The 72089-nt window shown below is 45.6% G+C and overlaps 2 long non-coding RNA genes across 2 annotated transcripts; one reads left to right on the top strand and one right to left on the bottom strand.

Moving 5' to 3' along the window:
* The first annotated feature begins 30796 nt into the window (after positions 1-30796).
* LOC309524435 lies at positions 30797-46144 on the top strand. Its single transcript, XR_014215922.1, has 2 exons — positions 30797-30976; positions 45936-46144. It is a non-coding gene; the product is annotated as an uncharacterized lncRNA (long non-coding RNA).
* LOC309524437 lies at positions 40167-49069 on the bottom strand. The gene is made up of 3 exons (XR_014215924.1): positions 48970-49069; positions 43463-43590; positions 40167-40246 (listed from the first exon to the last, which is right to left on the bottom strand). It is a non-coding gene; the product is annotated as an uncharacterized lncRNA (long non-coding RNA).
* Positions 49070-72089: the final 23020 nt, after the last annotated feature.

The raw sequence follows: 72089 nt of genomic DNA on the forward strand, positions 1-72089 counted from the left end.
TGTGTGGAGGAAACAGGATGTCCCGGGAGGTGTGCTGGGTAGCCTGGAAAAGAGGAAACTGAAAGGAAATAGGGCAGCCATCTTCAAATATCTTAATGGCTTTCGCATGGAAGAGGGAGCATGCTTGGGTTTTTTCCTGCTCTTGAGGGTAGGACTTGAACCAATAGCTTCAAGTTACAAAAAAGGAGATTCCGACTAAACATTTGGAAAAACTTTCTGACAAGAAGAGCTGTTCGGCAGTCGAACAGACTCCCACGAGAAATGGTGGGTGTCCATCTGTCATGGATGCTTTAGTTGAGATTCCTGCATTGCAGGGGGTTGGACTAGATGACCATTGAGTCCTTTCCACCTCTAAGATTCTGTGATTCTATTATTCTAAACATCGAAGAGACATGGAGACTTGAATCAGGCAGCCCTTGAAACAGGAGATTCCTCCAAACAAGAGGAGTGTTCTCTGAAAAGCTTTCACATAGAACAAGCCTGGGGGGAGCCTTTTTTTCAGCCAACAGGTCACATTCCAAGTGCCACATGCCATTGGTGGGTGGAGTCTGAAGTAAAACAGGCAGAGGAAAGAATTTAATTGTAACTTTGTACAGTAGACTAGTCTGTACACACACCTTCTCTATCCACCCATCCGGGCAAGGAAGAGGTGTTGGCAGAGTTCAAGGAAGCATTCCTATCCAGCAAAAGCACTCAAGGAGAATGTGAAATAGGGCCAGTGAGGGATGTGGCTTGGGGAAAGAGGGTGTGGTTGGGGAGAGTTCTAAAGGCCAGAGGGAGAGGCTTAGAGAACTGCATTCTGCCCCTGAGATCCCCTACCCTAGTGGTGTAGCAATAAAACTGCTAGCACATTTGCAAAGCTAAGCAGGGTCTGGTGTGGTTTCAAATTGAATGGGGAACCATGTGTTGAGATTCCCGTATTGCAGTGGTTTGGGTGAGATGATCCTCAGGGTCCCTTCAAACTCTATGATTCAACCAATAGGAACTCTGGAAACAGGGCACTGTTCCCTGTATAGTAGGACATGTGGACAATCTACTAACTTTTTATTTCCTTCCTTCCTTATTTCATTTGGTCACGCAGTGAAAGATATGGGACTTACCAAAGAAGTGATATCCTGAACTTTCAATAACCAATTCCCTAAACTGGAGGCATCTCTGCTCCAGGAATGGGGAATCTGTGCTCACAGGTTTCCCATTTCTGATGTAAATGATTTTGATTTAGGAGATACAATATGGAGATGGACAAACAATAGGGATATATCCCCATCTTTCTTTCCCCACAAAGCTGCCAGGCTAGGAGTTGTTTTCCACTTTTTTGTGTTGTGCTGCTGTTGTTGATTTCATTCCCACCAACTGGCACGGTGTGACAAAAGAATGGACATCATTGGGCACGTTTATGTGCATGTGTGCTTCTGTTCCCCCCAAATTTACCCATCAGGTATGCCAGAATATTGCCTCAAATGTCACAGGAAGATGAAAATGCAAAACTCCCACAATTTCCCGGTTAACACAGTTGCAAATGATTTTTTCTGGAAGCAATCAGCATGGGACTGGTTGCTATAAGTGAATTTTGCATCCTGCGAAAGATCACATAAAGCACAGAAATTATCAGGTAGGGAAACTTCAGGGAAATAGAATAAAGTGCTGTCTGGATGCAGTCACAGTGTAGTTAACAGCAGGTGCTCTCCACTTTTGTTTTTAAACTATCTTATCCCTCATATTGAAAGGGGGTGGGGAGGGAGTCAAACTCCTCCCACTTGAACTCTTGGTGTTGGTTATTCAGTTTCCATGACTGCGAGACCTCCACTTGCTTTCTAATGCCCTTCCTAAGCAAGTCAAATTCTCACCATCAGAATGGAAAAACTCAACCCAGCTTTGTTCAGTAATTTGTTTGGTATCTGGTTTTGCATTGTGTGGGTATATCCTAGGAAATGGATTGAATCAATGTGTATTGTACATGGAGTCTATATGACTAATAAGGTTTTTTTGTTTATATTAGCACCTTTGGTCACAGGAATAAATATTTGTCAACCAAAGAGGGCAAATGGATTTAATTATTAATACAGTGGTACCTCAGGTTAAGAACTTAATTCGTTCTGGAGGTCCATTCTTAACCTGAAACTGTTCTTAACCCGAGGTACCACTTTAGCTAATGGGGCTTCCCGCTGCCGCCGAGCAATTTCTGTTCTCATGCTGAAGCAAAGTTCTTAACCCGAGGTACTATTTCCGAGTTAGCGGAGTCTGTAACCTGAAGCATCTGTAACCTGAAGCATCTGTAACCTGAAGCGTCTGTAACCTGAGGTACCACTGTATTAGCATTAGTAGTATATAAACAAAAGGATGAAAGCTCTGCAGGGCCACCATGGAGACCAGCTCCTCTCTCCCCTCAGTACGTACCCGGCAGAAACCATTTCATCTGGCTACAGCAGATGATGGAACAGGAAGCTTCTGAGAAGCCAGCAGTGACAGACTCTTCCCTTCAGCTGCTGTCACCTGATTGGGAAGAAGGGCAGCAGGGCTCTGCTGAAAAGCCAGGTCTATCAAGCTCTTTCCTTCAGCTGCTGTCACCAGACAGAAGGGAAGCAGGACTACTAAATACTCTGCAGAGAAGCCAGCTCCAGCCAACCCTCCCTCCATCTACTGTCATCTGACAGCAGTTATTCCATCATGCTCCAACAGAGGGAGAGAAGGGAAGCAGGGCTAGATTATTGGATCTGCAGAAAAGACCAGCGACTTTAGGCTCCTCCTCCTTTTAAACTACTGCTTCCCTTTAAGAAACCATTGCTTTCAGAAATTTGAAGGCTTAGTGGCAGCATATTGGTGAAAAGTGTTTATTGGAGTGGAGAATTCATATCTTACATTTTATAATAGTGAATATTGACTCTTCATTTAGGTTATTATGGCTGTGTATAAAGAAGAAATGTACGTAAAACAAAAATATATGGGCAGAATATTAAAAGGTTAATAAGCCCAAAGCTAAAAAAAAAAAAACCCTTAGATAAACTCTCCTACTGTTGAGCTCCTAGCAAAGCTATTAAATTTAATTGCTGTATAATTACATAGCTGTATACCTAGCTAATACCTAGCTATCAAATCCATTGAAGGCTCATTTAAACATACACAAAACACAAGGGGAGGAATAAGTTTGCCTCAGGTGCGGTGGGTTCCCTCAAGCCGAATTCACACTCACTATGTGTGCATAGTTCAGCGACTTACAATAAAGATGTCAGTCTCGGGAACTGGCCTGGTCTATTGAGCAAGAAGTAACTCTGGTTTTCAGAAGTCTCATCATTATAGACCTGAGCTGGAACTATTATCCCCTCAAATCTGCCACCACATTCAGAGGTGGCAAAGGGATCTTGAGCAGGAGAGCTGCAGTGTAATTTCCATAATAAGTACTGATTTCAGCTCAATTCAGAATCAGCTTCTTCTTTTCTTCATAGTGTGGAGAAAGGGGATAGGAGAAGGTTCTCTCTCACACACCGTATTCATGGACATCCAATGAATCTGAAGACTGGAGGCCTGGGAACAGACAAAATGAAATATTTTTTTCAACCAGTGCATAGCTATACTATTTAATGGAATTCACTCCCACACTGGTAGTGGTGGCCAGCAACTTGGATGTCTTTAACAGAAGATTCCACATATTTGTGAAAAGTAAGGCTACATATTCTACCTTCCTTGTCAGAGGTAATGCACTTCTAACACCAGTTGCTGGAAATTAAAAGTAGGGAGAATGCTGTTGCATTCGCGTCTTGCTTGCAGCCTTCCCGTTGTGGCATTTGGTTGGCCACCATGAGAGCAAGATAGAAGGGCCTTTGTCGTGATCCAGGAGGGTCCTTTTATGTTCTCATGACTTGGTAATTATGAGCTGTCTCAAAGAACATTCGGAGAGTGAGAACTCTTGTTTCCCAAGAATTCTCTCCTGGCTCGTAATTATGTTGCGTGCTCACTGACAGTGTCACAAGCACGAACTTTAACATAGCATCCTCTGGGATTTGTAACCATGGTAGAAAACCATTTGGAGAGTCAACCTATTTGATGCTTTCCCGAGAAAACCAAACATAGTTGGGACCCAAGTGAGGATTTCCAATCCAAATGGGTGACAATAGGCACATGAAACATTTGCTGGGAACACTTTGGGGATTTGACCACAATAGCAAAGATTCTCGCCAAATAAAAAGCGGTTTGGTCAGCTGAGTGCTACTGCTGTAAGATGGCTATAATGTACAGTATAAGAATATAGGAAGAGCTCTGCCGGATTAAATCAATGGCCCATGTAGTCTGGCATTCTATTATCACAGCGGCCAAACAGTTGCCCCAAGCTCACAAGGAGGACCTAAGCATTCCACACTTGCACTTTCCAGTAACTGGTATTCAGGGGCATCATATATCCAACAGTGAGAGAAGAATGCAGCCATTATGGCTAGAAGCCTGGAGAAGCAACCAAATGTTGCCCCCCAAAAATGGTTTCCAGAGGCTTGAGGTCCTCTAGGCTTGAGGTAGCCCTGAGCAGGGCCATCTTACCCATAGGCGCTAGGGTTGTGGGGCACCCAAGTGCCGGGCTCTCAGGGGCGCCAGGCAAAGAGTCCTGTGCCGAAGAATTGAGTCTGGGGAAGAGCCCGCCCGTTGGTCGGAGTACCGCAGTGGGCGCTTCTGCTGCGGGCGGCTCTGCGCCACAAGTTCGGGAGCGACCAAGATGCTGAGGCGGCTGGCTGGCTCCACCCTCCTGTGCGCCTTGGACAAGGAAACCTTGGGCGGGTGCCAGGTGGATCTTTGCACCCCAGTGCTGCATATGCTTAAGACAGCCCTGAGCAAAATGTCCTCTCCTCTTGGTGAGCCCTGCAAAACATGCCTGGCTGTAGTATAACAACGATTGCAATCTGTATATAATAATGTCATCCCAAATCCTCATATTCCCGCACGCTGCTACTGCACAAGAATCACAGGGCTGAGAAACATAGATGTTTATAGATAAAACCACGTCTTTGTTTGGATAGGTGCTTCTTGGTTCACACTGAGAAACTACACCCAGTATTTTCCCACCCTGCATCTGTTTAGGTATCCATTATTTCCCCCCAATTTCATTCCTCCATCAGTGACTCCAGCCAATTAGTGTATAAATTGCTGTTTCTTTTCTTCTTTGTAATCCAAGTTTGAGATTTTTTTCTACGATCAAGTGGTGTATAAATTTTATGAAATAAATAAGTAATAAGACATGATGATGCTGTGACCCCAATCAGTAACTAATCTGTAGCCGATCAGATTTGGTTGTTTGCTGGTGCCAGTAAGGATAAGTAGTTCCCCTTTTAAATTGAATGGTATGTTTTCTTAGATATAGTACATGAACAAACCCTTGAAAGAAGGGGCCACAAGCAATCATTTGGAAATGGAAAATCATTGAAAAGAGGAGTCTTTTGCTGCCACTGCCACCCAATTAAATGCATAGACTGAGCCCTAAGTATGCTAATTTAAGCATATCTTCTTTCTTAGAATCATAGAATCATAGAATCATAGAAGAGTTGGAAGAGACCACAAGGGCCATCGAGTCCAACCCCCTGCCAAGCAGGAAACACCATCAGAGCACTCCTGACATATGGTTGTCAAGCCTCTGCTTAAAGACCTCCAAAGTAGGACACTCCACCACACTCCTTGGCAGCAAATTCCACTGTCGAACAGCTCTTACTGTCAGGAAGTTCTTCCTAATGTTTAGGTGGAATCTTCTTTCTTGTAGTTTGGATCCATTGCTCCGTGTCCGCTTCTCCGGAGCAGCAGAAAACAACCTTTCTCCCTCCTCTTGTTAGGTTTGACTGCATTGAAACACTTTCAATTCAACAACCTGTGTACTTTTTTGCAAGCTACTATATATGTAAATACACTTACTAGAGTCCATGACTGTGTATTTACAAATGCTCATTCACCTTTTCTTAATTACTTCATCACTTTGCCTTCTACATTTAACTTTGTTGGGCTATAATAATTGCCAAAACTCCAGCCCTTTTTGTCATCCTGAGCTTTGTTTTGCATGTGTGTCTCCTCTCATTTTCAGCTTCCTAATGATCTTTTAATGAGATGTCAATTAACGATGCAAACTTGGGAAAGCAGGCGTTGAGGGATTGTTGCTATTCAGTGCATTACAATTATTCTGGTTGTAATAATTCTTTTTATGACATGCCCTCCCTTCTCATATCAAATATACCTCCTTCTGCGACTAGTCAAGCAATCCAATGGAGGTCATGGGAATAGAGGTGGGGCAGTCCATAGTGAAAGAAATTATTACCCACCACTTCCTAAAGACTTGCTGGGCTCTCAGAAGGCAAGGGGAAATAAATTTTATATTACTGTATTTGGGCTGCATTCAACATCATTTCTACTTTGAGCAAAGCCATTGCAATTAACGAACAAGATGAATTTAGGTTGATTGTTTCCTGGGGTCTACTCTGAGTAGGGCTTAGTTGGATGCAACCTGTTTTCTTGCCATGGTTGCCCTCCTCCCCACCCCCTGCCCACTTAATTTACTACATCAAGGTTGGCATTGCTTGGTGACTGGCATGGGAGTGGTCTGGGGAAACAGCTTCCTCTGAACTGACCCCGATATGCCCCTGTCTCAATGGGGCTTACTTCTGAGTAGATATTTATACCACTGCACTGCTAGGTTCCAATCCCATATGCACTTAGGAAAATAGGTATATAAGAAGCTGCCTTATACCAAGTCATATCAAACATACATCTAGTTCAATATTGCCTAAACTGGTTGGCATTTGTTCTTTAAGGGTCAAGCGGAGGTCTTTCCTGGGAATGCCTGGGATTGAACCTGGGACCTTTCTGCATACAAATAACAATATTTATACTCTACCCATCTGGCTGGGTTGCCCCAGTCACTCTGGACAGCTTCCAACACATATAAAAACAAAATAAAACATTGAACATAAAAAACTTCCTGATTCAGGGCTGCCTTCAGGTGTCTTCTAAAAGTTGTGTAGTTCTTTATCTCCTTGACATCTGATGGGTGGGCGTTCCATGGGGCAGGTGCCACTACCGAGAAGGCCCTCCACCTGGTTCCCTATAACTTCACTTCTTGCAGTGAGGGAACCACCAGAAGGTCCTCAGAGCTGGACCTCAGTGTGTGGGTTGAATGATGGGGATGAAGATGCTCCTTCAAGTATACTGGGTTTAGGGCTTTAAAGGTCAGCACCAACACTTTGAATTGTGTTCAGAAACATACTGGGAGCCAATGTAGGTCTTTCAGGACCAGTATTATATGGTCCTGACGGCTGCTCCCATTCACCAGTCTAGTTGCCGCATTCTTGATTGGTTGTAGTTTCTGAGTCACCTTCAAATGTAGCCCACATAGAGTGCTTTGCAGGAGATAACCAGAGCATGTACCACTCTGGCAAGACAAATGTGTGGGCAGGTAGGGTCTCAGCTGACATACCAGACAGAAAACTCTTGAAGGATTGCTGCGTTTTGGCTGGCCTGTTATTTCAGGAAGTGAGAATTAGGTAGTTTGACCTTTAAATGCAAACTGCATTCCTACCCCACACTTCCCCATACATTTCCCCAGGATTTGTCTTATGACAAAAGTATGAGCCTTTGTAGAAGCAGGTTTGTTGCACAATAGCTCCCAAACAGTTATAATTGTACAAGCTAAATATTCCCATATGTAGTCAGGTAGAGACAGTCTGAAAACCACCCTCCATTTTTATTTATTTATTACATTTATATCACACCTTTCCCACCAAGGAGCTCAAGGTAGTGCAAGATTGTTCTCCTGATCAGCCTCATTTAATCCCCACAACAACCCTGTGAGGTTGCAGTTACAGATAGGTAGCCGTTACAGATAGTAATACCCCTCCCCACCTTCTCACTATATAGAAGGATCTGGCAACTTCTGTTTCAGTGTATCTGAAGAAGTGTGCATGCACACGAAAGCTCATACCAAGAACTAACTTAGTTGGTCTTTAAGGTGCTACTGGAAGGAATTTTCCTGTGAGGTTGGTTAGGCTGAGAGGCAGTGCCTAGAGACCAAGGTTACCTGGGCAATGTCATGGGTGAGTATTTGAACCCAGGTCCTAGTACTTGAACCCACGTCCTACTACACCATACTGACTCTTGCCTGCATAGCTTCCTCCTTCTGAAAGCAGCTTCTCTCAATGTCTTTCAAAGAAACCAATAGAAGCACATTCCTTAGATATTGTCTTCTCTCTCTGATTTCCTGGGGCCCATCAACACACCCTCCCCAAATTCAATCTTCCATATAACACCCAATGATGTCCCCATAAATCATACTGCAAAAAAATAAATATGCAGATTTTAAAAGGTCATTTGTTTTAATTTTTTTGCGGAATAAACCTTGTGCGGAATAAACTTTTTGCAACTGTCAAGTAGTGTCATCAGAATCAATAACAGGCAGGAGAATCTGAAGAGGGTGTCTTGACTCACATTTGAGAGTTTGCAAATGATCGATGACTTGTATGCAAGCCGCACATATCAGTGAAGTGTCTCATAAACAGCCACTTAAATTGCAGCCTTAATGTTTACAGGGGCATCAAATGGACCGGAATGACATTTGATGGAAGCAGACAAGGGGCACGTTGAATTCCATTGTGAAAGGAAGACAGTGGTGCCTGTGGTCCATTGGGATTCGCAGTGGCGGACCTACATTTTGGGGGCCCTGAAGCTTGAACTATCATAGAGGACCCTTCGCAACCAGCAATGAGGTCTGTATAACCATTGTTATCTTCAGTGCTATTTTTCCAGAAAAAGGGGTGCTGGAATACACCATGAATGGCATCTCTTAGAATGGTAATGGTGCCCACCTGAAAGGTGCCAGAACTGAGTTCTGGCACGCTCTGGCTGGTGGGGAAAAAGCCCTGGTTATCTTCTTCAATGGGGTTGTTGAAATATAGACACAAACTGTAAGCAATGTAGACTAAAGTCGCTTCTGGGGCCCTCCAGGATTAGGGGCCCTAAAGCTTAAGCTTCATTAGTTTCATAGTAGATCTGCCCTGGGGATCCGGTAGGGCAGGAGATGTGGAACCCAACAGTAGGTGGAGCCAGAGCCAACTAATTCTAGTTTTCTCTCCATCCAGAGTGGTTTAAAAGTCGATCCCTCCTCCCAGGGAACTCTGGGAATTGTAGCTCTGCAAGGGGAAAAGGGGCCCTTAACAAACAACAATTCCCATGGTTTTTGGGGGAAGCCATGACTGCCAGTGCTTTAAATGCATGCTGCAGTGCGGTCTGCAAGAGAAGTTGACAGTGAGTGCTACCGCCTGGACTGGTGGCACGGAAGAAGTCAGGGCAGGTGGGGACTAGCTGGAGGCACACTTAGGTCAGTGGGGCAGTTCCCCACTTGCCCCAATGGACCAGCCTGGTGGAGAATCTGGTGTAGCTAAGTGAGTGACCCACCGAGTGGTACTTGTTGTTTAGTCGTGTCTGACTCTTCGTGACCCCATGGACCAGAGCACGCCAGGCACTCCTGTCTTCCACTGCCTCCTGCAGTTTAGTCAAACTCATGTTAGTAGGTTTGAGAACTGTCCAACCATCTCATTCTCTGTCGTCCCCTTCTCCTTGTGCCCTTCATCTTTCCCAACATCAGGGTCTTTTCCGGGGAGTCTTCTCTTCTCATGAGGTGGCCAAAGTCTTGGAGCCTCAGCTTCAGGATCTGTCCTTCCAGTGAGCACTCAGGGCTGATTTCCTTCAGAATGGAGAGGTTGGATCTTCCTGCAGTCCATGGGACTCTCAAGAGTCTCCTCCAGCACCATAATTCAAAAGCATCAATTCTTCGGCGATCAGCCTTCTTTATGGTCCAGCTCTCACTTCCATACATTACTACCGGGAAAACCATGGCTTTAACTATACGGACCTTTGTTGGCAAGGTGATGTACCACAGAGTGGTACAGGGAGCACCAAAACCCAAAGAAACCCACTTCCAAATCAACCTTAATTGTGCAAACCTGAATTTGGCAATATGGGATTAAATCCCACACATAAAATAGTGACAGCCTGGAAGGGCTCAGAGAAAGAGAGGAGGCCTCAAAATGATGCTAAAGAATACCCTCATTTTATCAAATTATATGGTCACCTTAAATCACTAAGGAGCCCAATGCATTTTGATTGAAGTCGATCTTTTTCTATCTTGTAATTGCTGGGAAGAGTTATATGCATGTACAAAGCTGGTTGTTATCACAATCACATACCCTTCAACTGTCCTGATTTGAGCGGGCATCTTGGATTTAGAGAAGCCATCTTGTCTTTAGATTTAATATAAAAAATGACCCGTTCCCTTGCTCCAACACTGCTGCTGCAGCACACAAAAAGGGGGATGAGTTGGTGTTTGCAGCCGGAGCTTCAACATGCAGTGCTGATGTGTGAATCAACTGGCTAGCACAGCAGGAAGAGACAAGTTTCTCTGTTTTCCAACCAGAGAGTGGATGCTGACTGAGGAGGCAGGGTGCCTCTAAGGCTTTTGTCTCATGGCTGTGGAGAAGTGCCATTTTCGTTCTTGCTGCCACTGTGAATAGCCGGCCCCTTCCTTACCCACTTCCCTGTGTAGTCTGGGACATTATAAGACCATCTTGGCCTTTTTCCACCTGGCAGAGACTGACTGAATAGTAACTACAAAAGCTGAGGCACATTAACAGAATTAAAACTATAGACCTATATAAAATCTGTATAAAACATACAAATAATTACAATAAAAACAGCACGGTACCAACCTTTTAATTATAAGCAGTCAGTTCCCAAAAGCCCTTTGGAGTAAGGTGGCCTTCATTCTAGCTTCTCCAAAGAGGGAGATCCAGAGTCTAGGATCAGTCACTAAGAAGGCCCTTTACAGTGTCACCACCACATCCCCAATGAAACCAATAAACCTATATTAGTCATGTCCATTAATTTAAGGTCTACTCTTGAATCTGAATAATGTTGGATGCAACCATTGAAATTAATGTGCCTAAATTAGCCATCAATTTCAATGAGCCTGCTCTGAGTCGGACTAATGTTGGATACAACCTTTAAATATTTTAACTGCATTTTAGATTCCACTTTTTCTCCAAGGAGTTCAAGGTAGCATACATTTTTCTTCCCTCTTCCATTTATCAGATCCATCCTACATTTCTTCCAGGTTGGGGTGCACTCTCTGATTTAGACAAGTTCCAGGCCCAACACATTTTGGAACAAATCCTTTCTTAGGACGTTTTCTAGCAGCAACTCTCACAAAATGCTTGGGGCTATTGGCATTTGGAATTGCTACTAAAATGTGCAGTTTTTTGTTTCCTTCATGCAACATCAAGACTACAAAACTCATGATGCAGTGTGACCAATAGAAATCCATGCATATACTATAACTACTGTTTGTTCAGTTCTAGATACTAAACAAACCATATCCAGGGCCTCAAGGTTAGGTATCTTGTAATTAATTAACAATGCTGCTAAAACCAGCAGAATCCAAAGGTTGTGGAGAGATTTTCTGCAAGAAACTGAAGGCTTTAGCCTAGAATGATTAAATTCACAAAGGATTCCTCCAGGGGATTTCACACATATTGAATAAATTGAAGTCTTAATATAAGAGAGGCACCCAGTGGATAAAAAGAGCATGATCATTCACCATTTTGAAGAAAGAAGGAAGGCATTGTATGGTGGAGAAGGAAAATAAATAAAACCTTGATGGAATTTCAGTTATGGAAAGCGATCAAAAGGATTGTCAAGTCCAGAGGTGGGAAACCTCAGGCTTGTGGTTGAATGTGGCTCCCCAAGCCTCACTCTCTCACTCTTTTGGAAGTCCCTCAAGCCATGTTGCTGCTCTGCAGGCTACACCACTCACCAGCCTCTAATACGCACCCCTTACACACACGCATGCACTTGGGCTCTCAGGGTCCAAAATGTTGCCCACCCTGTTTTAAAGCATCCTTTATCCATTAGCTTTTATTCATAAGAGTATTTCTAGACTTCCAACTCACACAAAAAATCCATGGTGGTGTACATTTGTAGATGTTAAGTATAATTGGTTTAATTGACACTGAAATGGGAATGCCTGTGTATCGGTGAAAAGGGTTTAACTGAAATATTCCATTAAAGCTGTAGAAACGCGCAGGAAGAGCTCTCTCTGAGCTTTTTGCAGGTTGATAATTACCTGTTGGTTGTTCTCCAAACTGAATGTAACCTTTGATCATGTGATGAAGGTATTGAATTGCAAATTCACCATCTTGGAAGGGTGGTGACTGGTTCTTTGTTCCCAGGGCTCAGTGGAGTAAGGATGTAAACGAAGTTCCCCAAGTAAACAGCTCCAGTTTATTTTATTTCTAAGATCCTGAGCCTGTGCTGGACAGCACAAGACATTGTATGGGTATTTTTGTTGTATCTTTGATGCCTTTGTTTTGGTTTTGAAGAAAATTCTGCAACATTCCTTGCCTGCTCACTCGCCACCTGGCCCGGCCTTCACAGCTGCAGTGGTGGCCCCGGTGCTGGGTCCCTCCACCGGGAGAGAACTTTTGCCTCCCTTTCCTCCCCCCCCCCTTAAACTCCCTCCTCCCGCGAACAGTTAGCCACCTCCTTCCACATGCACACTCTTCCTCCCTCCAATGACAATGGGTAGATCATTGCCAGTTTTTTATACTGGGAGTAGATCACAACCTTTTGGAAGTTGGACGTGCCTGCCTTATAGTATTTCTTTCTTTGAAGGCACCTTTACAAGACTTGCAAATAATCGCCCTTTTCCAACTGTTTTAGGCCTATTATTTGCTGATGTTTAATTTTACTATTTACTATTGGATTCTAATGGATTATTGAATATCACTTTATTTGATATAAGTTGTTTATTTTCAGGTTATTTTGACTTTTTATATAGGATCTGATTGTTACTATTAATATTTAATGTTTTATTCAGTGCTTTTTTTCTAAAGGGAAAAAAATGTTTAGGGGGTACTCTCATTTTGACTCAAGAAAATCACCATTTTATAGGCCGTCATCAGGGACAGCAATGGAACTGACGATTCACCGTGGGGGAAAAGATTGAATTGAAAGAAATCTTTATTCCCCAGTTACTTAGGTAGACACCTGAATTTAACACCCACCATTGTCTACAAGCTGTTTCTTCCTGGAATGTGGTAGCAAGCTTTTTAGGGTTGCCATGTGTCCTCTTTTTCAGAGGTTAAATTTGAGACAAATTGCATTTATTCACTTTGAATGGCCATCATAGTGTCTTCTTTTTTTGCTCTTAAAATATGGCAACCCTATTTTAGGTCAAACAATATAAATGGCTCAAGGAAGAAGATACCCAGGGTTGGTACTCCAGCTCCTCTTTTCATATATAAATTAGGAACCCCTTGTCTCAAAGTTTTGGGGTCTGTTGCAAAGCACAATAACTTTATTCCATTACAGGAAGGATTTGTCTGTTTTCCCTTTTCATGCTGTTCTGCTGATGAGTTTATGATGTTGTATCTATAGGCATGGACGCTGACTGAATAATCAGTTTGGGGCAAAAAAGAAAAAGGAAAAAACACAGTTGACACAACCTTATCTCTGTCTGTGGCATTGCTGTAATCAACTGGGAAACCCGCTGTGTTTAAAAAAGAAAAGAAAGGGGGGAACTATGACAAGGGAGGTGTCAATCTGCAAAATGTGCTGGGAAGACTGGACATTTTCTGGCTATGCAGGCTCATTTGGCATCTAGCTAGACTTTAGCCAGGCATAAACCTGTACAACGAAGATTACTGTATTTTTCGCTCTATAAGATGCACCAGACCACAAGACGCACCTAGTTTTTGGAGGAGGAAAACAAGGAAAAAAATATTCTGAATCTCAGAAGCCAGAACAACAAGATGGATCACTGCGCAGCAAAAGCAGTGAGCCCTCTTGCTGTTCTGACTTCTGGGATAGCTGCGCAACCTGCATTCGCTCCGTAAGATGCACACACATTTCCCCTTACTTTTTAGAAGGGGAAAAGTGAGTCTTATAGAGCAAAAAATACGGTATATAATGATGTTCTCTCTCTCACTCACTCACTCAGCACTTCCTTGTTCTATATCTATCTATCACCTATCTATATCTATCTATCTATTATCTATCTATCTATCATCATCATCTATCATCTATCATCTCTTCCTGCCCTCTTGCCTTGTTCGTCAACAGAAATTCAAACCGTAGGCTCCTCTCTGAAAGGACGCAAAGCTTTATTTGCCAGTTATCGTTCCAACATCATATTGTAACACCTGTAAAACAACTCCAACAAAACCTGGGGAGAAGAAAAAAAAATAAGCTCCAGTAATTAGGGGGGAATGAAGTGGGGGGGGGGAGAGAGAAAACCTGCGACAGTCAAAAACATCCAGAACTTTTATTTCTTCATGAGTAGTTGTGGGCTGTGATGCATGGCGAGCAGGCATTAAATTCTCACTCAACTCAAAGGCAAACCATTATTCTGTAATTTTGTATGTAAATAAGATGTATTAGGAAGCCGCTCAAGCAATTAATTAAACAGCTGTTACAGAATAAGTGATAAAGGAAACAGGGGGATGAATATGCAGAATTTCATTTGCCCTGCCATCAATATTCATTTTTTTTATTTTTTTATTTTAGTTCTGGTTGTGTTGGATGCTGTTGAACATCAAGAAATGCCAAACAGGATTGTCATCGCATTGAGCGGCTTTATTTCTCCGGGTTGTCAGAGGACGTGTCTGCCATTCTGCGATGGCAGCAAGACTGAATGGCATTGTGCAACATGACATGGCTGCCCAGGTGGTCTAGTTGCACAGGTCTGAACATTCCTGCTACGCATTCCCTTTAAATTCTGTCAGGGTTCAGCATTCCAGATTTGAGCACAAGTTTTAGAATGCCATGTACAAATTTGTGAACTGTTTGGTATCAGATTTGCTTTTGACTCTAGCTTGCATCATGGAAGACCATTCATGCTCAGTTTCAGTTCAGCCAGTCCAATTTTTATGCGCCAAAGTAAAGTGCTGTTCTAAAAATGCTAGAAGCTGCCCTACACCAGGTCAGACTGCTTCTCCATCTAGTCAAGAGAGGAGTAGGAGGATCTGGATAGCGGGCAGGATCATTATCCCCCACCATACACACACAGGACATATTTGACAGGAGGGTGGGGCCAGGTATCTGTCAATCACCTCGCATCATAGTGACATCAGGTGACACATTTCCCCCCATACAGGAACTTTTCAGGGCTTGCATGAAAAGCCTAATGATAAGCCAACTGTCAGGACTTGAATAGCCCCTTGTGCTGTGCTTTGCAAGCCCCAACCAATAGCCCTATGCAGGATATTTTGCAAGCCCTGGTAATCAGCTGTTTGTTGGGGCTTGCAAAACTCTGCACATGGGGCTTTGAAGGTGCTGCTGATCAGCTGCAAACTGACTTTGTCCCAGCAACATATTTATCTGCCCTACACCTGATATCATATCCTACCAGGCCATGTCCCTCCACAGCACACATGATGCCAGGTGTAGGATAGGTGGGCATGGCCGAAATGGATTTCTGGGTCAAGTGGAGGTAGGGAGCTGGTAGACCTAATTAGGCCTGGGAACTAGAGGGTTCCCATCCCTGACATCGCCAGCGCTGGCAACTCTGGCAGTAGTTCTCCAGGGTCTTTGGCAGGGAAGGCTCTTCCCATCACCTGCTGTGTGATCCTTTCAGTTGGAGATTTCAGGGATTTAACCTAGGTACTTCTGCATGCAAAGCATTAGCTCTACCACTGAGCCATGTTCCATATGTGGGTGGATGGAAGAGGTAGAACAAACCTTGGAACTCCCATTGGCTTCAGCCAGGGGGTGCACTCCTCCTGGTCTTTTCCCTGAATAAAGAAAGACACAGAGCTGCTTCCTTCTCCCTCCCCCCACTTTGATGTGCTCCTTTCCAGGCACACCCACTTAGTCTGCCTCACAAAATGCTTGCCTGCAAAAGGCTCTTACTCTATGTAGACCAGGTGTGGAAAATTGCAATCAAATATAACTATGCATGAGTGTTAGTTAGTGCATGAAGGAGTTAAGAACATAGAGCTGTGTTCCTAGACTAAGGTCATGCACCCTCTTCTCTGAGAGGGAGGGAGTAAAGTTGTAACTAACCAAGGAAGATGTACCAAACAAGCGCCAAGCTCAGAGCATGTGCTTGAAGCTATTGTTCTGTATTCCACCTGTGTTTTCCTTACTGCTGCTTGGATAAATGCATGAATCTGACCTTTGGAACATATTGTAAGTAAAGCTTTTTAAACTTACTTAATAGTGTGTGGTCTATTCATTGCAACAGAGGTAGGAAGAGGAGAACTAAATGCGATAAGAAAATGGTTTAATAGCCTAAATTCCCACATATACTGCTGCTTGACTTTTGTGAGTTTAAACTCTGCTACTGGGGGCTCTCTCTTGTTGGAGTGAGTTTTGCTCTGTGTTTTGAAGCCTAGCCCCCAACCAATTCTCTTGTTACTTATCCCACATATGTGGGTCACAGGGATTCATATTTTCTTTCCACACTAGGGGTGTAGAACAGGTCCAGGGGTTGCAAAACCACCACTCCAGCCTGCCTGCTGCTGTCCTGTCCTGTATTTTCCAAACCTACTGGCTGGAATGTGTCCTTGGACTGGCATGGTGCCTCTTTATTGCCTGTATGAAGAGAAGTGTTCATGTAAATAACCTCCCTCTGACTTCTGGTTGGTTGAAACGTACCCTATTGTAGGAACCCTTGCAACCCCACTCGCCACTGGAATATGGCCCCTGAAAGAGGGAATTAGGCCATTGGGATAAAAAGTTACCCCTCTCCTGATATAAGCTACTGTCCACGTTGAGGAGGCCTTGCTGTAGCTCAAAGGCCTGGCATCTCCTCATCTGCTGAGCCTTCCATTTTCTTCTGTCCCCCTACTTGGAACCCAAATGTGGAAGGGCACTTTTGTCTGATACCTTGGAGTCATGTGTTTCTCTGTTCTATATATTTTATTTGCTTAGCCATATTGAGTTGCATCCAGCACTATCACCCCCAGCCATTTTGTACTTGCAACACTTTCATCAAGATAGGAGTACGAGCACCTTATTTTTTTAATGACCCCCTACCCCCAAAAAAAAAAAATAGTTCACTGGTTTTATCCACAAAAGGGCCATATTTCCCAACATGCCCTGTTGCATCTGAGCTTTCATGTGAAATCACTTACAGAAATATAGTGGAATATGGCAGAAGTTTAGCATTCATTTCTGTGTTATTTGCTGCCAAACAACATACATTTATGAAGGTGCCATGAGACCCTTTGGAAGTGTTTATTTTTTCCCTTTTTCGGTGTGTGGAGGTTTGTCTGCAACAGAATAATGGCTGCCATTTTTTAAAAAAATTCCAGCTTCACCTTTTCCCATCGTTTTACTATCTCCTTTTCTTGTTTCCCCTCCACCTCCTTTTGCCACTAAGGGAGAAAGAAATGCCATTGTGGGGAGACAATCAGAAAGGAAAGGAACAGTACATAGGAATTTCTTTGCAAAAGGCATCCCCACACCTTCGGAAAAACCCAAGAACCCTGTTTGTACAGAACTGATGTACTTGCTAGTAGGACAAAAGAAAACAAAGCATGCATTCCACACACAAAGAAGCACAGGAAGGGAATATTTTTTCTGCCTTGCCCCCCAGGGTGATCTTTCAGGCTTTAGCACTACATTGTACTGAGCCCCCAACCTATTGAAAATAACAAGAATCCTGCCTATCCTATGAAAGAGATCAGAACCATGAAGAGATAAAGGATTGTTCTGGCTATTTGCATCATTCCTCTTTCCAAGGGCTTAACAATAGCGAGAGGTTAACTATCTCGAACTGTGGCTCATTCAGAAACAACAGCTGCTTCTCAAAGGCGTTCTGCATGTGTCACAGTTGTTTGGCAAACAAACAGCTTTTATTTCCCCTTCCCTAAGTGAATTTGCTTAGGGAAGTGCATCTTGGATGGTGGTTTTTTTGTTCTTCTTTTCAGCCACCCAGCTATCTCTGCCTTACAGTAAAATGCTGGTCAGACTCCACTGGGTGGCCCAATGGTGGATGAGATCATCATTGGGGTGGGGGACATGATGGCTTTCTGAAGGGTAAGGAGAGGGAGAGATTGGGAAGGAAGGAAAATATCGTATTTTTTGCTCTATAACACGCACCCGACCATAACACACACGTAGTTTTTAGAGGAGGAAAATCTGTAGGCATGCCACCCGTAGGCATTCCCTCCATAACACGCACAGACATTTCCCCTTACTTTCAAGGAGGAAAAAAGTGAGTGTTATGGTGCAAAAAATACGGTAATAGAAAGCAAAGAAAATGCTTTTTCTTTGGGGAATGGGGAAAGAAAGGGAAGAGAAAGAATGAGAAAAGGAGAGGAAGAGAATGAAGAGAAAGGAAGGAAGGAATATGGAAACAGAAGAAAAGTAGGAGTTGGGTGGGAGAGGATAAAGATAAAATAACATGAAGAGAAGAGGGGAGGGAGGGAGGGAAGATGGACCAGGGACATATTTTTAGGCTCCTGTGTTGTTGTTTTCCCTTTCAAGAGATGTAAAAAACAGCTCAGTGGACCAAATTAGTGCCCCACATCTGCCTGAGCTTGAGGCCCTCAAGTAGAGGCTGTATGCTCCAGCTGTGGATTCCCCACACCAGGGAAGAGGCTGGTGGATTGCGCACCCTTTTTGAATGTGCACAAAGACCAACAGGGACATGGCTGCAGCCTCTTACATACCACACATTTAAAGCCCACTTAAAGCGCATGATTTCTCTCAAAGAATCCTCAGAACTGTAGCTCGGTGAGGGGTAAGCAACATTTCCTAATACACTTTGGAGGAAGCCGTGTGCTTTGAATGTATAGTGTGTACACGGCATAACTTCTTGACTTTTCTGTTCCCACAAAACATCTGACAGTTGATTAAGCCTGTCTTTAAAAAAATTGAAAAAATGAAAAGGGGGTGGTGACGAGATTTGGTGTTTTTATTCTTCACCTTGTTTCCAACTCTGGACTATTACTCCCCCAGCTGTCCTCGATATGGCAGATTTAATGACTGCAAATGAGAGGCATTTATCTCTGAAATAACTGTTGTGCTTTAAAAAAAAAATAAAAAAGGCAAAATCAATAAATTCATTACCCACACACCGACAGTATTACTTGGGAGGAAAAAAGGCTCGTGCTGTTCTCCAATGATTGCCAGACAGCGAAATTTTAGCATCTGAGGGGCTCTCTGAGTGCAACGTTTTCCAGCATTTATCTGTAATTACCTTGGCCTAGAATGGGTAGGCTGCTTTTTGCAAATGCCAAAGCAAAATGCATCCAAGCAGCCTTGCGTTCCCACCCCACCCCCACCCCCCTACCTACACATCCCGCTTCCCCTGCTCAAAACTCAGTGATAGAGCTTTTCTTGGGGAAATGATGGCAGGGGGAAGTGTTGCATCCATTCATAAGTAATGGGATAATGCCTATATTAGGACTGACAGGGCAGTCAGAAAAATGTGCACCAGCTTTCAAGCGCATCAAAACTCCCCATCGCAATATCAGAACAGCCATCTGGATCTGACCATCTAGTCAACAGCTAGGCGTGGCCCTTCCAAGCCTCTTTTGTCTGGCCCTGACGACTCTCCCCAGGTCGCGCCACTGCCAATGCCATACAACAATGTAGGTTTTTGTAAGCCCACCTGCAAACAGGAAAACTTATCAGCTTATTCAGGGAAAAGCTAAACAATTGGCCCAAGTTCCATAGTCAAGATGGGGTGAATGAACTCAAGCGCAGGTGCAAAATAGAGCCCCCATGCCTCTCTATCAGGTCGTTGGGACTTAGCCCAGGCCACACTTCACTGGCCTTGCTGCAGCCCATCCTTGAATTATTTTACCTGTGATAGTTCCTCTTTTTCCTCATTGGAGAGAGGTGTGTGTAGAAGCCTCTGGATTTTGTAGTCAACTCTACAAAGGCAAGTTTCATGTCTGTTGCTCCATCCATTTGTGCCTCTGGCTAGGTCCACAACTAGAACATGGCCCCCAGAAGGTGGTCTATGGGTAAATGTGGCCTTCTGAGTGGAAAAGGTTCCCCACTCTGATCTAGTTTACCATCCAGGCTGCCAGGTGATCGGTTTTTCTGAGTTTTGCAGTCCATGCATTGACAACCTCAAGCCTGGATTTCTGAAATTTGTTCTGTGTAGGGCTGTCTTTGGCCCAGTTTGGAAGCTGCAGCCAGTGCAGAATGCAGCTGCCAAGTTGTTGTAGGGGGCATCTGGCTAAGAATATGTGGCACCTTTTTTAAAACATCTGCACACTGACTGCCCATCAACTACCAAGCCAGCTTCAATGTCCTGGTATTAATTTCCAAATCCCTTAACAACTTAGGTCCAAGGTAGCCTCAAGGATCACCTGAACCCTTATATCCCATCTTGATCATTGACTCCCTGGAAAAGACCCTGATATTGGGAAAGGTGGAGGGCACAAGGAGAAGGGGACGACAGAGGACGAGATGGTTGGACAGTGTTCTTGAGGCTACCAGCATGAGTTTGACCAGACTGCGGGAGGCAGTGGAAGACAGAAGTGCCTGGCGTGCTCTGCTCCATGGGGTCACGAAGAGTCGGACACGACTAAACAACTAAACAACAACAACACTAGGTCCTATGAATTTATGTACACTGCCTTTCTTTTCTTTATTTCTTCTTTGCTGCATTTACCCAGGAAAAATTGCCTGTGCAGCCTGGTTTTATCCATGTTAGGGGAAGAGGAGTGAGTGAGGGGCCCTGCCCCATTCTTCCTCATCATTGTAGAACTTTACTGCTGCTGCTAACCATCTCCAACATACACACATAGGCTTCTAAAGTTTCAACTTCCTGCTGTGACAGCTCTGCAGCTCATGTTTAAAGAGATGAGTAGCTTATCTCACACTAATGGAAAAATAGCAGCCTTCTCTGACACTTTTGCCAGAGTGCAGCCTTTTTGCCTAAGGTAAACTTCCCATTACTGTATTTTAAAAGCAATGCGTTCAAAAACAGCATTTTATGTACATTAAACGTATACCTCTGAGAGGAGAGACTCCTGGCTGAAATCCTGGAGAACCGCTGCCAGCCAGTGCTGACAATGGCAAGCTAGGTGGGCTAGTGGTCTGACTATGTGTAAGGCAGCTTCTGGATGCCTGTCTGGAGAGAAAAAAGATGCAAGCCAGCCGATCTGAGCAGTGCTGAAGCTTTCTTTTCTGCATCTTCTCCGCCACTTGCCTATGCTGGCTGCACCTCTGAGCAAAGGCTGAATAAAAAGCCCAAGACTTGGGGAGATGTGTAGCCGTTGGCACAAACAGAGGAGCCAAGAAGGCGGAAGACATTACACATAAATGCATACATCTCCCTCCATTTTTATTTGCCCTGGAAATGGAGTTGAGTCAGTCTCTCTGTCGGGAAGACCAATGCAAGAGACGTGATGAATAAGGCTTACATCCAAAATGCTGCTGTCATTTTCTATCCCTGTAGCTTGAAGAATAATGGCTTGTTATTTCTTATTAAGTCAATGGTAATTCATTCCCCTGCAGGGCCAGACAGAGCTGTATGTGCTCCTCTCCTCACTCGGAGGTGGGGGTGGGGAAGCAGGCACCAAGTCTCTCCTGTTGGGACAAAGTCTGTTCTGCAAAAAGTCAAGAAGTTGTGCTGTGCACACACTATACAGTGGTACCTCTGGATGCGAACGGGATCCGTTCCGGAGCCCAGTTCACATCCTGAAGCGAAAGCAACCCGCGTCTGCGCGTCCATGGGTCGCGATTTGCCGCTTCCGTGCATGCGCATGACGTCATTTTGAGTGTCTGCACTCGCCGTGTGAGCGGCGAACCCCAGAAGTAACACACTCCGAAAATGCTCAACCCAAAGCTGCTTCAACCCAAGGTATGACTGTACATTCAAAGCTTGTGGCTCTCCCCCAAAGGAGTCTATTCTACTGTCAAGCAGCTCTTACCCTCAGAACGTTCTTCCTACTGTTCAGTCGGAATCTTCTTCCTTGTGATTTCAGTCCATTGGTTTGGGTCCTACCTTCTGGAGCAGACTGACCTGGCTGCTCACAATGGTGAGTCAATGGTGGATGGTCAATGAATTGACCCACACCATTTGATCCTGGGGGAGGAGGTGGCAGCAAATATTGTTACTCATGCTGTAAATTCTTTTTGCTGCTGTTATTAGGGTCACTTTGTGGATTCTTTTTTTCTAAATATGTTTTTTTTTTGTAAACATATTTCTATATAATGTATTTTTACTTACTCTTATGCTCTTGAAATTAAAAGACGCCTGCTTCTTGGGAGAAAAGCAATGACAAACCTAGACAGCATCTTAAAAAGCAGATACATCACCTTGCCAACAAAGGTCCGTATAGTTAAAGCTATGCTTTTCCCAGTAGTGATGTATGGAAGTGAGAGCTGGACCATAAAGAAGGCTAATCACCAAAGAATTGATGCTTTTGAATTATGGTGCTGGAGGAGACTCTTGAGAGTCCCATGGACTGCAAGAAAATCAAACCTATCCATTCTTAAGGAAATCAGCCTTGAGTGCTCACTGGAAGGACAGATCCTGAAGCTGAGGCTCCAATACTTTGGCTACCTCATGAGAAGAGAAGACTCCCTGGAAAAGACCCTGATGTTGAGAAAGATGGAGGGCACAAGGAGAAGGGGATGACAGAGGACGAGATGGTTGGACAGTGTTCTTGAAGCTACCAGCATGAGTTTGACCAAACTGCGGGAGGCAGTGAAAGACAGGAGTGCCTGGCGTGCTCTGGTCCATGGGGTCATGAAGAGTCGGACACGACCAAATGACTAAACAACAACAACAATGCTCTTGAATATGCTATGAGTCACTTGGAAGTATTTTTGTGCAAGAAGCAACTAACAAATCATTTTTATAAAAATATTTCTATATCAAAAAGGGAATTGGGGAATTCAGGTCAGTGAATTGATTACATCAGTTTACGAGGACATTTAAAGGAGCGCCAACTATGGGGTGGAAGGAGCTTCAGCCCTCTCAATATTGGGGGGCAGGGGCTGAGTCCCCCCAATATGAAGGGGCTGCATCTCCCGCCACTGCTGGTTGCCCTCCACACACCTCTGCCCAGGTGCCGGGCTGGGGCGAGGGGGCATTACGTGGCTGAGCCCCTCAATGTGGAGGCATTTCAGCACCCCTACATTAAATTATTGCATTTAAGGAAAAGTCAAAAGCTTTTATACAAAATGAACAAGTCGCACCAAAGTATCTGCTCCCTTTATTAAAAAACTTGTTATATTATATTGATTTATAATATTTATTCTACCTCTGTAAAAGTACAGTGGTTTGATTCTTATCAGAATTAAAAATTAATTCTTTGAATATTAATGTTCTTAATACTTTGGACATGTAGAGTGTGTATCAGCTATATAAAAGAACAAGATGTACTTTTTAAAAAATAACTTTTTCTACGCTGCTGCTCTGGGAGTAGCCCACACAGAAATGCTCATACCTTACAATAATGCAGATCTAAAACATAACATGCTAACACTTTTTTGAAAAGCTAAGCCTGTTACAAACATCCATATAGGATCACTAGGACTGTGCACAACCCCCTGGCCCATCCAAGTCTGACCCAGGGACCATTCAACCTGGCCTGGATCTGGCCCAAGTCAGTTTGGGGGAGGGGCAGCCTACTATTCAATTAGAGATCTTTGAAACCCAATTAAACATATGGCAGCGGTAGGGCAGGTGAAGATGGAAAGGCTGCATCTTCTTTGGCCTCCTCCCAACTGAGAGCATGGAGGGTTCAATCCTGCAAGGTGCTGCTTTGCAAGCATATGAAGGAACACCCTGTAGCCTGCAGTATTAAGCCTTGTGAGGAGAGGATTCAGTCCTGCCTGTGAGGAAGAGACTGATAAGGCAGAACCCGGTAGCCTTTCTGTCCAATGTCTCACACTGTGGCAGCCCTGGCTCACCCGACACAAACCTGGGAAATCTGGGGCTGTTTCAACCCAACTTGGCCCAAGCCCAGATCCACCTGAATCAGGCCAGTTCAACTTGGGCTTTGGGCGTTGACCTTGTTGGTGCACAGCCCAATAACAACTTGTACGTCATCTGTTATGTACTGAAGTTCTCACCCTGGGCCAGCAGGGGGATATTGTAGATAGTTTTCACTCAGGTCCACATATGCAAATAAGGGATTGAAAGTGACGTTCAGTGATGGGATAGTTACAGAAAGTGGTTACTGTTGCCTTGTAGTGGAGCGCTATATAAGCAGGCTGGCTGAACCCTTCAGTTCAGTTCTGTTCTGGCCTGTGAATAAACAAGAGCTGTTTGAAGAATCGCTGTGTCGTCTGATATGTTCACCCACAACTTAACATCATCCTTCCTTTACTTGGTGCTCTCCATAAGTTTTGGACTACAACTTCCATGAGTCCCAGCTAGGTGGGGCTTTCACATTCCCAAATCAGATTGTGCCATTAGCAAAGTGTCTTGAGTCAAATCAGGAACTCGATAAAAGTCCTGACTGGGCTCAGATGCCTGAAAAAATGCTGCATTTTATAACCAAACACTGCATAGAAAAAGAAAAACAGAAGCAGGATGTGATTTTCACAAAGCACCCAACCCCCAGCCACAACCTGTACTCCAAAAATTGGGGCAGTGGGTGTCTTCCAGATACATAGTGGTTTTTCTGAAGTTCCAGACATGGAGAGTATATTTCTGAACTTCCCAATGTCAAAGCTTTGTCACTGTCACTAACAAAACCAAAAGTTTGGAGGAAGTAATTCCCAGTCTCAAAAAATTAATTCCCCCACACTTAGGGATGAGAGATGAATTCAATTCAGTTCTCATTTAAAGGTGTTTCACATTATACAAACCAAAGAACAGCCATCCTTTGAAATCCACACTTCTCAAAATTCTGCAATGCCATTTCTCAGCCAAATGATGTGCACTAAAAAGCATGCATGGGTGAAAATCAGTGTGCATAAAATGCATGCATTTGTGAAAACAGCACTCAAATATACATTATATTTGGGACAATGTATTTGCAAAATTGTGCATATTAGGCAAAATTTCATGCATAGATTCATATATTAGGAAAAAATCACACTAAAATGCAGATGAATTTTCATGAGGTTTGCTTTTTAAAAAATGCAAACTGATGCAGAGAGCTGAACTGAAGGCAGCCAAAATGAGAAACTGGAAGAAGCTGGGAAGGCGAACTTACTTTTGTGTAACCTCTTTGAATTGTTTTTAATTCTGAACATTTAATTGTTGTAACATACCCTGGGATCTAAGGGGTGCAGGTGGGGCTGTGGTCTAAACCACAGAGCCTAGGGCTTGCCGATCAGAAGGTCAACAGTTCGAATCCCCGTGACGGGGTGAGCTCCCGTTGTTCGGTCCCAACTCCTGCCCACCTAGCAGTTCGAAAGCACGTCAAAGTGCAAGTAGATAAATAAGTACCGCTCTGGCGGAAAGGCAAACGGTGTTTCCGTGCGCTGCTCTGGTTTGCCAGAAGCGGCTTAGTCATGCTGGCCACATGACCTGGAAGCTGTCTGCGGACAAACGCCGGCTCCCTTGGCCTATAGAGCCAGATGAGTGTGCAACCTCAGAGTCATCCGCGACTGGACCTAACAGTCAGGGGTACCTTTACCTTTACCTTTTACCCTGGGATCTGCTGATGAAGAGCAAGGAATAAATTATAACAAGAACAACTAATTGATAGATTTGCCTATCCCCAGCCACATTCACCCAACAAGCTTTTGATTAAGGGTCACAGATGTAACAAACAAATTTGGTGAGCCTTTTGCATGTGGCCTGCAATTGACTGCATCAACTTTAACACTGCTGGTGTTTACTGCAGGGGGAGGGGTGCTTTGTGGGGGGGGGCTGTAAGAGAGATGCTCAGCCTGTTATTGTGTTCCATCTACTATTTATACAATGAATCTGTAATGTAATTTCATGAGGAACTGTGATGCACCAAAAGAAAGACCATAGGAGAAGCATGTTGCAGCTTTCACCCTAATCCATATGAAACAGTGTTTGGATATCAGCCTGGTAAACATGGGGAAGAAGGGGAGAGCCTTTCATCAGAAGGTCTGACAGTAATCTAAAAAGGGAGGTGAGGGACTTCCGAGAGAGAAATATGGCTAACTGGGCTTTCTTCTGCTGACTCCTGTCAGCAGAGAATTATGTGATGATTGATAGGACCAAAATGGAAAGCCTGGTCATCAGAACTCCCTCTTGATTTAGGGGAGGGCAAGGTCAAAACCCCCAAATGCTCAGAAGTAGATGTTTCTCCACACCTGAGGCTTTTTTTGTGGGGGGGAGCAGGGGGAGATTGGGCTCCAGCAGGGAAAAGGCACCGACCATGTATCACATAAAAGCTCTTAATTGGAGCATCAGGTCAGCACACACTCTCTTTTTAAATTTTTTTATCAAGATTATAATTAAGGAAGAATTGGATTTTCTATCTGTCAGTTAAGTAATACTCAGAAGATAAGCAAACTGCCAGAGGATGTGCAACTGTTTGCTAATTTACAGGCCAGAGACTAAAGCTAGAAGCTTTATTTATCTATGGAGAACTTTAAAAGGTTAGGAACTGATAAGTTCAACTGATAAGTAGATCTAAATGGGTGTTAATGGCTCATTTATAACACTTGTAAAACTCTGTCTGAGAGTGAAAGGGAAGCTTGGCTTCATCTGAAAAGAATGTGTAAACAAGAAATGTCCTGGAAGGAAGATATCCAAGGAAAATACCAACAGAAACATGATGAGGAAAAGATGAATACACCACTGATTTTTGTCATTTTAAAGCAAATGTTGTACCAACAGTGTTTGCTGTTGAAGGTATTGGACAGAATTTCAAGAGAAATCACCCTGGAAGTGTCCTAGATGGGAGACTCTGGGGAGCCAGCAGAATCTACAGAACAAGGAGGATCCTCAAAAAGGCTGGAGAACATACAGGAGATATTCTTCAAATATCTAAAGGGCTGTCACATGGAAGATGGAGCAAGCTTGTTTTCTTCTGTTCTGGAGGGTAGGATTCGAACCAATGGCTTCAAGTTACAAGAAAGGAGATTCTGACTAAACATCAGGAAGAACTTTCTGACAAAATAAAAAAATTCCTTCCTGTAGCACCTTAAAGACCAACTAAGTTAGTTCTTGGTATAAGCTTTCGTGTGCATGCACACTATCTGAAGAAGTGTGCATGCACACGAAAGCTTATACCAAGAACTAACTTAGTTGGTCTTTAAGGTGCTACAGGAAGGAATTTTTTTATTTTGACTATGGCAGACCAACACGGCTACCCATCTGTAACTTTCTGACAGTAAGAGCTGTTCGACTGTGGAACAGATTCCTTTGGGAGGTGGTGGACTGTCCTTTCTTGAAGGTTTTTATTATTATTATTATTAAAATAGTTTTATTAACAAATTCCACATAGCAAATTATCAAAACATATCATATTCATTATTCCCCCCCTTTTACCACCCCCCTGAGACTTCCCTCACCTCCTCTCTCTGATTTCTCAGCACATATTATTCTCTGCATGTTGTAAAATTATACATATCCTTACATTATCTATCTACCATGTTATCAATAAATTTGTGTATGTTTATTCAAAACCTGCCAATGAGTCCAATTTATTTTGTTCTCTTTTTAGATAAGTTGTAAAAAGCTTTCTTCCTTAAAGTCACCGTTGTCCTTGTCCTGCAATTTGTATGTCAATTTAGCCAGCTCTGTGTAGCTCATCTATTTTTCTTGCCACTTTTCTTTCGTTGGGATTTCCTCATTCTTCCATCCTTGTGCTATCAAGACTCTTGCTGCTGTTGTAGCATACATAAATAAATTCTTTGTTTTCCTTGGCAGGTCTTGTGCTAGAATCCCTAACAAAAATGCTTCTGGTTTTTTTTTACAAATGTCATTTAAAACATTTTTTTCAGTTCATTATATATCATTTCCCCAAAAATTTTAACTTCTCTACATTCCCACCAAATGATAAAAAGCCCCTTCTTTTTCTTTACATTTCCAACATGTGTTTGACCCGGTTTTGTACATTTTTGCTTTCTTGTTATCTTATACATCTCATGTAATTGTGTATAGTGTAACTAACTCTGAAAATGCTCTTTTATTTCCTCATAATCTTTTAATTTCCATTTTTCTTCTTGATCCTTAAGCAAATCTCTATATGTTGGCCACTTCCCCCTTTTGCCATGTGGTTTGAGCAACGAAACTTTCTAGGAGGTTTTTAAGCAGAGGTTGGATGGCCATCTGTCATGGATGCCTCAGTTTAGATTCGTGTATTGCAGGGGGTTGGACTAGATGACCCAGGGGGGGTCCCATCCAATTATATGATTCTATGATTCAGGTCAGATCCTTGCAGCTGTTTTTTGGGGGGGAGTGGAAATACAGAATACAAAAAATACATCTCTTTGTAGATGGAAAAACCAAATAACGTCATGGTCGGTGAAGAGGAGAAAGGATTGCAATTGGTAGTGCTGAAAGAGACAGAGATGATTGCATGGCAAGAAGCCTCTAGGCCGTTAATGATGGATGTGAGGAAGAATTAGAAAAAATGCAGAAAGAAGGACTATAATACAGTCATACTTCGGGTTGAAGTAGCTTCAGGTTGAGCGTTTTCAGGTTACGCTCCACTGCAACACGGAAGTAATGGAACATGTTACTTCCGGGTTTCGCCGCTTGCGCATGCGCAGATGCTCAAAATGACATCAGCGCATGCGCGGAAGTGGCAAATCACGACACGTGCAAACACACAGGCGTGGGTTGCGTTCGCTTCGTGGAACGGATCCCGTTCGCATCCAGAGGTACTACTGTATCAAGATCTGATAAGAAAAGTCTGGGGCATGGGGCGTGGAGATTTCTTGGGGCATCTTCAATGTTTTTTCCTCCCCTAGTTCTGAACTTCTTGACCTGCTCCTGAACTGAGGCTCCTGAGCCTTGTTTCTGCTGCTGAGTTTGCACCACTACTTGCCTAAATTTTTTCCCCCCTTACTTCAAAGTGAGAGCCTCTCTCTCTGTGTTGGGAGGGAACCAGGATTCACAGGGCAAAAGTGGATGGAGCAACAGCTGGAGTCGACCTGGGGATTTCACAGCTGTAAGATTAGGATCGTGAGACCAGACTCTGACCTTGAATAAAAATGTGTTTAGAAGAAGTTTTGGTGCTTGCTTTTTGCAAGACAAGCGCTTTGCTGGAGCAGATGCATGAGAAGATGGATTTGATGACTGTTGCAGTTAAAAACTTTGGACAAACGGCGAATACCCATATAGAAACCATTCAGGAACCAGCCCAGGAACTTGTTTTGACAGGGCAAGCGCAAGTGCAGAAGATAATGGAGGAGGTTGCTGTTGAACCTCAAGTAACACAAATGGAGAGATCTGAGGCCTTGCAGGAGCATAAACCGCTGTTCTTGAAGTTTGGAGTGGACCGGGGGGCGGGGTCTGGAGTTGTGAGGGCTCTTAATTTTGGAAGGACTTTGAAACATGCTTTTAAATACTTCCTGGATTACAGTGTTGACTGTGGGGAATGGGACTGTGGGGAATGGGCTGATCTGCTGAGGGGAGATGGAGATATTTTTGGATTGGAGTCCTCCCGAGACCTACCCCCCAATGAGAAAGGAAAGAAATTAAGAAAAAGATCAACAAAAGACAAAGTAAAGTGCAGGTAGAAACAAGAAGAATATCTGCAGAAGGGACATGGAAAAGACTTAAGAGCCTCGGAAATAAGATCACCAGGTTGATGGACTAGATGGAATGGACAAGAAGGACTGACAAAACCCGAGACCAGGAGGAAGAGACATTGGATGAAGATTAGAAGAAAGTTTTTAAAAAATTTATTTTGAGAATTAGTGTAAAATTAATGAGTATTAGGAAAAATGTTGGAATGAAACTATTTGGCTTTAGTAGAAATGATATAAGGAGTTATGTACAAGTAAGTATTAAGTTTTAAGTTTTAAGGTTTTTTATGGTAAGATAAGGTTAAATAAATTAAGGTAAATTGAATGACAGAATATAGTGAAAGATGGAAAGGATTTTTTGAGTTAATTAAAAGGTTAGATCGTTAAGATAAATTCTATAACAAAAATTGAGAAAGATGGAAAGAATTTGCTGAAACAATTAATTAAATTAGAATACAAAAAGGGAGGTGTGAGGAGGTTGATGAAACAAGTAAATGAAAGATAAAGATATGGAACATTGGATGTGTGTTTTAATGTTATTGTGTGTTGTTGTTTTTTGCTGTATTGTTGTATTGTTTTTATGCTTTTCCTTTTATGTATTATATATGTTTTGTCAATTTTTTTGTTGTTTTCTTTTTCTCTTTTTTCTGTAATTCTTAAACTTTTAATAAAGATCATTTTTTTTAAAAAAGGTGGATGGAGCAACAGACATGACCCTTTCCTTTGTTCAGTGGGCTACTTTCCAACTACACCAAGGTCAGAGGTTTTGGCACACAGGCAAGAGGCATAATCACAGTTCAGTGACATATTCTAGTAAGGGGAAAGCACTTGACAATGATGCAGGGCTGGTGAGTGATAAGGCCTGGGGAGAGGTAGAGTCCTGAAGAAGAAGGAGGAGGGGGGGTTGGATTTGATATCCCACTTTATCACTACCCTAAAGAGTCTCAAAGCGGCTAACATTCTCCTTTTCCTTCCTCCCCCACAACAATCACTCTGTGAGGTGAGTGAGGCTAAGAGACTTCAGAGAAGTGTGACTAGCCCAAGGTCACCCAGCAGCTGCATATGGAGGAGCGAGGAAGCAAACTCAGTTCACCAGATTACAAGTCTACCACTCTTAACACCACACTGGCTCCCTAAGGAAGAGACAGAGAGGCCCAGGAGCATAGTGGTTGCTGGCATACTTTGGCACTGGTAGGGTGGAAGGCCTGGAGACCAGAGGTAGGAGGAGCCAGGGCTACAGAGAGGGAGAACCAACTAATTCTAGTTTTGTCCCTGTCTTCTCCCTGCTGAGGTCTGCAACAGCAATTCTAAGGAGTAGGAGGAAGCTGAACACTATGGCCACCTTCTGGATTGGCTGCAAGTAAAATGGCAAGCCAGTGGGGGCTGTCTGAGGGAAGGCTGAAGGCTGGAGCCAGTGTGGTATAGTGGTTAAAGCGGTAGACTCGTAATCTGGGTAACCAGGTTCGCGTCCCCGCTCCTCCACATGCAGCTGCTGGGTGACCTTGGGCAAGTCACACTTCTCTGAAGTCTCTCAGCCTCACTCACCTCACAGAGTGTTTGTTGTGGGGGAGGAAGGGAACGGAGAATGTTAGCCGCTTTGAGACTCCTTAAAGGGAGTGAAAGGTGGGATATCAAATCCAACTCTTCTTCTTCTTCTTCTAGTGGGGCAGAGCCCAAATCACCCTTATATATTGTGGGATATCTAGAAAGAACTGTCAATTTCAACATCTCCCATTTGCTAGAATGGTCACACAGAGGAATGTGGCGGGGGGGGGGGGTGTGAGAGAGAAACTGGAAAAAAAATAAGTACAGTGGTACCTCAGGTTACATACTGTCAGGGAACTGCCATCAGTGCCGGAGGGAGAGAGCAAAATCCAGAGGGATTCCAGAGAGCGTCCCGGGAGTGGGAGAGGCAGCCCATCTTCTGGGGAAGAGAATCAGCGTAGCACCAGTGGAGTAGGGGGGCAGATGGGGGAAGCGGCGAGGCGGTCCCATGACTCCTTGCCGGGGACCAGCGGGGAGAGTAGAGGTCCTCCGCTGCCTACGCCCTCCTTGCGCAGAGAGAGTAGGAGGAGACTAGGCGTCAAAGAGCTTCTTTGCTGGAAGAAGTTTAAGAAACACCCACTGACGGATTCTGCCAGCGATTGAGACAGCCACGGGAGAGTGGCTGTCCGGACAGAAAAGGTCCACTCAGGCAACCCAGCCAAGTGTTTGCACCGCCTTACGCACGAGCAACCCCTAGAACCATTACACATACGCTTCAGGTTACATATGCTAACCCAGAAATAGTGCTTCAGGTTAAGAACTTTGCTTCAGGATGAGAACAGAAATCGTGCTCCAGCGGCGCAGCAGCAGCAGGAGGCCCCATTAGCTAAAGTGGTGCTTCAGCTTAAGAACAGTTTCAGGTTAAGAATGGACCTCCGGGACGAATTAAGTACTTAACCCGATGTCAGGGCTGCCACCCAGTCCCAGCTCACATAGGACCAAGTCCGCCAGCGTTCACTTTATAAGAGTCTTTGTTAAGTTACAGGTTTCATTTCCGAACTGCAGCGTGCAGCTCTACACCTTCTGCCCTAGGTCGGCGAAGACCCGTCTGAGTCCCCGCCTCTTGCACACCAGCTTAATACCCTAGCCTTGCTCCACCTCCTTCGCCTCTCCCTACGTCTCTGGGTCCTTCTGCCCCCCTGGGCCTCCTCCCTTCTACTCTCCTCTGACGCTGACCCCCCTGATCCTTCTGCCTCCTTGCGGCGGGCTTTAGGACCTGGCTCACTCTCCGGGCTGCTTACTGCTCCAGCTTCCGCTGCATTTGAACTTGGCGCGCGCGCCCAACTCTCTACTTTCCTCTTAACCGTTGCCTCGCTCTCTGAGGAGGGCGTGACCACCCCTGACTCGTGCCCTCCCTCCTGCTGACAGCCTCCGGAACCCGATGCCTGGCTACCTTCCTCCCTGCTGCTCTCAGTCTTGAGCGTGGGTCCCGACTTCCAGCTGCTGCCGCTCTCAGTTATGAGCGTGGGTCCCGACTTCCAGCTGCTGCTCTCTGAATCTCCTCTGTTCCCTTCCTCCTGGGGTGTCCCCCCGGATCCCCCCCTTGCTCTGCTCACTGGGGCTCCCTTTTGGGAGTCCTCTGACTCACTGCTTAGGCTTGGAGATCTCGGGTCGTCATCATCACTCATTTTCCCTTCGGATTCCTCCCCCTCGCTCTCTGCTTCCTCCCTTCTCTGCGTCTCTGCTCCTGAACCCCTGACATCCATCCCCCCCTCGAAGCCCCCCTTTCCCCCCTCCCCGCTTTCAGGTGTGGGTGCTGGGTGCTCCATCATCACGGGAGGGAATGCCGGATACAGTTCGCTCCCCGTGGTTGGCCGCCAACTGAAGACCTCCGAGTCTTCCTCCTCGCGGTCGCCGACGTTGACCTGTTCCGCTTCCATCTCTGTACCGCCGTGCTCGAACCCAAGGTCCTCCCCGAACACGTCCATGTCAGTCTCTGCGTCGGTCGCTCGACCTGGCATCTCCAGCCACTTCCGGCGCCATTGCTCCTCCGGTCGATCGTCCCACCAATACGAGGTGTCTGACGCCGAACCCGCCGGCGATCCTTCTGGGGAACGGGTGCTCAGTGCGGGTTCCCCGTCCGAGTCGAATCCATGGAACGTGCTGGAAGAAAGTGTGGGCGTGAACAGCCAGTCGTCGAAGAAGCTCGCTGGCATGGGTCTGTGTGGGAAAAGGGCATGAAACTCGTCCTTGAGCAGGGGTTCCTCCAAAGCGTAGTCTGGCACCCAGCTATTGGCGCTGGCCCGGGTGCCCTCTCTGGCTAGGAGGTATTCGACTCCCTCTTCCCCCCATCTGGAGTCCAAAATCTCCGTGACCTCGTTGATGGGGTCTTGCTGCGTCACCCCTCGCGTCTCCGTCCGCTCCCGGAACGGACTCGGTGCCGTCCCTGGCTCCTGGAATCTGTGAGGTGCCTTGTAGGGAGTGAGCACCGACCTGTGGAACACCGGATGCATTCTGGAACCCTCCGGCAGCGCCAGTCGGAAGGCTACCGGGTTGATCTGTGCTTCGACTTGGTACGGACCAATTTGCTTGTGCCCCAACTTCTTCTTGGCTAGTGACCTGGTCGGCACTGCGTGGGCTGCCAACCAGACCCAGTCTCCCACTTGGATCCCTTCGCCAACCCGCCTGTGCTTGTCAGCTTGCACCTTGTAGGCGTGCTTAGCTAGCTCCAGCTGCCGTCTGAGTTGATCGTGTACCGCCTGCAACTCTGACGCGAACGCGTCCGCCGTCTGTGGTTCTCCGTCCCCCACTCTCTCCCGTCCCGGGAAGGTTCTGGGATTCCTCCCATTGTTGGCGAAGAACGGCGTCACCCCTGTGGACACGTGCTTCGTGTTGTTGTAAGCGAACTCGGCGAGCGGCAGGTAATCCACCCAGGTCGCAGGTTGTTGATTGGCATAGCATCTCAGGTACTGCTGCATGATGGCATTGACCCTCTCTGCTTGCCCGTTGGTCTGCGGGTGTCTTGCTGATGCCAGATCGACCTTGACATTTAGAAAACTCATCAGCTTCTGCCAGAAATTCGAGACGAACTGGCGCCCGCGGTCGGACAGGATAGACCGCGGCAGACCATGCACTTTGAACACGTGATCTATGAACAGTTTGGCGGTTTGTTCCGCCGTGGCCACCTTCGCACACGGAATGAAATGTGCCATCTTGGTGAACAAGTCCACCACCACTAGTACAGCTGTCTTGCCTCTCGAGCTGGGTAGATCCGTAACAAAGTCCAGGGCCACTCTCTCCCATGGTTCAAACGGCGTTTGCAGCGGTTCCAGCAGTCCCGCCGGTGGTTTGTGCACCGGTTTGGCCCTCTGGCAGGTGTCGCACCTCGCAACGTAGTCCGCGACTTCCCCTCTCAGTCTGGGCCACCAAAAGTCCCTTGCGACTAATTCCACCTTTTTTTCCGTGCCAAAGTGCCCGGCCGTGGGTGCGTCGTGCAGCTGCTGCAGTACCCTGGCGCGAAGTTCGTCTCCCGGCACGTAGATGGCCCCTTTACGTAAGAGCAAGCCGTCTCGTATCTGGAACTCGTCGCCCTTCGCCGTGCCCTTGTGCACCTCTGCCATCTTCGCCTGCGCGAAGGAGTCGTCCTGCAACGCCCGCCGCACCGCATCCAGGTCTACTGTGGCTGAAGCGCACGCCCACGCTGTTGGCGCGAAGATGTGCATGGCTGCCGCTGGCGTCGCCTCTTCGAGGTATTGCGGTTTGCGGGACAGTGCATCCGCCATGACGTTGGTGTCGCCTGGGACGTACTCTATTCGGAAATTGAAGTCAGCAAAGAACTCCGCCCAACGTATCTGCCTCTGGTTCAGGAACTGAGCCGTGCGCCAGTGCTCCAGATTCTTGTGATCCGTGCAGACCTGCACCGTGTGCTTGGCGCCGATCAGGAAGTGCCTCCACGCCTTGAAAGCTGCATGAATGGCCAGCAACTCCCTGTCCCAGATGGTGTAGTTCTGCTCCGACTTGCTGAGCTTTCTGGAGTAGAACGCTCCCGGCCTCCAGACCCCCTGTGGGTCCCTTTGCAGCAGGACAGCTCCCACTGCTCTATCGGACGCGTCTGTCTCTACCCGCATCGGCCTGCTGGGGTCGATATGCAGCAGTTGCTCTTCCGACGCGAAGAGACGCTTGAGTGCCTGAAAGGACTGCTCCGCCTGCTCCGTCCAGATGAATTTCTTTTTCTTGGAGCTTAGCGTGTCCGTAATGGCCGCCGTCTGCATCGCGAACCCCTTGATAAACTTGCGATAGAAGTTGGCGAAGCCGACAAACCGCTGGACCTCCTTCCGGTTGCGCGGGCTCTTCCAATCCAACACCGCACGAACCTTGGCGCTGTCCATGGCTAGCCCCTTGTCCGACAACTTGTAACCCAAGAAATCCACCTCCGTCGTGTCGAACTGGCACTTCTCCAGTTTGGCGTACAGTCTATGCTGCTGCAGCCTCTCCAGCACCTCCCGAACATCTTGGTCATGGGCTTGCTGCGATTCGGAGAATATCAGGATGTCATCCAGAAAGCAGACGCACTTCTTGTAAAGGAGTCCCGCCAACACATGATGCATGAAAGCTTGGAAACAGTGAGAACCGTTTTGCAATCCAAACGGCATCACTCTGTATTCGTAGGTGCCCAGAGGCGTGAACATGGCTGTCTTCCACTCATCGCCCTCCCTCATGCGGATGAGATTGTACGCACCTCGCAGGTCCAACTTGGTGAACACGCGTCCCTTGCGCACCGTCGCTAGTAGGTCGTCAATCCTGGGCATGGGGAAATCAGAAGGCTTGGTCATCTTGTTTAAGAGGCGAAAATCCACCACCAGTCTTTTTTGGGGCGTGTCTTTCTTCTTCACGAAGAAAACAGGACTGCCCCCTACTGCCCTGGACTCCCGGATGAAACCGCGCTGCAAATTGTGATCTATGAACTGTTTGAGTTCCTGTAATTCGTCCTCAGACATGGAATACAGCTTCCCTTTCGGCAGCGTCGCCCCTGGTAGGAGGTCAATCTTGCAGTCATATTGCCTGTGCGGTGGTAGCTTGTCAGCCTCTTTCTCGCAGAAGACCTCCAGAAAGTCTGCGTATTTGTGGGGGACTGCTTGCAACGTTCCCAACTGCAGTTGTGATTCCTCCTCCTCTCCCTCCTGTCTGGGCAGGATGCAGTGTTCTGCGCAATAAGAGGAGCCGAAGATCAGCTGTCTCTGGTACCAAGCCAGTGTCGGACTGTGCCTGTCCAGCCAACTCATGCCCAACACAATGGGCGTGTCCGACAGTTGGGTGACATTAAAACTGATGACTTCCCTGTGGTTGCCAAGGCGCATCACCATCGGTGGCGTTTGCTTCACCACCTGCCCCCCTAGCAACTCTCTGCCATCCACTGTGACGACTTGCAGGGGCAGAGTGGCAGGCAGTAGCTGTATAGCGTGCTGCTCCACAAAATCCTGCGCTATAAAGTCTGCGTTGCTTCCAGAATCCACAGAAAGCGGCACTTCGATAGTGACGCCATCGGGTAGCTGGAGAGATGCTGTGAGCTGCACTACTGGTTTGGGTGGGAGGGGGTCCGTGGGTTGCAAGATCGCTGGGGACTGCTTCACTGATGCGTCTGGCTGGGCCCCAGTGCCTCTGTCTCCAGCCAGACATCGTCGTTTCCCTGCTGTGGTTCTCCTTGCTGCGTTGCTGCAGTCACCATTGCTGAGGCTGCAGTGTGCTTGTGGAACCTCCGGGGACACTCTTTCGCCAAATGGCCTGGATCCTCGCAGATGTAACACTTCCTGTTCCCTCTAGGAGGCTTCGCTTTCACTGCTGTCGGTGCTTGGGCTCTGGCTGCTGACTGAGCCCTTGCACCTCCAACCTCCATCGGTTCCCCTCCCCCTCCAGGCGGAGGTGTGGATTGCGCACGCGCTGCTTCTCTTGGAACGAAAGAGAAACTTCTCGCTGCTTCGCGCCCTCCACGTCCTTCATCTCTGCACCATGGACGTTCTTCCAGCCTCACCCCCACAGTCAGCGCCCTTTGGACCACCTCCTGCGTGCTTCGGGGCCTCTCCCCCCTTGCAATTTCATCCTTGACCGCAGAGCTTAGACCCTCCCAGAACAGGTCTCTGACAGGGGGCGAATCCCGGTCCCACTCTAAGGCACTGACCAGCGCAAAAAAGCGGGCGTGGTACTGCCGGACGCTTGCCCTCCCTTGTTTTAGTCCATGAATCTCCCGTCGGGCAAGATCCACATCAATAGTAGACAAAAAACACGCATCCATCGCTTTGATAAAGGCATCTGCATTCTGAAGCGCCGGATCTTTATCCCTCCACAAATTGCGTAGCCACGCTTTAGCATCCCCATGCAAATGGGATAGTATGAACCCCACTTTCTCTTCCTCATCTCTAAAGTCTTTTGCCAGCAGTTGCAGTGCGCACATTACGTCTGCTCGAAAATTGGGGTACTGTTGTAAATTCCCATCGAAGTGAGCCACAAGCCCTCCTGCTCTCCGTGCCAACCCAACCCCCTCCGGTCTGGGTCCTGGCTGCCCGTGTTTAACCCATGCTTCAAACCTGGCGTGGAGATCTCTGTAGGCGGCTGCCGCATCCTCCTCCCTCTTCTTGGATGCCAGTACCTCCGCGTTCAATTGGGTAACTGCCTGTTGCAGCGCTGCAACTGTCTCTGCTTCCGTCATCTCTGCTAACCGTCGTGAGCTTGCTCCCAAACACCGATCCCCTCCTCCAGCTGCCTCTCTCTCCGCTGCGAGATATCAGGTGTCCGAAGCTTTTGAGAGACGGGTCTTACTGTCAGGGCTGCCACCCAGTCCCAGCTCACATAGGACCAAGTCCGCCAGCGTTCACTTTATAAGAGTCTTTGTTAAGTTACAGGTTTCATTTCCGAACTGCAGCGTGCAGCTCTACACCTTCTGCCCTAGGTCGGCGAAGACCCGTCTGAGTCCCCGCCTCTTGCACACCAGCTTAATACCCTAGCCTTGCTCCACCTCCTTCGCCTCTCCCTACGTCTCTGGGTCCTTCTGCCCCCCTGGGCCTCCTCCCTTCTACTCTCCTCTGACGCTGACCCCCCTGATCCTTCTGCCTCCTTGCGGCGGGCTTTAGGACCTGGCTCACTCTCCGGGCTGCTTACTGCTCCAGCTTCCGCTGCATTTGAACTTGGCGCGCGCGCCCAACTCTCTACTTTCCTCTTAACCGTTGCCTCGCTCTCTGAGGAGGGCGTGACCACCCCTGACTCGTGCCCTCCCTCCTGCTGACAGCCTCCGGAACCCGATGCCTGGCTACCTTCCTCCCTGCTGCTCTCAGTCTTGAGCGTGGGTCCCGACTTCCAGCTGCTGCCGCTCTCAGTTATGAGCGTGGGTCCCGACTTCCAGCTGCTGCTCTCTGAATCTCCTCTGTTCCCTTCCTCCTGGGGTGTCCCCCCGGATCCCCCCCTTGCTCTGCTCACTGGGGCTCCCTTTTGGGAGTCCTCTGACTCACTGCTTAGGCTTGGAGATCTCGGGTCGTCATCATCACTCATTTTCCCTTCGGATTCCTCCCCCTCGCTCTCTGCTTCCTCCCTTCTCTGCGTCTCTGCTCCTGAACCCCTGACACCCGAGGTATCACTGTATTTTAAAAATAAACTTATTGAAGCTCCTTTCTAAGAGGTGTCTCAGATGCCACCCTCATTGCCTTGGGACCTTTGCCCCACCCCCAACCCAGCTGGCCAATCGGCTGCAGGCAGGGGGCAGGGTGAAGGCAAGGAAAGGGCTGATGCTGTCGAGGCCAACTTCTCGATGCTGCTGAGGCTGACTTCCTTAGCCCCCCACCAGCAGTGTTTGGGGTTTTGGGGCCGCTGTAGCGGCCTGCCAAGAAAGCAGAAGCCTGCAGAAGCCTGTGGAGCTCACGGAGGCCGAGGAGGCCGCCAACAGCGGTTGGGCTATAGGGCATGCGGGCACCGCAGAAGACCTCTTGGGCCGCTAAGCCAAAGCTACTTATGCTAACAGTGTTCAGTAAATAAACCAGAAAATAACAGTTGCCACTGTCATCCACAAATGACAACACTTTGGAGGTCCCAGGTCACAAGCTGGTTAGATTGGTCTCAACTAGGGCCAGGGCCTTTTTAGTACTGGCCCCGACTTGGTGGAATGCTCTGTCACAAGAGACTAGAGCCCTACGGGACTTGACATCTTTCCGCAGGGCCTGCAAGACAGAGCTGTTCCACCTGGCCTTTGGTTTGGACTCAGTCTGACCCTTATGTTTCCCTCCCTTTATGGTTTTGATCTATGGGTTACTATTAAAATGAGGCTGCATTTTAAATTGTATTTTAACCTGTATTTTAAATTGGTCCCCCCTTCCCCCCCATTATGTTTTTATTGTAATTTTACTGGTGTTAGCCGCCCTGAGCCCGGCTCTGGCCGGGAAGGGCGGGGAATAAATAAAAATTATTATTATTACTATTATTATTATTCCTTTTAATAATTTCAATTTGTGCGGGGGGGGTGAAAATAAATTTTCTGCACTGGGTACCACCTGACCTTGCTATGCCTCTGAAGCAACCCTAGCATCATGTCGCACTCCCGGGGGGGGGGGCTGGTGCCCATGGGGGGGGGGAGAAGGCAGGCAGTCCAAATAGTAGGTGGAGCCAGGACCAATAACAGGCAGAGCCAACAAATTCAAGTTTTAGTCCCATCTTCCTGCTGAGTTCTACAAGGTCAACCCTGAGGCTAAAGACTAGGAGGAAGCTGGTTGCAAATATGAAGACAGGCCAGGTGGGGGCTGGCTGAGGACAGGATGGAACAATGCCCAGTTTGTCTTAATGGCCCAGCCTCCACTTCCTGGGGCACTCAGAGGTCAGCATTAAGCCAGTTAACATGTTTCCATCTCCCATTTCAAGTCAGAGGACATCATTATTACAAGAAAGAAAGGGAAGACCATAAAGCTATCTTGTCAGCTGGCACCACTAGGATGGTTTATACCCACACAAGGATACGGCCCATTGTATTTTTAAAAATGAAGTAATAAATAGCAAGCCCATAAAGGAGAAATATGTATTTAATGGACTTCCTGGAGAGATTTTAGCCGCCTTTATGTTTAAATTTCTTGGTTGATTAGCCCACAATGTCTTCTAATCGCTTGGGAGGATTCTGAAAAGCAAAGCAAAAGATGCCAAGTGTTGGGAAGCCATTTGAGTACAGAGAAGAAGTAATTACAGGGATGCCACCGACACCTTAGGGAAGGGAGGGTGGTAGCTTGGTGGTAAAGCATCTGCTTTGCGTGCAAAAGACCTTGGGTTCAATCCCCAGTATCTCCAGCTGGAAGAGCCTTCCCATCTGAAACCCTGGAGAGCCACTGTCAATCAGAGCTCTACTGGCCAATGTCTTGATTCAGCATAAGGTGGCTTCCTATGTTCCTACCCAGTACAACACAACATTCTACATTTCACAGGAGGAAATAGGAACACAGTGTAACATACTGTATTTTTCGCTCTATAGGACACACCGGACCATAGGACGCACCTTGTTTTAGAGGGGGAGAACAAGGGAAAAAAAATTCTCCCCCTCTCTGCTCAGCGCCCCTTCAGCGAAGCAGCAGGAGAAACGGAGCCCCTTCCATTTGTCCTCCCGCTTGGCTGAAGGGGCACTGCGCAGCTCTCCCTCTCTGCTGAATCCGGGAGAGTCTTGCTCTCCCAGCTTCAGCGAAAGGAACCTGAAGCCTCCAGAGCGCAGCGGGAACTCGTGCTGCGCTCCTTGGCTTCGTGTTGCTTTTGCTGAAGCCTGGAGAGCAAGAGGGGTCGGTGCGCACCGACTTCAGAGGCGCTTCAGAGGCTTCACATTGCTATCGCTGAAGCCAAGGAGCCTGCATTCGCTCCATAGGACGCACACACATTTCCCCTTAATTTTTGGAGAGGAAAAAGTGCATCCTATAGAGCGAAAAATACGGTACTCATTCCCTTGTTATGGATAATTAAGAACATAAGAAAAGCTTTGCTGGATCTCGTTCACCATCCTGTTCTCACAGTGGCCAACCAGATTCTACAGAACATCTCTCTCTGTCTGTCTGTCTCTAACATACACACACACACACACACACACACATACATACACACACAAACAAACAATGTCACACATTGCTAAAATATCTTCTCTGTCAAATATTGTGCTCAACCAGTTTGTCCTCCAATGACTTAGGAACATAAAGCTGCCTTAACATAAAGCCAGACCATTAGTCCATCTAGCTCAGTGTTATTTACTGATCCAGGATTTCAGACAGGCGGTCTTTCACAGCCAGCTCATTATTGTCTACACTGACTGGCAGTGACTCAACGGGGTTCAATGCTGAGGCCTGAACCTGGGACCTTTGGAGTCCAAAGGATATGCTCTGCCACTGGGTGACACCCCACCCCTTAAAAGCCGTGGGAGTATTTATTCTTTGAATTCAAAATATTACTGGCTTGAATGAATTAATTCATTTATATCTCACCTTGCCTCAAAAGAGCTCAGTGGCATATCTGATTCTTTTTTTCCTTCCTTCCTCCCTCCCTCCCTCACACACAAATTGCCTTCACTCTAACACTGTGGAAGACTGGACAAGGCTGAGTAGGCACAAGACAGCACACAACTGCATCACCTTGCTAAAGCTAAGCAGTTCTGGGTTTGGTCAGTGCCTGGATGGATGACCACCTGGAAACCATCTTGCAGGCCATGAAGAAGAAGAAGAAGAAGAAGAAGAAGAAGAAGAAGAAGAAGAAGAAGAAGAAGAAGAGTAGTTTGGATTTGATATCCCGCTTTATCACTACCCTGATGAGTCTCAAAGCGGCTAACAATCTCCTTTCCCTTCCTCCCCCACAACGAACACTCTGTGAGGTGATTGAGGCTGAGAAACTTCAGAATAGTGTGACTGGCCCAAGGTCACCCAGCAGCTGCATGCGGAGGAGCAGGGAATCGAACCCAGTTCACCAGATTACAAGTCCACCACTCCTAACCACTACACCACACTGGCTGTCATGAGGAAGAAAGCTGGGATACAATGATATAATAGATAGGTAGATACGTAGAGCTGGTGGCTAGCATTCCCCCCCCCACTGTGCCCTGGACATTGTGCTAGCCCAGGATGCTGCTGGAAGATGGAATGGTAGCTACCAATGGAGACTAACATACTTTTGCAGCAGCCGACATTTTGTTTTCCTCACAATACCTTGAACTAATGTAACATTTGGGATGCTGCCAGAGAAGTGTTTGTGAAGTGGTTAAAAAGTAGGGGCAGCCTACTACTCTGCCATACTACAAAGGAAGCGCCCACCCACCCACAACCCTTTTGGAAGGCTCACCCACCAAGGAAGGGAAGTAGCTCAGTGGTAGAGCACCTGAATTGCATGTAGAAGGTCCCAGGTTCAGTCCCTGGCATCTACTGAGGAAGGAGGGGGAAAGCCACTGCCAGACACTGTGGACAATACTGAGCAAGCTGTTGTTGTTGTTGTTTAGTCGTTTAGTCATGTCTGACTCTTCGTGACCCCATGGACACCAGGCACTTCTGTCTTCCACTGCCTCCTGCAGTTTGGTCAAACTCATGTTGGTAGCTTCAAGAACACTGTCTAACCATCTCGTCCTCTGTCGTCCCCTTCTCCTTGTGCCCTCCATCTTTCCCAGCATCAGGGTCTTTTCCAGGGAGTCTTCTCTTCTCATGGTGTGGCCAAAGTATTGGAGCCTCAGCTTCAGGATCTGTCCTTCCAGTGAGCACTCAGGGCTGATTTCCTTCAGAATGGATAGGTTTGATCTTCTTGCAGTCCATGCGAACACTGCCCCCTTCATGGATCACTCCCCTTCGTGGATCACTGCCTTGCCGTGGCGAAGGGGCTTGAATAACTCAGAGAAGCTATGAGCTATGCCGCGCAGGGCCACCCAAGATGAACAGGTCATAGTGGAGAGTTTGACCAAACGTGATCCACCTGGAGGAGGAACCGGCAAGCCACTCCAGTATCCCTGCCAAGAAAACTCCATGGACAAAGACAACTGAGCTAGCTAGTCCAGTGGTTTCCCTTGGTATAAGGCAGCTTCCTGTGTTCCTATAGCTTCTGCGAGACATGGGTCAGGGATAGAGCACATGCTTTGCATGCAGAATGTCACAGATTCAATCCCAGGCATCTCCAGCTAGGGATGGGAATGTCCCATGTCTGAAATCCTGGTGAGCTGCTGCCAGACAGTGCAGGAAATGGTGAGCTACATGAACTGAAGCTCTGACTCTGTATAAAGCAACATCCTAATTTCCTATGAATTCAGGGGGGAAGGGGCAGTTTGCTGAGCTCTTCCCTCAAAACCCAGAGCCAGCTCTGCCCACAGTCCTCAACAGCAAACGCCACTTACCCTACAGAGCAATGGGGTAGCCTGCAGTGTAGAGAGGTGGGTGTGTTTTCTCTTCATGTATGGCCAGGTCACCTTGACACAGGGAATTATAATGCTGCAATCTGACTTCCTGCATTGTTTCTTCCCCCCTGAAACATAAATGACTTGTGCTAATCCCTTCTGAGGCTTTTCATCATTTCTTTAAGATGTCTGAGCATCCAGACTCAACAGTTTCCAGCAATACAACAGGGAACCAAACACTATGGAAGCAGATGGAGTGCTACCACCAGCATCAATAACTTATGAGTGGATTAGAGACTGGATTCCAGCTGGTACCCTCTTGATCTTTTATTAGCACACAAAGTTATTAATTACAGGTCTCAGATTGATGTTGGAGGCTTCCTAGCCGTATGGTGTTGGGCAACTTCAGTATCCATGTTGAGACCACTTGACTGTTTCCAGATATTAACAATCTGCTTGACAAACAGGGTGTTTGGTTCACATGTAAGACTTATCAGTCAATCTAACCCAAAGGTAGTGGCTCTCCAGGGATGAAGACAGAGGCTTTCCCCCAGCCATACCTGGAGAAGGTGGGGATTGAACCTGCATGCAAAACAGGTGCTCCACCACTGTGTTATCAACTGTCACCTAAGAATGAAGTAAGATCGCAGTCCTCATGGTTCTCAGAAAGAGGGCCGTACTAGATAGGAATTTAGGGAACTGCCTAATGACAAGTGAGATCGGGTCAATCTTACTCATTCTTGTCCACATTGATTGACAGAGGCTCTCCAGGGTTTCAGACTCTGATCTCTCCTAACCCTAGGAGAGGCCAGAGGTTGAACCTGGAACCTTCTGCAGGCAAAGCACAGGCTTTCTCACTAAGAGAGCATCCATACACAAGACACAGCTGTACAACTGTAGAGATGTTTTTAATTGCTTGTAGTTTGTCATATTTTGTATTTTAACTGATTTTATCTTCCTGGTACACCACTTTGATAGCTTTTGGTTGTGAATTGGTTTATAAATCTGCACATAAAAGAGAAGTAAATAAAGAGGAAAGTCTGAACCACCCTGCAGCAACAGTGCCTGCCCATCAGAGACTGTGGCTCTGGAGGGTCTCAGCTGAAGTCCATGTTTCAAAGAAAGCTCTTTTATTCCTTTGAAATGCACTATACCTACAGATTAAGAAGGGACGTGGCAGAATTTTGACAGGGGGAGAGTCAGAAGAAAAGATTAAGAGCTGGAGAGAATGACTTTAAACTGTGACACTCTTCAAGGTCAACTGAAGGAAGCCTGATCTTTTGTCTTTAGAAGCCCAGTCAATTCAAAAAAATGCTGCCTGCAGTGTAGAAGGGTATTTTCCCTTCCTTCAACTGCATTAACATGTGAATGGAGTAGAGTTGGACTTGTGAAGAGTCCCTGCTTCAAATCCCTCCTCCTCTACAAAGAATGCTAGGCCAGTATATATCTCGCTCAGCCTAGCCTATATTTATCTATACGCAGTATCTCAGAGAGGCATCTGCATGAGTTGGACATTCCCTCTGCCCACCAAGAGGTCATCCACCATCAATTGTCCTAAGGGGAGGACTCCAGGACAAGAGAGAGAGCCAGACAAAGACCAGCTGGACACTCCTGCCACCACCATTTTCTGTCCCATGATTCCAAGAGAAGGGAACTATCTCGAGGCAAAAAACAAAAACAAACACTTCAGAGCCTGCTCTACTTCAGCTTTTGGAACACAGGAAGCTGCCTTGTTTTATTGGTCCATCTAGCTCAATACTGTCTACACAATGACAGATATCAGCTCTTATTTTGATAAGGTAGCCTTTGCCACATTGAGATATGTGTTGTCAGGAAGACTATGCAGCATGATATCTTTATTTAAAAAGCATATAAATGGTGCCCAGGCAACATCGATATGGTTTTGCTTTGTAAACCCTCTCAGAGCTCACCTATGGTGGGTTAAATGCTCGCACAAGGAAATGTCCCACATCCTCTCAAGTAACCCATCCCTAGAGGGAACCCGATGCAGACTTCCAGCCATGACACTGGCGGGAGGATCTGCATGGGAATGTTACCTTCATAGAGTAGATTCCACCCTCCATCCTGGCAAGCAGAAGTTGTCAGAGTTCAAGGACACATCTCAGTAAGGCAAAAAAGACTCAAGGAAGATGCAGAGCAGGACCAGGAAGGGGTGCATCTGAAGAGAGAGAGTGGCTTGGGAAGAGTTCCTTTGGGCTGCATTCAGGTTTCCTATCCATGCCATAAATTCTGGTGTCCAATCCAAATAAACCTCTTCCTTTTCTGAGTTGCTGGTCATTTTCTGAGTCTCCATGATGATGATGAAATTATTAGTGAATTTTCTAATGGGCACCTGTAAAATTAATGCTGCTGCTGCTGATAATACATGTCACCCAGTGCAACCTGCTGTTTTCCATTGACCCTAGACATTTATCCACCTTTCTTTCCCTTTTTTGCTGCTCTTGCTGACCAGGAAAAATGGCGCTCATCTTTCTGCAGTTTGCAAAATGAAGATAAGGAAAAAAACCCAGGACTCACCACTAGAACAAGAAGAAATATGTGATGTTAACAGTTCACTGAGCTGTGATATGAACAAGCTGGGTGTTGAAAAAGAAATCTGAGCTTAAGAGTACATTTCCAGTGTTAATAAAGATTCCTTCTTTTGTTGTATATTTCCAAACACTGATTCTAAGATAGGTGTCATCTGTTTTCTTCTGGAATTAGACATTCAGACAAATTTAAGGCTCCGTGGTCTCATTTGTCCTTGTTAAGTGGTAGTGCTAGGAGCCTCTGCTTTTTAAAAATCCTCCATCTTTCACTTTTCGCTATTATTTTGTGGCTATTGGCACATTCCAAGACTTTCGGGTATCTGGTGAAATGCCCTCCATTCCTACCTCGTGTACCTTTTCTCAAGACCATTTCAGTTCAGTCTTGCATTTCCATGTGCCAAGATTCTGCTACAGATCATGAGCCTGTGCTATAGGATTGCATTTACATCCTGATGACAGGAAGGGAGAGAACTCAGTTCAGGATGCAGGCTGGAGATGAAGGAGCATGCCCTTGCCTCTTCATGAGAACCTCATAAGGATCATAGAGTTGGAAGGTACTCCCAAGGGCACCAGACCCCCTGCAATGCAGGAATCTCAACTAAAGCATCCATGACATATGGCCATCCAAACTCTGCTTGAAAGCCTCCAAGGAAGGAGACTCCACCACACTCCTTGGCAGCAAATTCCACTGTCAAACAGCTCTTACTGTCAGGAAGTTCTTCCTGATGTTTAGCTGGAATCTCCTTTCTTGTAACTTGAAGCCGTTGGTTGAACTCCTACCTTCCAGAGCAGGAGAAAACAAGATTGCTCCATCTTCCATGTGACAGCCCTTGAGAAGACCCCTCAGTTCCAGTTAAATGACGGATATACAGATCTGATATGTGGCATTTCTGTTACTAGAGGCCCATGGGACTTCAGTGGCTTGGAGTGCTTTTAACAAGCGCCATCTTGTTTGCCAGCATTGGTGTATCTGGATCAGAATAACATGGCTTTGAGTAGCTCTACAAAGTCTGAACAGCTTGGATCCAGGTTACCTTAAGGACCATTGGTTCAATTACTGAGATTATCTGAAGGAGCACTCTCAGTTGTCCCCATTGTTGTAGAGGCACAACCCGGCTCAGCTGGAAGTCAAATATTTTGTATTCCTGTTCCCATGACATGGAACACTCTTCTGGCAGAGACTCAATAGGCTTCCTTGTTCTGTTTTAATTGGTTTTCCCCCTCTGCAAAGATCTGACGTTCACTCTCAGTCAGAGCAGATATCCCTAAATATAGTGCCCTCCAGATAGCACTGGACTCCCCACTCCCATCAGCCCCAGCTAGTATAACCAATGGCCAGGGATGATTATCGTTGTAATCCAACATGTCCAGAGGGCATCAGCTTGAGAAAACTCTTGTGTTAGACCACACTGCATGAACTGATGGTCTGACTCACTCTGTACAAGGCAGCTTCATGTGGAATGTACCACTTCAGAATGCAGGAGGGGAATATGTGGTCTCATCAGAAAATCTGTGCAAGTGAAAAATGAAATGCCCTTATCCTAGCTTTCTCCTTGTTGGGGTTCTTTTCTTCATCTAAAAGTGGCTGTCTTTCATGCAAGAGACTGTTCAAGCATTCAGTTGCAGCCTCACATGATGCAATCCCAGCAGATTCACACTGTAAAGGCTTCCTTCCTTCCTTCCATTGTAGCTCAGCCCTCAATCACTGGAAAGTTGTAGGTCCTCATTTTCCCAAAGGTAAGGAAGAAGGAGGAGGGCAATTCTTGCAAAGGAAGCTCTCAGTAGAGGTTTCCTGGCCCTTTTGTGGAAAGGGGATTCATTGGCTAGGCCTGGGCTGGGGACCCTCCAGTCCTCTCCATCTGGCCCTTGGAACTCTGTGGTCCAGACCTTTTGGATACCTGCCTGTCCAGTGCGCTTCCCCTGTGCAAAAACACTGCTTGCTCTCAGTACAATCTTCAGGGGAAAATTTCCCCAGGCCACACCTGCTCCCCAGCCTTCTTTCGCACCATCCTTGAGTGCTTTTGCCTGGCTGAAATCTGTTCTTCAACTCTGTTAATGCCTCTTGCTTCCCTAGATAAAAGATACAAAAAGGGGTGTGCAGGCATGTATAGAAACTCACCCACTGTGTGACGGGGAAAATTATTTGCTACTCTGCCCACTTTTGCTTCTGGTGCTGCTCACCACTGGCATGCAACCCTTAGAAGGTCACCTGCAAGGGAATGTGGCCTGTGAGCTGGAATAGTTCCCCCCACCCCTGTTTTACCAAGACCTTGAGGATGAAGGGGTTATAAATCTATTTTACAAAAAATTGGTACACTTTCCAACTCTTTCCCAGGAGTGATTAATGTAGGTAACAAAAGCCTGGGCATGAGATTAGGGTGCCAGATGTTTTCATTTCTGAATGATGCCAACAGATGTTTCAGGCGGAAAGTTATGTGCGATACTTGGCAGAACTAAACACCAATAAAACTTTCAGAAGGAGATGAGGCGAGTGTTCTCAGGTCTGCTGCCCAGTTGTCATTCTTGACAACTGTGTGTTATTTAGAGACCCTGCACAATTGCAATAGCACCATTTGGCATTTGCATCCATAGAACATGATGGTGGCCCCCTACTGCCTCAAGGCAGGCAGAGAACATCCATTTGCTTGCCAGAGCTTTAAAACAGGGGCATAGGATCTCAGGCTTGGGGCTGAAATGTGGCCTCCTGGGCCTCTCTCTCTGGTTCTCAGAACTATCCTCATGCCACACCCATCACTGGCCTTGCTCCATTCTTCCTCTGAGCACTCTTGCCTTTCTGAAATGTGTCCTTGAATTGTGATAGTGCCTCCTGCTTGCCTAGATGGAGGATGGAGAGGTGTGTGTATGTAGAAAACTCTAGTTTTTGCATAGCTGGTATGTAGCCTACGAAGCAGTAGCTTGGACTACAAAGGTAAGAGTCACATCAATTCCTCCGCTGACTTTGGCCACTGTTCCTGCCTGGCACTGGATTGTTGGAGGGATGGGTCCAAACTTCTGTTTATTACTCATTCATTCCATCTTCTGCTCGACTCTCTCCTGACTCTGGAAGCTTTAGTTGTGGCCTGTCGAGGAAGGAGAGTTTATTTGTTTTTACTAGATTTCCAGATAGCTTGCTCTTCCACTTCTCAGGCTTATTGCATTCCTGTTGATACAAAACTGATTCCCTCCCCCGCACCCCTGGCCTCGCCATCTTTGCTGTCACTTTCAGTTTCACTTCTTTGATTTTCTTCTCGTTCATATTAGATTTTTTTTTTATTTTCCTCCACCTCCCTTAATGCAATGTTTATCTTGAGATACAAAATAAGGTCTCCCGTTTAGGACACATTTCGATTAGAAAGAGAAAGTTACTGGAACGTAAAGCTTCCAGCAGACAAATATTTTAAAAGAAGAAGAAACTTATATTGAGGATGATTTGTCACTGGCTTCGTTTTTAGTGCATTTCTCCCCCTAGATCACAGCTGGAGACTTTTAAAAATGGAGCAGGGGGACAGAAGTGAGATCTGCAGCCAAATGTAGAAGCATGGAACGCTCCTGTTCAGTGTTTCAGTTTGACTGACTGTCATGTCCTCTCCCAGGATACTCCATTGCATTTTTCCTCTGCTTGGATTTCCATTTCCTCCCCCTGCCTCCTTTAGTCAGGAAGGAGGAGGAGAATTCCATTTATATCCACATTTCCTCCCAAAGCAGCCCAAGGTGGCAAACACACCAATAACAATATCAACGAATACATTAAAAACAATCTCTCAGCCAATAAATCCAAGCTTGCGAGACACAGTATATTTCAGGCATCAAATGCCTCCCACCTTTCACCAATGCTTTTAAATTCCTTCTGAAAGGTCAGTAATGAGGGAGACCAGTGCATCTCACTGGGGGGGGGGATTCCACAAAAATGGAGCCACCACTGAAAAGGCAGCACCACCAGCCAGGACAACAACAACTAGTGCATGTCTACAGAGCATAGCCAGTTATCACTGGGCTATTTGGGGTGTTTTGGTCATGGGGGTGGTAGATCCTTGGGGTCTGATCCCAGCTTCTTTAAAATCTTGGGCTTCTCCACTGCTTTCTTTGAACAGCTCTCTCTCCACCTCCCCAAGACCCTGAAAAATAGCCTCTAAGAGAAGCTGCTGCCGGGCCAAGTTCAGTGTGTTTCTGTTGTTGTTTAGTCGTTTAGTTGTGTCCGACTCTTCATGACCCCATGGACTAGAGCACAACAGGAACTCCTGTCTTCCACTGCCTCCCGCAGTTTGGTCTTTACTGCATTGGACTTTCCTTTTGCTTCCAGGCATATCCACAACTGAGCATAGGCGCCGACTCCATGGGGCCTGAGGGGGCTCGAGCCCCCTCAAAAAAAATTTTGGGGGGGCTCAGCCCCCCCAATAATCTCAGGCGCCCTTCCAGCAGAGCGCCGCCGCCGTCCCCCGCCTCCTCCCCACCTGCTCCCTCGCCAGCCAGTCAGCCAGCCGCGCGCCCTAGTCGGAGAGCCCCGGCCGTCCCCCGCGAGATTAGGGAATCCCCGGGGGCGGGGGCTCCTGCCTCGCTGCTTCGCAGCACCACCGCCACTGCCAAGGCACTGCCGGGGGGAATTTCCTTCCTCCTGGCGGTTTCACCCCCCGCGAGAACAGGGTAATCCCGACTGGCCACACCTCCCAGCCAGCCAATCGGCTGGCTGGGGGGCGTGGCTTGCCCTATTTAGGGCCGGAGCCACTTTATTTGCATATTCATGAGCTTATTTATTATTCATGAGCTTTCCCGGGGGCCCCCAATATTTTTTATAAGTCCGCGTCCCTGCAACTGAGCGTCCTTTCGGCTTTGGCCCAGCCGCTTCATCAGCTCTGAATCTACTTGTACTTGTCCTCCGCTCTTCCTCAGTAGCATGTTGGACACCTTCCGACCTGAGGGGCTCATCTTTCAGCGTCATAACTTTTATATGCCTGTTGTCTTTGTCCATGGAGTTTTCTTGGCAGGGATACTGGAGTGGCTTGCCGGTTCCTGCTCCAGGTGGAGCACGTTTGGTCAAAACTCTCCACTCTGACCTGTCCATCTTGGGTGGCCCTGCATGGCATAGCTCATAGCTTCTCTGAGTTATTCAAGCCCCTTCGCCACAGCAAGGCAGTGATGCTATTAGTATATAAAGGCTTTAACAGCTTGGGACGTTTTCTTGTGCCTTACCCGATAGGTGCCCACTCAGCAGCTTCAATCTGTGGACCTGGCACTATTACAGGTGCCACACATTACCCTTCTGCTGTTGTAAGAAACTGATATTTTAGTGCAGCAGAACCTACACTTCAGAGCTCCCTACTCATTGATATCAGGCCATTGCCTTTGCTAAACAAACACTCCACCACCACCACCACTACCACCCCACCAAAAAAAACAACACCCTGGCTCATTCCACTCCTGCACAACCACGTTTATGTTTGTTGCCATGCAATAAATAAATAAATGATCAGAACCAGGAAATGAGAGAGTGGGAGAGAGCAGAAGAGCAGGTAGAAGCAGCTTGCACGGCTGTTCCGAGTGTATCGCTGCCCCCAGCCCCTCACTCTCCTCGGCTTCATCTTTCCTGGCCAGCAGAGCCGTCATATGTGTATGTTCTTAACACTGTTATTCTCATTCGGATATCTATTTGGACATATGGTCATATATTAATATATATGTTCAGGGTTTTTTTTTAAAAAAAAAATGTTTCTCACTGCCTAACAACTTTTTTTAAAAGAAAGAGAGCGAGAGAGAAAATGGCCCTAGGTGAACACAAGGCATTTCTCCTTTCACCCTCCCACCTTTCACAGGCACAAAATCTGCACCAGAAATTCAGCATTACCTAGGGCTGCCATATGGACACGGGTGGCCCTGTGTGTTAAACCACAGAGCCTAGGACTTGCCGATCAGAAGGTCGGCAGTTCGAATCCCGGGTGAGCTCCCGTTGCTCGGTCCCTGCTCCTGCCAACCTAGCAGTTCGAAAGCACATCAAAGTGCAAGTAGATAAATAGGTACCGCTGCAGCAGGAAGGTAAACAGCATTTCCGTGCGCTGCTCTGGTTCGCCAGAAGCGGCTTAGTCAGCCAATAAAGTGAGATGAGCGCTGCAACCCCAGAGTCATCTGTGACTGGACCTAACAGTCAGGGGTCCCTTTACCTTTACCTTAGGACTGCCATATGGCCAGATTTTCCTGGACATTACTGAGATTTTAGGCAAGGAAATAAAAAAAATCTCAGTTTTGTGTGGGTTTTTTGGCGTTGTTGTAAAAAAAAAGAAGAAGCTGCTTTTGGGTTTGTCTCAAAAAAAGCTCAACAGTTTTGATAGTTTCCTGGTTTCTACATTTTGAAATACGGCAACCCTAGCATTACCCTTCATAAGCAGCGTAACTTGAAAGCTGTAGGCGCCTGTGTCTGCACCACTATTTGTTCCCAGCTCCTTCTCCCCAATCCCAGCCTGCTGAGAATTCCATGTATCATTCAATAGATAATTACCTGATAAAAGGAGATTCATTGCATTTCCTATTGCACTGGAAGCTCACATAAATCATGGGAGTGTGTGTGTGTGTGTGTGTGTGTGTGTGAGAGAGAGAGAGAGAGAGAGAGAGAGAGAGATGCCTTGATAACTTCATGCTGTAGATGTGAGGTGTTTGGGGATGAGACGGAAGGGACCTGTTTGTTAATGACAGCTTAATGTCTTCATCTTCTGCACAAAATTCCAACTAATTAATATTTACCCAATTAGAAAATATATGAAGGGTAGAGGAAGGCAGGCAGGGAGGGGGAGAAACACCAACCCATATTGGCACAAAAATTCACATGGGAAGAGGTGACCTAATTTCTCCCAGTTCCAGGTACTAATTAAATTAGCCCCTGCCATTTAGAGAATGACTGCCGGAGGCAAACGGAGAAGATAATAATTATAACTTGTTACTAAAGTTATAATGCCTTGTCGCTATTGGTAGCGCTCATTTCTGTCTACGTGAGTCACACCTGGCTAGCTTGAATACACAAGATGGCCAAAATCTTGCTTGACGCTGGTCAATTGAAAAAGGCCAGAGGCCTGGTGCTTATAGTGCTGTAAAGTTAGTCCTCCCAAGAGGACTGAGAAACATGCTTCCTGCCAGGAAGCAGTTCTTGTTGGCTTCTTTAAAAGGATGTTCCTGTTGGCCTATTTGCAACAAAGACTTAGCTACACAGGACTAGTAGGAACCACTCCACTGGGACCAGACTATCTTGTCTATCTTTGTTGCACATAGGTCTAAGTTCTTTTTTAAAAAAAAAAAATTATTGCATTTTTCCAGATAAGAGTGAACAAACAAAGCAAAAAGAAAAGAAAAAGAAGAAGAGATAGAAGAAAAAAGAAAAAACAAACCATTTCAACAACTTATTTCAACTTTCCAACGGACTTCCCCACATCTCCCGCACAGAGCATTCTTAACAATAAATTTATCAGCAAATTATAACCTTGTTTCGTGTGTTTCTTTTATACTTTCAATTGCAATTTAAGTTTAAGTTCCTTATTTCCCGTTTACTCTATAAACAAGCATACTATCCTTTTTGACCATTTAAACATTGATTCTTTCATTAATATTATCTAATTTCGTATATATTCCACTCTCGTTGCTGGGGCTAACATTCGAAGTCATGCGAAATCCTATAGTTCGTATAACTTATAAAACTTTTGCAAATAGTCCTTAAATTTTTTCCAGTCCTCCTCCATTGCTTCTTCTCCCAAGTCTCGGATCCTGGCAGTCATCTCAGCTAGCTCCATGTAGTTCATCAATTGCGTCTGCCACTCTTCCAGTGTGGGCAAATCTTGAGTCTTCCAATACTTAGCGATAAGGATTCTTGCTGCTGTGGTAGCATACATAAAAAAGGTTCTATCCTTCTTTAACACCTTTTGGCCGACAATGCCCAGAAGGAAGGCCTCCGGTTTCTTAGGGAAGGTGTACTTAAACACCTTTTTTAACTCGTTGTAGATCATTTCCCAGAAGGCCTTCACTCCTGGACAGGTCCACCAAAGGTGAAAGAAAGTCCCCTCAGCCTCCTTGCATTTCCAACATTTATTATCAGACAAATGGTATATCTTAGCAAGCTTGACTGGGGTCATGTACCACCTGTATACCATTTTCATAATGTTTTCTTTCAAGGCCTTACATGCCGTAAACTTCATACCGGTGGTCCATAACCTTTCCCAATCCTCAGACATGATATTATAACCAATGTCTTGAGCCCATTTTATCATGGCTGATTTAACTGTCTCATCCTGAGTATTCCATTTAAGCAGTAAGTTATACATTCTCGATAATACCTTCGTCTTTGGTTCTAACAACTCTTGTCTCAAGTTTCGATTTTTCCACCTGGAATCCTGTTTTTTTATCCAGCTTAAAAACCTCATTGATTTGGGCATAATGAAACCAATCTTGCACCTTACCCTTTAATTTTTCAAAGCTCTGCAACCTCCAATTATCTCCAATGTTTTCTATTATTTCCCAATATTTCGGCCAACCGGCCTCCATATTAGGTTTTTTCCGAGCCTTGGCCTCTATTGGTGATAACCACCTCGGAGTCTTACTTTCCAGTAAGTCTTTATATTTTTTCCAGACCATAAATATTGCTTTTCTGACAATATGGTTTTTGAACGTTCCATGTGTTTTTGCCTTGTCATACCACAGATGCGCATGCCAACCTAGCGAATTGTTAAAGCCTTCCAGATCTAAGACATCAGTGTTTTCTAACAGATTCCAATCTTTCATCCAACAGAAGGCAGCAGCTTCATAGTATAACCTTAAGTCTGGCAGGGCAAACCCCCCTCTTTCTTTTGCATCAGTTAATATTTTAAACTTTATTCGGGGCTTTTTGCCCTGCCAAACAAATTTCGAAATATCCTTCTGCCACTTTCCAAAACATTCCACTCTGTCCACGATCTGCAAGGCTTGAAACAAGAACAACATTTTTGGCAAGACGTTCATTTTTATAGCTGCAATTCGGCCTAACAAGGATAATTTCAATCTTGACCAGATTTCTAGGTCTTTTTTAACTTCTGACCAACATTTCTCATAGTTGTCTTTAAATAAGTTCAAGTTTTTAGAAGACAGATTAACCCCCAGGTATGTCACTTTTTTAACAATGTTTAAGTCTGTTTCCTTCTGAAACCCATCTGTTTCAGAAGATGTCAAATTTTTTCCTAGTACCTTAGTTTTTTGTTTATTCAGCTTAAATCCCGCCACCCGACCAAATTCTTGAATCAATTCTAAAACTCTTTTTGTACTAGATTCTGGCTCCTGTAGTGTTAAAACCAGGTCGTCTGCAAATGCTTTCAGTTTATATTGTTTCGTTCCGACCCGTATCCCTTGTACCTGCCGATCCTTCCTAATCATATTCAGCAGCACCTCCAGGACCGAGATAAATAATAGAGGGGATAGGGGGCACCCCTGTCGTGTTCCTTTTTCAATATAAAACTCTTCTGTCACCACATTGTTCACTATCAACTTAGCCTTTTGTTCTGAATAAATTGCTTCTATTCCATTCTCAAACCCCCGCCCCACTCCCATCCCTTCCAAGTTTTTCTTCATAAACTTCCAAGAAATATTATCAAAGGCCTTCTCTGCATCAATAAATATTAACACTGCTTTGGTGTTAATATTTGTTTGCAACAGTTCCAAAATGTCAATAATGTTCCTGGTATTGTCAAACAAATGCCTACCTGGAAGAAAGCCTGCTTGGTCCTTATGAATTACTTCATTTAGTACTTTTTAAAATCTATTTGCCAAAATGTCTGCAAATATTTTGTAATCCACGTTTAGGAGTGAGATGGGACGGTAGTTCTTAAGTTGAGTCTTTTCAGTTTCCACTTTAGGTATCAGTGTGATGAATGCTTCTTTCCACGTTTCTGGTGCCCTCCCTCCCCCCATAATCTGGTTACAAACCTCCATTAATGATTGTATCAAGTAGTCTTTTAATGTCCTGTAGTACTTGGAGGTAAGTCCATCAGGGCCTGGAGATTTGCCTAGCTGCATGTTCTGAATGGCATCCTCAATTTGCACATAGGTCTAAGTTCTAAGGGACTTCAGGACAGGGAGGAACCCGTGGTTCTCAAGATTATGCTGGACTCCAACTCCCATCAGCCCCAGGTTGCCCAGTGGTCAGGAATGATAGGTCATAGGTTCTCCAATATCTCTCTCTCTTAAAGATATCTACTTCTTGGATTAAATAATTAAAAAAAATGAGAAAAGAGAGAAAAGCTGTAGTTCAGTGGTAGAACATCTGCTTTGCATACAGAGGGTCCACAGTTCAATAAAGCTGCAAAATAACCCTGTGTTAAAACCTTAACAGCGTCTGCATCACTAATCTAGATGGCGTGACTCATCATAAGCTGTGTCTCTCAAACTACAGTAACCTATGATTTGTTGTGGAACTACATCTCCCATCATCCCTGACCACTGGTCCTGCTGCCTAGGGATGATGGGAGTTCTAGGCCAACAATAGCTGGTATCCAAGTTTGAGAAAAACTAGTATAAGGTTTCCTATATTATGTTCCACATTCCTATTCATATAGAACTTGTGTTCTCTTTTCCTCCCGCTCTTTTCTTTTTTCCTTCCTCTCTTTTCTTTTCAGTTTATTTTCCTTCAGTTCCAGTTTTGTTCTGTTCAGCAAATGAGGCTCTGTTTTGGTGAGGATCATCAACTGGATACATACATATTTAGCTCTAGTAGTTTATGCAATGCTAGATGTGAGTAAACTCATGACTTAATGGCAATAGGTATGGATGAAGACATCCTAGAACCGGAGAAGACCACAGTTCATCTTGAACAGTTACCTTCAGCATTTGCAGACCCAGAAACCACTTTTCCCTCTAAAGCACAGGACCTTATTTATGTTCTCTTCATTTGGATACTTCCTTTCATCACTTGGCTGGCTCAGAAGGAGAGGTGAGTTAGTGAAGGCCTCTCCAGCAGCCTCACTGGGGCCAACTAACATTTGGTTCCTGTCCTCGTGGTACTGCCTCCATCAGCAGCCATTGCACCAGGTCATTTTGTTATTGCAGGCTACACATTACAACGACCTTGGGTACAAATTGTCTCTACTTAGATACAAGTATATGTGTGTAAGTGATTTTTTTTAATAGCTCAGCTGTTGTATACACAAATACACAGGGTTGCATCCAGTTAAGTTTTACACAGAGTAGAACCAATTAAAAAGAATGAATCTAAGTTCTGTTCATTCGTTTCAACTGGTCCACTCTGTGAATAATATTAGATATAGCCCATAGACTCCACACTTCTCCAGTGTTATGTGTTAATAACTGTAGGAGTATATAACTCACCTATTTTGCACACAGAGATACATATTGTACACTCACTGAATATAATGTGTGGACACCCATTATGTAACTTCATTGTTTGACCGCATGAAGGGGCTGGTGCCTGATTCTCCTTATCCCCCTCTCACCTTTCCTTTCCTTTTTCACTTCGCCTCTTAGATTGTAAACAGTGCTTACAAAATTGCAAGCTGTCTTGAGTGTTTTGGCAGAAAGGAGGTATAAATAAACACCTTAAATAATTTACATGTCTGTCCATCATTCTTCAGCTTTCTCTCTTTACTCCTCTCTCAACACATCTTCACACTGTTCAGACATACCAGATTAATATTAATTCCTTTTCCATAAGGAACCCTGGGACTTGTATTTGAGGGGGGGTGAGGGGAAAGAGGAAAGGACCTGCAGCATAACCCTTAGTATTAGACCCAAGCAACAATTCCTAGTATGTGGGGGGGGGGAATGTGCCACTTAAAATAGCAAAACAAAAACAGTGTAAACAGGACAGCATGCATAGAAACATAGGAAACTGCTTAGCAGGGGCTACATTGATTGGCAGCAGCTCTGTAGGATTTTCAGGCAGGGGTTCCTCCCAGCCCTACCTGGAGATGCTGGGGATTGAAGATCTGGAGAGGCACAGGTTTCCCATCCCTGGTCCCACCCCTTAGACAGCAAACGACTGTCATATAACAGAGAGTCACCTATGTCCACTCTAAAAGATTCAGAACCAAAAGAAACTTGGATAGTTTGGGGAAAGTCTTAAGAGTTGAACAAGTTTCAAATGTGTGCAAAGGAGGGTGAACAAGATGGTATAGAAACCAAAACTGATGAGGAACGCTTGAGGGAGTTGGGTATGCATAGCCTGGAGGAGAGAAGACTTAGAGGTAATATGATAGCCATCTTCAAATATCTGAAGGGCTGTCACATAAAAGTTGCAGTGAACCAATGAATTCAAATTACAAGAAAGGAGAGTCCAACTAAGCATCAGAAAGAACCTTCTGGAAAAAATAAATAAAAAGAAAAAAGAAAGAACCTTCTGATGGTACAAGCTGTTTGACAGTGGAAGGGACTACCTCAGAACGTTGTAGACTCTCCTTCATTGGAAGTTTTTAGTGTTTGGATGGCCATCTGTCATGGGTTTGGACTAAAATGACCCTTTGGATCCCTTCCAACACTGCAATTCTGTGATTCTATAAATAGAGGCTGCATCTGCACTATACGTTTTTAGCCTTTTCATACCACTTGAAAAAGTCATGAGTGGTTTCACAGTCAATCTGTCTTCGCAGGGAGCTTTGGGAAGTGTAGGCCTGTGGTTGGAATAGGGGGTCTCCTAACAACTTTCAGCACCCTTAACAAATGACAGCTTCCAGAATTTTTGGGATAGCTGTGACTGTTTAAAGTGGTATCACAGCATTTTAACTGTATGGTGTGAATGTTGCTTTGGTGTTTTATAACTACATACCCTCCAACATTTTTCTGATGAAAATAGGGATGTCCTATTTAATAATAATAATAATAATAATAATAATAATAATAATAATAATAATAATCTTATTTACCCCGACCATCTGACTGGGTTGCCCAGTCACTCTAGGAGGCTTCCAACATAAATAAAAACAGAATAAAACATTTAAAAACTTCCCTATGCAGGGCTGCCTTCAGATTTCTTCTAAAGGTTGTACTGTGGTTACTTATCTCCTTGACTCATGGATCACATAACTCCATTCCCTCCAACATTTCTCCAATGAAAATAGGGACGTCCTAAGGAAAGCAGGACATTTTGGGATCAAATCAGAAACTGGGAAAGCTTCTGTAAATCCAGGACTGTTCCTGGAAAATAGGAACACTTGGGACGCAGCTAGATTGGTAAAGAGAAAGCGCTTTACAGTGGTACCTCGGGTTACATACACTTCAGGTTACATACGCCTCAGGTTACAGACTCTGCTAACCCAGAAATAGTGCTTCAGGTTAAGAACTTTGCTTCAGGATGAGAACAGAAATCGTGCTCCGGCGGCGTGGCAGCAGCAGGAGGCCCCATTAGCTAAAGTGGTGCTTCAGGTTATGAACAGTTTCAGGTTAAGTACGGACCTCCAGAACGAATTAAGTACTTAACCCAAGGTACCACTGTATATGTACAGTGGTACCTCGAGTTACAAACACTTCAGGTTACAAACTCCGCTAACCTGGTAGAGTTACTTTGAGTTGAGAACTTTGCCCCAGGATGAGAACGGAAATCGTGTGCTAGCAGCACAGCGGCAGCAAGAGGCCCCATTAGCGAAAGCGCGCCTCTAGGTAAGAACAGTTTCAGGTTAAGAACAGTCCTCCGGAACGAATTAAGTTCATAACTAGAGGTACCACTGTATTGTATATGCGATATAACCCTGTGAAACCAGATGACACAGTGAAGCCCCATCTTTCCTTGACGGATTTCCCTGTATGAGTTTACAACACGTTTAACAGAATTGCTTCTTTGTCGTGTCTAGATCCAGCCTTGGAGGGTCTGTAACGGTATTATAGTTCCTTGTGTGTAGAGGTACCAACTTGAATAAAATATTGGAGGGGCAGGTAAGCCCAGCCCCACATAACTGATCACATGACGGGTCGGACCCACACCATTGGGGGGTGGCCCCTCAAATATTTTATTAGGGGGGGGGCAAAGAGACCTTGGCCGCTAGGAGTTGACTCCTATTCTTGTGTGGATGAGGGTTAAATAGCGGTGGGGGGGGCATGACTGTTTAAAGTGGTATGATACTGCTTTAAATATATAATGCAGATGGGAACTGATAATGATGTCTATTTGCACGGAAACTATCCCAGCTTATTAAGAACACGAATGTGCACTAATTTCTTCCTTAAACTTGCATGTATATCCTTGCATGTGTGCACATGTCTGTTCCACACACATGCACCAGTAGCTTTAAAATAAGCTTCAAATCTCTCAATGCACAGATCCTTTAATAGCACATTATCGGCATATCGAATTACAGTTTTAACCCTGATCCTTCTTTAAAAACCTGCCTTTCTTAACATTTGCCACACCCCCAGTAATCTTTCCTAGCACGCTACAGGACACCAAAGCCAGTAATAGCCAGAATGTGAGTCTTGTTCCCAGGCTGTTTTACTTTTGCCTTTTCTTCTGATGAGTCTGTGAAGTTTCAAGGGAAAAAAGAAAAAGCACCAGAAGAAGAAGAGGCTCTATATCTGACCGATTAGGCCCCTTCCAATTCCAGAGATAGATAGCCCTGCATTTTCATTTAATACTCATGGGTCACACATTTTTCCCAGGAGAAAATAGCAGAGAGGGCAGGTCCTGATGTACAAGGGTTGTTTCCTAGATGGGATTGTATTACACTCCATTTATGTGATATTTCCAGCAGGCTCTCCAATTCAGCCACCTTTTGCCATGGAGAACAAGGAAATTAACAGCAGCTAATGGACTGACAGAAAAAGAAAGGATATTGGTGGGGGTGGGGGGAGTACCAGCCTCCACACCAGTTTGTCTAACATATGACAAGGAACATCATTCTCTGCCTGACTCTTTTCTTATTTTCTTCACTGTCAGATATTTATTATAATTGTCAAAAGGCAACATTTAGCCAAGGCAGCAGTTTCTATTTAAGGTGCTCTGCTAGCCAAGCCAGGCCACAGATAAAAGGGGAAAGAAAAGTACGTTTGATGTGATATTGGGGGCTTAAATGGAATTGGCTTTAAATTGGCTCAGCAAACATGCTTATTATTCACAGAGATGATTTTAAACACTGGGGGTTGGAGGAGGGAGGAGGAGGAGGAAGAGACAGTGATTGCTGTGTTTCTTAAAATCTCTCCTCTGTGCTTACCAAAACAAAAAATGAGAAAGGGGGCAATTATCCTGAAGCTTGGTTCAACTGGATGTGCCCCAGAATGAAATGTCCATTGTGGTTTTGCTTTGAGCATTTGGTGAGGTGTCATTGCAAAGAAAAGAAAGAAAGGGTTCAGGTAAATATCCTCTCATCAGGGAAGCTCTAGAGCAAGTATGGGGAAATCTTTGGCCCTCTACATGCTGTTGAAGCATAACTCCCATCATCTATGGCCATTGGCACAGACATACTTTGGCTCCCTTGCACCCTTGGCAAGACGTTTTATTGGCGCCCACCCACTGTCCATTGCGCCCTTGGCAAGGAGATGTATCTGTGCCCCTCACTGTCTTCAGGGGGGAAATGGTGTAATTCAGTCATCACAGATGACTAGGATGGAGGACCAAGCGGCAATATCTTCATGGGGAACTTCATTGCACAAAATATCTGCCAGCGCTGCCAGCCGACTGGAGAGGGGGCTCTAGAGGGTGCTGTGATGGCTCACACCAGTGTCTGGATTCCACCACTGAGATGCTGAGAGAGGCACGATTTTTGTGTGTGTGTGCACGCACGCACACACAGCTTGCACCCTTGGCAGGGGCCAACCTTCCCAACCCCTAGGTATGCCTCTGGCCATTGGCCATGCTTTCTGGGGCTGATGGGAATTGTAGTTCAGGAAGATCTGTAGCACCAGCCACATAGTGAAGTGAACCTTCTCATGGAGCACAACTTTAAGTACAAGTCGCCTTAAAGCCCCAGTACCCTTATCATATCTAATGCAAGTATTTGGATCTTGCCTCGGGCAATAAATGCATCCTACAGCAAACATCTTCCACTGTTACTGCATAGACTAAGGTGAAATTTACATTTCCTGGGAAACTTTTTCTCTGAAGGATACCTTAATAACCTGATTTCTACTTCTGATTGGCCAGAGGTTCCTTAGAAACCCTCTGCCACTCTACAGTGGGGGGAAGTGTATTGCGCTGTCTGCTGACCACTTAACTACCTGTGCCATTTGATCCTGCTTCCACCCAACCCTGCCCTTGACGAGATAAACCCTTCTGCTTGCTCTTTCCATCTGGAAGTCTCTTTTCTATAATTGAGCTCCTCTCAGTCCATGTTTTGTTAAGCCCTTTCCATCTAGGCTTTTTCAAGCGACATCATTCTCTTCGGTTCACTTCTTTTGTTATCGCACTCACTGCAGCACTTCACAAAACACTGTTCTTATCCTCTGGATACCTGGAGGAGCAGGACTCCTTCTTCAGCCAAGTTAGGCCACCTTACCCTTGCTTCCTTTCTCTGTCTGCCTGTCTTTCCCCTGCTTAAAATCAGTCAGGAGCTTTGTGGGGTGCACCATGCAGTGTTATCCCAAAATGATGCTTTTTCAGTTTTTGGAACTATTGGGTTTTGAGGAACAAAGGGTGGTGAGCAGACTCAACGCAAAGATGATCTATGAAAGCTAGCTAATCGTCACTCACTCCTTCACTGGCCATTTGTTCTGGAAGCTTGTAAATAACAAGAGTGGAATGGAGGACCTCAAAAGGTGGTGGTCTCTCCTTCAATGGAGGTATTTAAGCAGAGCTTGGGTGGCCCACCTGTAAAGGATTCCTAGATGGACCTTTAGGGTTCCTTCCAACTCTACAGTTCTATAATTATATGGAAAAGGAACCAGGCCTCTTCTATGGCCTTTGACATGATCCAGCAGGGCTTGAGTTACATTCATTGAGGCCTGATTCTTACAATATCTGCTGGGGGTATTTTTGTTTTATTTAAAGAAGAGGGGGGAAGGGAAATTTGCCTCTCCCTCCCCAGCCCCCGGATTGTTTGGAATTCTTTTGAACTCACGTTCATCAGATGGAGTTTGAAACCCACCCCTGCCTGGTGCTTCTCCTAAACAGATGGAGCGTTTGTTGACGTTTCAGTGACAGCTTGAAAACTTGTATCCTGCCTCTGAGCTGAGCCCGATCTTGCCTTGTCCTCCATCTGCCATCTCATTTTAAAACTAGCAGAACAACTCGAGTGAAGCAATTCCGACTTTTTCCATCTGTGCACAGTTAATTAAGAGGGTAATGAGAGCTTGGAATGAACAAGCCCCACATTAATTCAAGATATGATTAAGGGGAACATTTCCAAAAAAAAAAAAAAAAAAAACCCACACAAAAAAACCCACCCTGCAAAAAGGGTGTGTATAGCTATTAGAAAGCCAGAGCCTCTTCTTTCCTCTTGAATTTAGCACCTGGACTGTGGCTGGTGGGCAGAGGGAGGCTCTTTATGCCACAGAATATGCAACATATTACTGTGTCCAGTTCTGGTCAGCAGAATGCTATTGAGCTGGAAAAGGTACCAAAAGGGACAGCCAAAACAATCAAGGGCAACATGGCGCCACCCATTTGCTGTTGGACTCCAACTCCCATGCATGGCCAATGGTCAAGGATGGTCTAGCAGCATGTGGGCAGTATCATATGGCTACTGACTGGGGATCTTTCTACCTGGAAATGCTGGGGATTGGACCTGGAACCTTCTGCATGCAACATCCCTCCTCCTTCCATCTGTCATGGATGCTTTAGTTGAGATCCTTGCATTGCAGAGGGTTGAACTAGAGGACCCCTGGGGATCCCTTTCAACATGAGAAATCTATGATTGTAACACATGAGCTCTGTCACTGAGCTATGGCTCAAAGAAGCTACAGGAATATAACAAGCCACCTTATATCACGCCAGACCAGCTACAAATAAAACCTTGTGTGTCTCCGTCATGAATCTTGGTCTCATCTGTACAGTCTCATAAATAAGTTTGTTTGGCATGGCAAGAAGACAGGGACATCGGAAGTTGCCTTACACAGGGTCACAGAATCACAGAGTTGGAAGGGACACTCAAGGATCATCTAGTCCAGGCATAGGCAAACTCGGCCCTCCAGATGTTTTGGGACTGCAATTCCCACCATCCCTAGCTAACAGGACCAGTGGTCAGGGATGATGGGAGTTGTAGTCCCAAAACATCTGGAGGGCCGAGTTTGCCTATGCCTGATCTAGTCCCACCCCCTACAGTGCAGGAATTTCAACTAAAGATGGCCATCCATTCTCCACTTTGAAATGATGTTGGTCTATTCTGGCTGACAGCATCTCTCCAGGATTTCAGGCAGGGATTTTTCCTAGCCCTACCTGAAGTTGTCAAGATCGAGAGTGGAAGCTTCTGCGTGCGAGGCAGATGTTCTTTCACTGAGCTGCAGCTTTCCCCCAAAAGAACATAACTGGCTTATATTAAGCCAGCTCCCTGGTACGCCTAGTTCAGGAGTGCCTACAAAGGTACTACACAATACCTGCACAGAAGCTTTCTAGGGTTTGAGACAGAAGACATTCTCAGCCCTACCTGGAGATGCCAGAAGATGAACATAGGACCTTCTCTACCACTGAACTTAAGTTTCTCACCTAATCCCCACCCCCCCAAAAAAAATTCATGTGTTTGTTAGCAGTGGTTTCACAGGTACAAGCAGGGAGCCATTTCACTCCCCGCATCTCTGCTTTTCATCTGGCAATTTTAAAATGGGTTCTAGGAACAGGCAGCCTTGCACCAAGCTTCCTTTGCACTTGCATCTGTGCCTCTCAAGCTAAAGTGGAAGGTGATGAGACAAAAAGGGTGAAAGGAGACTGCCAGCAAAGAAAGGGACAGATGCTGAATGGCATGTCTGTGAGTGGGGAACCTCTGATGCAGTAAAGCAAACAGATAAAGAAAGAGAAGAGCTGGAGGGGAGCTTTCGGTAGCTTGAGTGTCAGTCTGGAACTTGATCTACTGAATCCAGTGACAAGGCTGCCTCTGGCGGAGAAGAACTCAGCTCCTCTATATGTCACTTTGGAAGGTGAACTGATAGGATGCTGAACTGGAAATATACTGTTACATTCCACTATTCTTAAGACAAAGGCTTCTCTCCTACTTTCCTTCAAGGGATCCAAGAGGCTGGCTAGTCCCAAACTGCAGCCTGGAAGACAGGGTATCTGAAACCACAAGATGGAATGTGAGGCCCACCAGCTACCATGGGGGTCTCCTTCTAACCAGGGGGAAGGTACTCTTGACAGGAGCTCCAGGTTGCTCCTGGGTATGGCTGAATCTGTCTGTTTCAGCATCTTCTTTTCCCAGTATTCTGTTCCGCCCTCCACATTTCTGCATCAGTTTGCATCACTGGGCACAAGTTCTGGTCACCTCGCCTCAAAAAGGATATTGTGTAGTTGGAAAAGGTTCAGAAAAGGAAAAACCAAAACAATCAAGGGGATGGACTGACTCCCCCATGAGGAAAGGTTGCAGTGGACTTTTTTAGTTTAAATAAAAAGTGAGTAAGAGATAACAAGGGATGTGGGTGGCGCTGTGGGTTAAACCACAGAGCCTAGGACTTGCCAATTGGAAGGTCAGCAGTTCAAATCCCCACGACGTGGTGAGCTCATGTTGCCCGGTCCCTGCTCCTGCCAACCTAGCAGTTTGAAAGCACAAAGTGCAAGTAGATAAATAGGTACCACTCCAGCGGGAAGGTAAATGGCGTTTCCGTGGGCTGCTCTGGTTCACCAGAAGCGGCTTAGTCCTGCTGGCCACATGACCCAGAAGCTGTACGCCGGCTCCCTCGGCCAATAAAGCGAGATGAGCGCTGCAACCCCAGAGTCGCCCACGACTGGATCTAACGGTCAGGGGTCCCTTTACCTTTTTAAGAGATAACATGATAGCAGTTTGTAAAATTATGTGTGGTGTGGGGGAAGTGGACAGTGAAATGTTTTTCTCCCTCATTCACAACACTGGAACTTGCGTGCTTCCAATGAGTTCCAGAAAATTTTGGACAAGATGAAATAAAGTCTTCCTTCCTACTGCACATAGTTAACCTATGACGGCCACCAACCTAGATGAAAGGATTGGAGGAATCCATAGAGGAGAGGGCTATCAAAGGCTACTAGCGATGTTGGCTTGTATTCTGCCTCCACTGACAAAGGCAGTAATCTATCTGAACCCAAGTTGATGGAAACTGCAGGAGGGGAGAATGCTTTTGTGCTTGAGTCCTGCTTGCAAGGTTTCTCACGGGCACCTGGTTGTCCAGGTGAGAACAGGATGCTGAACAATATAGGCCCCTGGTCTGATCCAGCAGGCTACTCTTATTTTCTTATGCATTTTTTATTTTACTAAAAGAAGTCCTCATGAAATCTTGTCAGCATTTTAGTGTACATTTCCCCTAAAATAAACATTTCTTGCAAACAGTTTTCTCTAATTGAGGTTTTATGTAATTTTTAGGAATAGCTCCATTTTTATGCACACTTTCCCCTAACATATGCATTTTTATAAATATGGACGGACCTACACCTATGTTTTTTAATGTTAAGGAAGGGCTAAGGAATGGTTTTGATAATGTACAGTCATACCTCAAGTTACGTCCGCTTCATGTTACGTTCTTTCAGGTTACATCCTGCGGCGACCCGGAAGTACTGGAAAGGGTTACTTCCAGGTTTCGCCACATGCGCAGATGCGCAAAATGACGTCACATGCATGCGCAGAAGCGGAAGCGGTGAATCGCAACCCGCGCATGCGCAGACACGCTGCTGCGGGTTGCGTTCTTTTCATGTTGCGAATGGGCCTCCGGATCCCGTTCGCAACCAGAGGTACCACTGTATATGGACACATTACATCCTACTTTTAAAGTTCATAATGTGTTACTAAACTGTGACACCAGAGTGTGCTGCAGAGCAACCAGCAACTAGCAGTAGGGAGACAGCGTTTTGACAAAGAAAAAGGTAAGAAATGCTTTATTTTACAAGTATGCCCTGTGACGTTTTAGAATGATATATCTAATATCGTTCTAATACAGTGGTACCTCGGGTTACATACACTTCAGGTTACATACACTTCAGGTTACACACTCCGCTAACCCAGAAATAGTGCTTCAGGTTAAGAACTTTGCTTCAGGATGAGAACAGAAATTGTGCTCCGGCGATGCGGCGGCAGCAGGAGGCCCCATTAGCTAAAGTGGTGCTTCAGGTTAAGAACAGTTTCAGGTTAAGAACGGACCTCCGGAACAAATTAAGTACTTAACCCAAGGTACCGCTGTAATAATGTTAATCAGGTCAGTGTAGATCCAGTGTAGATTGAGCCAAATCCATTCTTTTGTGCTGCACAGGTCTGTGTTGAAGTGGGTGTTTCTTCTTCTACCACTTTCCCCAGGAAAACCTGCATTTTACTGCTGAATCTAAGCAAACAGCAATCGAGCTTTCCATGGACTGCCATTTGCTCCAATTCAGCAGTAAAACATGGGTTTTCCTGGAGAAAGTGCCAGGACAAGGTGGGGGAGGGTGAATGCTTGGACCTGTGCCTAGAAAGCATGGTGCAAAGTTAAGTGTGGATGAGCCCTTGGTTAGAGGACTGCACCACAAAATTCAGAAAACTCCAAAGATATTTGTGTTTCACTTAAGATACATTATTTGGCACTTGCAAATAAGGTAGTTCTGCAGTTCAATGTGAACCAAAGCAAATTTCTTTCACCACCCCTAAATATTGCACACAGTAAAAAAATTTAAAATGTTTAGATGTGGATTGTTCCTTGCACTTAAAAAAAAAAAACCATCCGTTTCCCTAGCAACTAGATGGTGGGGAAGGGTTATATTTGGGAGGGGTCCCACTCAATAACATTTTTGGAAGGAGGAGATTAAACCATCACTAAATGTGGCATATGCTATCGGTGCATTAAAATAGCATTTATCTTACTTTTCATTGACGTCGTTGTGAAATATGCTCTCCTTTGCTTACAAAAATGCACAGATGAACAGATGGTGAAAAGCTTAGTTTGGGGTATTCTGCCCATCAAAGCTAAACCTGGATTGCTGGCACCTTTTGCAATAATTGACATGTATGAATTACAGTAGAATTTGGGCTTGTGGAACAATCCCCATCCACTAGGGACTTTGGAGCAATGAGAAAGCTTTGAATAAAACCCCAGCTCAGGAGCTGGTGGCCTTAGTTACGTGATTGCAAACTGTTGTGCTGGCATATAATATTGTTAAGAATGCCTTGAACAATTCCAGATGACATAACCCCGGCCCTTGAAAATATTCAAATACTGTGTAGACACAGAAACAGCACCTACAGAGCACATTTACACGTTCCTACTTGCACTTGTTCCAGAGCTTAGACCAGGGGTGGGGGATCTTTTTGTCCCAAGGGATACATTTCCTTCTGGTCAGTCTTCCAAGGGCCGCATGCCAGTGGTGGGCAAGTCAAGGACAAAAGTGGGTGGAGGAAAGTATGTATATTTTACTTTTGTAGCATACACTCCTTTCCACTCCATTACAAAAACCACTTGCTTGTGTTTCTAGTTCATCCAGGCTTCCATTCTACAGATTTCTGCGTCCCTTTCCATTTAGCTTTTTCAGAATGCTTCATGCGAATTAATCAGCATTTAATGTGCTTCTCTCCTAATATTCACATTTCTATATGTAATTTTGCCCTATATGCGTATTTATTTTTACAAGCAATTCCCCTTGAGAGAATGCATTTTTGCCTTTTACTCCACTGATATATGCATTAATGAACACTTTCTCGTGTGTGTGTGTGTGTGTGTGTGTGTGCGCGCGCGTGTGTGTGTGTGTGTGTGTGTGTTTGTTTGTTTGCATGCATGCTTTGCTTTGGGAACTGCACCCTGAAATTTAGAGAAGGGTAACTGTAGGTTCATCCACACTCCCTTTTGTACTGCATTTCTAGACACAGGTCCACACTTTAAAGCACTGTGTTTGAGGTTTATTTTTGTTCCTGGCGCTTTCCCCACAAAAATCCACTATTTACCCCTGAAACAGAGCAAACGATAATGTGCGGGAAACTCGGGTTGACATTTGTCCTGATTCAGCAGAAGAGCGGGGGGTGGACGGGCAGGGGAAGCTACCAAACATGAAGGGACTGCCTGTGTCTAGAAAACACAGGACTAAAGGTAAAGTGTGGCTGACCCTTGTGTCTCATTCTACATGTTGCTCTAGGACAGGGGTCTGCAACCTTTAAGACAAAAAGAGCCACTTGGACCCGTTTCCGAAGGAAAAAAAACTGGGAGCCGCAAAACTCGTCATTATAAAAATAACTTTTTTGTCACTTTTTTATTATTTCTTTGTTTGACCCCTCAGAATTACTCCTCCTCATAGAAATAAACATTAAATTAACAAGTTACCTTTTTGTGTGTGTGTGTGTGTTCTTCACTCCCCTTCAAAACAGTGACCAGCGTACATGCCCCTTACAATGTAGCGGGCGGGCGGGAAGGTGACGTCGGGACGGTGCATGACTAACGCACGTACTGCCCCCATGCGACGTCACAGCCAGTACAGCGCCCGCCACAGTGGGGAGTGTCGGGGCACACAATGCGTCTCCTCCCCTCACTAGTATCCGCCCCGGAGCCGCGGCAAAGGTGTAAAAGAGCCACATGCGGCTCCGGAGCCACGGGTTGCAGACCCCTGCTCTAGGAAGAGCAGGAAATGTGAACTAAATTAAGTCTCTCTCCCACCCTCTGGTAGAAGTCTGCTGTGGCCTAGCTTCTGCACTCTGCGGTTGAAATGCTCCAGAGACATCTTCTGTAAAATTTCCCAGATAGCCATCATGCCTGCAGCCAAATCTTGTCCCCCTCCCCCACCCGTAAGTTGAGCTTGTGCCCCCCACCCCCACCCTGTCAAACCACTCCGAGTCAAATCCTTTTGAGAAGACCCAGGTTGAAATCAGCAAGGGACAGATCATCTCAGCGAGTCAAACATCATTGCTTGAGCACATCTGCTTGCTATCATTTCTCCATTTCCCTCATCTCCGAATGACTTCCTACCTGCTTGCTTCACAATTCATGTATCTTTCATTACCACCTTAGCATGCCTATGAAATATTGATCATTCCCTCCAAACAGCCTTTGCACAGGGAAGGTGGGGGTAAGCTTTATGATACTCTCTGCTCCATGCTTGTCTGTTCCTTTAAAATAGAGCATGAGTACTTGCTTTGAGATCACCAGAAAAGCACAGGATGTGGTATCAGGCTCAAAAAGAACCCCTGTTTTGCTTTGTTTTGGAGTTACCAGTCCTTATGGCTGTAAATTGGGGCTAAACCAAACGTCCCCAAAATGGACGATTCCCAATTTTTAGTGGGATTTTGCTCCTGCCAATTTGGGCACCATTCTATAAGGATGATTATATGGGTCAAAATGCTTTGGGAATGGTTCAGATGTTTTACTATAAAATAGGGCTGGGGAACCTAGAGCTCTCTAGAAGTTGCTAGACTCCAACTTCCATAATCCCCAGCCAGCATGGCCAACAGCAAGGGATGATGGGAGTTGTAGTAGTCCGGCAACATCTGGAGCACCACAAGTTCATGCCATCCCTGCTCTAAAAGAAGAGTGCTGATTGTATCTGCAGCACCAGCTCTTTCATTTATTTAATTTTGGCCCCATCTTGCCCTAGACATTTAAAGCACTATCATGCCAATTTAAACAGTCATATCTTTCTTCAAAGAACATTGGCAAATAGTCTGTCAAAACTGCTGATTGTTAAGAGATTTCTGTTCCCCATGTAGAGCTATAATTATCAGGACAGTTTAGCAGTCCATCTTCCCAGAAAACTCTAGGAACTGTAGCTCTGTAAAGGGAATGGGGAGGGGGGTTGCCTAACAACCGTGCTGCATGTGATGGATACAGAGCGGAATGAAAAATGTTGCTGTCAAACATCCCTGCTCAGATGTTACCAAGACTGAAGTTGCATATGTCAAGCACTGGTTCATATTTTGATAGAGCAGGCATAGGGAACCTTAGGCCCTCCAGATGTTGTTGGGCTACCATTCCCATCATCCTTGACCACTGGCTGAGGTTGATGGGATTTGGAGTCCAACATCTGGAGGTCCATAGGATCCCTACCCCTGTGATTAAAGCTTCAGAGTGCATTTGAGTGGATCTCACAGATATCCATACTCCAAATGAAGAGTGGCCTGCTTGGATTTTCAGTGCCATCTACCCCTGACACCTAAGGAGTAAATTATTTATAAAAATGAATAATCTTGCCAATGATGGTCGGAAGCCTGTGCTTCCCACACATACAGTCACTAACACGAGCAGGAAATTCATATGGATATGGTCGGTATATGCAGAGATTTCACTGCGCGCCACTTTGCAAGGCTAGTTTGTTGTTAAATTTAATAGCTTCCTGCTGTTGATCGGTTGCATTATAAAACGAACTGCTAATTTGTTTTCTAACAGCTCTGGTGCAAATTGCTTTTAATTTTCCATCTTTTTTCTAAACACCAAAAGCCAACATGGCAATCTTTTTCCATGCCATTTACCTTCTCAGTCCCTCCGTCTTTGTACGGCAGTTAAATTTCAATATCATGAAATGTTAAGGCCATGTTAATTACATTCAAGCCAGATCTTAATTCTCGGGCAGGAAGGTGAGACCAGATTATGAAATACCACAATTTAATTGGAAGAGGGGCAAGGTTGGGGGGGGGGAGGTAGATGCCTATAGAACTGCTGGGTTGTCTTACACTATGTCCTGTATTGGGAAGAGGCTGTATCTCAGTGGTAGAGAATCAGATTTGCTTGAAGAAGATCTCTGGCGTCTATCTGCAGGTAGCGCTGACAGACCCCTACCTTAAACCCTGGAGAACCACCGTCAGTCAGTGTAGATAGTACTGAACTAGATGAACTAATCTTCCGGCAGAGGGCTTCTCCGTATTTAGTGTTTATCCCACTTTTCCCAGGTACAGACCCACACTTAAAAGCTCCATGTCCGTGTAGTTTTGTTTTGTTTTGTTGCCCTGGAGCTTTCACTACAAAACCCCGCACTTTTAACGCTCAATCAGAGCAAAAGTCAGTTCGGATTTTCTACGGATTGCCGTTTGCTCCAGTTGAGTTTTAATGAGCAAGTTTTCCACAGAGAAAGCTCTGGAGCAAAAAAAAAAAAA

The sequence above is a fragment of the Podarcis vaucheri genome (genome assembly GCF_965113315.1).
Source record: "Podarcis vaucheri genome assembly, chromosome: Z".
In the NCBI taxonomy this organism is placed as follows: Eukaryota; Metazoa; Chordata; class Lepidosauria; order Squamata; family Lacertidae; genus Podarcis; species Podarcis vaucheri.